The sequence below is a fragment of the Macrotis lagotis genome, chromosome 1, assembly GCF_037893015.1.
Source record: "Macrotis lagotis isolate mMagLag1 chromosome 1, bilby.v1.9.chrom.fasta, whole genome shotgun sequence".
Classification (NCBI taxonomy): domain Eukaryota; kingdom Metazoa; phylum Chordata; class Mammalia; order Peramelemorphia; family Peramelidae; genus Macrotis; species Macrotis lagotis.
Window position 1 is genome coordinate 736,685,007 of NC_133658.1, and position 65,840 is coordinate 736,750,846.

A 65,840-nucleotide genomic window follows, 5' to 3' on the forward strand; every position below is an offset into this window, starting at 1 on the left:
AAACATCATGCATTATTATCCTAAGTGCTTGTACAGGAACTAGGAACCCTTTGTCTCTCATTTGATAGTTTTGTATGTTTCCTGAACTTGAAATGTGTTGAAACAAAGTTCAGTGTCCTTCCCTCCCCCAAAACCTACCCCTCTTGCTAATACTTTTGTTTTTGTTGAGAGTCACACAAGTTTTCAACTTGTCATCCTTAACTTCACTTTCCCTTCCTTTAATATTCAATTGGTTGTCTTACTTCCCAACATCTTACTTCCCCAACATCTGCTGCAAAAAACTTTTCTGTACTCACATGATCTCCATCCCTCTTAAAGTCCCCAACTTTCTCATCTAGATTATTGCAATCTCATCCTAATTGTTCATCTTGCCCCAAATGTCTCCCCTCTTCCCTACATTCTGCACACCACTATGAAAGTGATATTTCTAAAGCATAGTATTGCAAGATAACTGTCTTGCTTAAGAGAAATATCCAATGGTTCCCTGCTGTCCATTGGACAAAATAAAACTTCTTGGTTTGGTGATTAAAACCCTTCTGATTCTGTCTTCAGGATACATTTTCAGTCTAATTAAACATTACCCCCACTTCCTGCATTGTTTTGTCCAGTTAAATTGGCCTTTTTCGCTCTTCTTCAAATTCAGCATTTACCTTTGCAAGGGCATTGAATTGGTGGAGTGAACAGAGCACTGGCCCAGGAGTCAGAAGGACCTAAATCCAAATCCAACCTCAGATACTTGACATCTACTAGCTGTGTAACTGTGGGCAAGTCATTTAACCTTGATTGCCTTGCATCCAGGGCTGTCTATCTCCAATTACCCTGATTCTTATCTGGCCATTGGATCCAGATGGCTCTGGAGAAGAAAGTGAGTCTGGTGACACAACACCACCTCATGCATGGCATTACCTCCCTGATGCTATGGTATTCTTTGAGAATGAAGGACAAATATCATTATCATCATCATTACAGAGGCTGCTGTCATGCCTGAATTGCACTTTTTCCTTTTAAAATCCACATCTCTCCTCAGAGCTCAACTTGTGCTGCTTCATCCATGAGCCCCTGCCATGAGTTGCTGCCAGTGCCTTCCTAAAATTACGTTACACATATGTTGTCTTTACTTAGGATACTAGATTTAGAATTGGAAGGCATTTTAGAGTCATTTGGTTGAACTTCCTCAAGTTACCGATGAGAAAGTAATGACTTGACCAAGGTCATAGTTTGAGAGACAGAGGTAGGCCTGTAGCTCTGGTTCTTTGACTCCCAAGCTAATGCTTTATACTACAATACCCTACATGTAGATGAATTTTTTATTTATAGAAAATAATCTCCTTGAGGACAGTGGAAAATTTCATTTTTCTTTGTATTTCAGTAGTAGCATAGTATCTGGCATATAATAGATACTTTAAAAAGGCTTGTTGACTGACTGATCTGTGAAGAATTAGATAGGAACTATATTTGCATTATATTTTAAGATTTCTCAGGAGCAATTCAGTATAAGGTCAAGGGATATAATTTTTGTAATTGGTCCTATGATTTATTTAATCATTCAAAAATATTTATTAAATAACTACTGTATTCTAGGTATCACACCTGAAAATATTCAGCTTAATTCATGTGAATCCAGACTCTAGGACTGGACTATATTTCTTTTTAAATCAACATACTTTAGAAAAGTAAGACATAAATCAATTCACCAAGTACTTATCAAGTACCTACTATGTGGCAGGCACTGTTCTGGATGCTGGTGTTATATGACAAAAATAAAACAGGTCCTACTCTCTAGAAGTTTGCATTTTATTTAAGGAGACACTAGATACATTTTAAAGAATATGTAACATATGTAAAGAAGTCAATACTAGATAATGGAACAATAGCAGTAGACATCTAGAGAATAATAAGACAGAGATGAAACTGCAAACTGTCTTTTCAGATGACTAAATCCACTCCCTTCCCTTGAATATTTGCTTTACAGATGAGGAAACTGAGGGTAAGCTATGGTAAATGACTTGCACAGAGAATAACAGGAAGATGATGTTTAGAACTACATCATAGTCCCTCAATTTCTTGATACATAGAAATAAATAGTAAATGCACCACACCAATTCTAGTTTGTGAACTAGTAAAAAATCCTCTAAGTTGTTTTGCTAGAATGGGCACTATGGGAAATGTGAATATGTTGTTCTAAAATGAGCATAAACTGATGATCTGCTACTGCGATTTAAATAGATACATGCCATTTTCATGACTTCAGGAAAAATATTATCTGTGAATGAATGGACCAAAAGGCATTCCAGAATTCAAAGGGACACTTTTGTCTCCAGATGTCATTCCTGATTAATGGGAAGCAGGTGGCATAATAAGAATGGATAGACACTCATCTGTCTTGGATGTTTTAGATTTTAAACTTCCCTAAAGGGGTGGGGGAAGGGATGGCTTTGATGACCCCTCAAGATCCCCTAGGGTTTATGAGAATCTTTTCTATCTTAAGTCTCCCAAGGCTGCATATTTTCCCCCTTTACTTCATACAAGGAGTTGGCAATTAGGTTATGTAAGGTAAATTCTATGTTCCTTTTAAAAGAAATTGTCACATGGCATTGATTATAATTAATTCACCATTTGCCTTTCTATTTCCATTTTTTAAAAAGTCTTTCACTTAGTTTGAAAAAATGCTTTAAATAGCAACCTGGAAAATTTTAGAACATAAAAAAGTTTTAAATTTTTTCTTGGGAAAAGTCATATTGTTTCCAATTTTTTTCCGTATGAGAATAATAGTAATTTATTGACATTAATTTTTTTTCTTTCATCTTAGGAGAAAAGGCAGTCATGGTATTGACTTGAAGTCAAAAGACCTAGATTTGAATTCTATCCTTCCATTCATAAATTTTGTGACCTTGACCTTTTCATTTGTTCTATTTGGATTAAATTAGGGGCTCTTAACCTACAATCCATTGACCCCAAGAAAAAAATTGCATCTTTATTTTTTATTAACCCTTGGTTTCCTTTGCAATCTTGTGAATTTAAAAAAATTATTCATGACACTTATAAAACTCATGGCACCCTAGATCAGATGATCTTTGTGTAGCAGATAGATAGAACAGTGATTAGAGTCTTTGTTCTGGGGTCAGGAAGGCCTAACTATATGATTCTGGACAAAATGCCTAGCTTCTGTCTGCCTCAATTTCCTCACTTTTTAAAAGATAATAATACCTACACCCAGCATTGTTGAATGATAAAATGATGTAATATTTTAAAACCTTATTATTATTCTTTGGAAACTTTTCTAATCTTTACATTATGTAATATATATGGCAAAATAAAGTTAACATAGTACTCATTTCCTCATTTTAGTATAATAATTTTTGTTATCAGAAATAATAGGAATGTTGAACTAGAAATTCCTTGTGCAGTTTGGAGTTTTTTTAAGTAGATAAAATTAGTATAGGAAGTACCCTGTGATGACTTTCTATTGAGGCAGATTAGTATCTTTTTCTGCATTTTATCTTGGGGAGATTCCTAGTGTGTTGGGAGTATACACACACACACACACACACACACACACACACACACACACACACAAACACACACACAAATATACCTCATTGCCAAAATTGTTAAATTCATATTCAAAATTTAAGAGCTCCTATTATAGCAGCTAACATAATTGTACCACATTGCCTTTTTTTAAGAATATAATTTTGATACATGAAGTACTATGAAAACAGGAATTTACATCAGAACTATAATCTCAAATTTTCTTACATGCATTTATATATATATATATATATATATATATATATATTTTTTTTTTTTTAGGTTTTTGCAAGGCAAATGGGGTTAAGTGGCTTGCCCAAGGCCACACAGCCAGGTAATTATTAAGTGTTTGAGACCAGATTTAAACCCAGGTACTTCTGACTCCAGGGCCGGTGCTTTATCCACTGTGCCACCTAGCTGCCCTATGTATATTTTCATGTTGTCTCCCCAATTAAAATTTTAGCTTCTTCAGGGTAGGGGTAATGTTTGTATTTTTGCTTTTCTTTGTTATTACAGTACCTAGCACAATGTCTGCTTCCCAGTAAGCACTTAATGCTTTTGATTGATTGGTTGAGAGTTTAAATGATTTGCCCAGAGTCATACAAGCAGTATGAGTCAGAGGCAGTATTTGAACTCAGATCTTCTTGATTCTGAGGTGAGGTTTCTACCCACTATATTATACTGATAGTCATGGTTTGTAATTAAGAGTCAGTATTTGGGATTTTTAGCTCAAACTCCATAAAATTCAAAGTAATGCTTCATAATGGAGTGTACAGATCTTTGAGTATAGAAAGTTCTGTCAGTGGAATGAATACTGTGGAAGATTCTATCATCTTAGAAAAGTTCTTAATATAGTCCAGGTTGTAGACTATTTCCAATGGCCAGATTAAACAAAAATGGGCAGCCTCTTCACCAGTAGGGTTGGTTTCTTGGAGATGAATTCCTTGGCAACCCATGAGAGATTGTGATGCAATGGGAAAAGGGATGAACTTGATTTGTAATATTTACCAATATCCATTGGTACTTGAAAGAAGTGGATGCAATTGCTAAAACACTGTCTGTGGTGTTTGAAAGATCATGAAAATTGGGAGAACTCTAAGTCTGAAAAAAAGAACAAATATTTCAGTTTTCAAAGATGTTAAAAGAACTGTCTGTATCCTGTGACCAATAAGTTTGACTTCAATTTTGGGGAAAATTCTCAAAAGGATTACTTAAAAGATAATTATTGAACATTTAAGAAGGGAAGCAATGATTATAAAGAATCAATATAACTTTATCAAACACATATCATACCTTATAAGGAAATCTATGTATTGGTTAATGTTCATCAAATGCATGAGAATAAAAAAACAAAGAATGAACATACATATAAGAGAATAGGATGTAACAGACTAACTTTTGTTACCATTTTGATAGAGTTATTAAACTGGTTTTATAGGTAATGCTATATGTTCAGTTTATGTAGATTTTAGCAAGGCATTTTATAAAGCATTTCATACTATTCTGATAAAAATATTGAGCAGTGTGGACTAAATGATAATGCAATTAAATTTGAAATAGTTCAGTCTCAATCAGATAGTCTCCAATGAAGTGTCCCAGGGATCTGAGTTTGGCCTCATGCTATTTAACATTTTATCAGGGATTTGGTTGAAGGCACAGATGCCTTGTACATTTGACTGAAAGCTAGAAAACTGGGAGGTCTAGTTAACATACTAACAGCTTTTAGTTTTAAAATATCTTAAGAGACTTGAGCATTGAGCTGAATCTAAATTAGATGAAAATCAATAAGGGATAATTGGATATTCCTTCAAATTTTTCTCAACCTTTTCAAGTATAAGAGTGGGGAGGCATGTTAGACAGCAGTTAGTATGAAAAAGAATTGAGGGGTTTAGTGGACTGCTAGATCAATATGTCAACAGCTTGATGAAAGAGCCCATAAAGCTAATGTAGTCTCAGGCTGCATTCAGAAAGGCATAGTTTCCAGGAATCAAAGGGGAGGGGTAATTTCTCTCTGTACTTTATCCTGGTTATACTACAGGCAGTGTTCAGTTCCAGAAACAGTTTAGAAGGTCAATGATGAGTTGGAGAATATCCAGAGAAGAGCAAATAGAATGGTGAAGAGTTTTTAATTCCATATCACATGAACTTCAGTTGAAGGAATTGGATTATTAACTCTCTGCAATGTTGTGAGGTTCCAGTGAGACAATGGATATAAATCACTACATAAATGCCAGTTATTCTTATTAGCTTATACTCACCAGACCTCCAGTCTAGCGATGACTTCATCCCCTTAGGCTTCCACTATACATCTACTGAGCTCAAGCAATGTTTATAAAGCTATACAGGATTGTACTGGTAACAACTGGATACTCAAAGAAAAAATGAACACACACACTTTTAAAAATATTCATTTTTTCACATTACTGCAATAGTTTTGTTGTAAAAATAAACATAATCTCCACCTCCCCCCAACAAAGATAGAGAAATCTCAAGAAAAAATAAAGTGAGAGTAAAAAAAGAAGTGTTCTGTCTATATTAAGGTACCATCAGCTCTCTCTTTGATTGCATTCTTTATCATAAGTCCATCATAGAAGTTGTTTCAATATTTTTTCCCATGGTTGCTATTACTAGCTGTATTTCCTTCCATGCTATTCTTCCCTACTCTCATTTATTCTATTCTCTCTCTCCTTTTACTCTGTCCCTCCTCAAAAGTGTGATGTATCTGACTACCCTCTCCCATGATCTTTCCTCTCTTCATTACCTACACTCCCCTTCCCCTTCCTCTGTCCCCTTTCTTTCATCCCTTTCCTCTCCTTTTTCCCTCTAGGGTAAGATAGATTTCTATACCCTATTGATTGTGCATATTATTTTTCTCTGAGCCACATCTGATGAGAATGAAGGCTCATTTATTCCCCCTCACCTCCTCTCTTCCGCTCCATTGCAAAAGTTTTTCCTACCTCTTTTACATGAAATAGCACATTCTACCTCTCCTTTCTCTTTTCCTCAGAACATTACTTAATTGCCCATAAACTCATCTTTATAATATATTATACTTTCATATTCGGCACCATCCTGTGCCTTGTCTATATATACTCCTTCTAAATTCCCTACTAAATAAGAAGGTTCATATAAGTTATCAGTATGATCTTCCCATGCAGGAATACAAATAGTTCAATATTATTAAATCCCTTATAATTTGCTCTTCCCATTTACCCTCTCTATGCTTCATCTGAGTCCTTATACTTGAGGATCAAAATTTTGTTCAGCTCTATTCATTTCAACAGGGAAGTTTGAAAGTCTCCTATTTCATTAAATGTCCATTTTTCCCCCCTTAAAGAGTATATATTTAGTTTTTCTGGGTAGTTGATTTTCAGTTGTAATCCAAGTTCTTTTGCCTTTTGTTATATCATATTCCAAGCCCTGTGAGTCCTTAAGGTAGGTGTTGCTACATCCTGTGTAATCCTGACTGTAGCTTTATGATATTTGACTTACTTCTTTCTGGCTACTTTTAATATTTTCTCCTTGACTTGGGAGTTCTGGAATTTGGCTATAATATTCCTGGGAGTTTTTATTTTGGGATCTTTCAGGAAGTGATTGGTGAATTCCCTTAATTTCTATTTTTATTCTCTGCTTCTAGGATGTCAGAGTAATTTTCCTGGAGAAATTCTTCAAAATTAAAGTCTAAGCTCTTTTCCTAGACATGACTTTCAAATAGCACAATAATTTTTAAATTATCTCTCTTGGGGGATGAGAATTCAGAGAAGCCTGGAAAGATTTGCACAAACTGATGCTGAGTGAGATCATCAGAACTAGAACATTGTATACCATAACAGCAACATGGGGGTGAAGACCAATCTTAGTGAACTTGCTGATTTCATCAGTGCAACAATCAGGGTCAATTTTAGGGTATCTGCAATGGAGAATGCCATCTGTATCCAAAGAAAGAATTGTGGAGTTTAAGCAAAGGTCAAAGACTATTACTTTTAATTTTTTTAAAAAAGGATATCTTATTATGTAATTTTCCTATCTTTTATTTTTTTCCTTAAAGGTATGATTTTTCTCTCAACATGTTTAATTTTGATCAACGTATAGCATAGAAACAATGTAAAGACTTTCAGACTGTCTTCTGTGGGGGCTGAGGGGAGGGAAGTGAGATTAGGGGAAAAATTGTGAAATTCAAAAAAATTAAAATAAAAAATTATCTCTCCTAGATCAGTTTTCCAGACCAGTTGTGGTTCCAATGAGATAGTTCACATTTTCTTTTAGTTTTTCTTTCTTTTGGTTTTATTTTATTGTTTCTTGATTTCTCACAAAGTCATCAGTTTCCCTTAACTCCATTCTACATTTGATGGAATTGTTTTCTTTTTTTTTAATCTCCTCTTCCATCTAACCAATTCTCCTTTTCAAAGAATTCTTCTCCTCATTGATCTTGTGAATTGCTTTTTCCATTTGACCTAAGCTGATTTTTTTAAGATGTTATTTCTTCAGTATTTTTTTTTTTGTATTTCCTTCACCAAGCTGCTGACTTGGTTTTCATGATATTCCTGCATTGCTCTCATTTCTCTTCCCAATTTTTCCTCTACTTACCTTACTTGATTTTCAAAATCTTTTTTGAGTTCTTCCATAGCCTTTTTTGAGTTCTTCCATATTCTTCTTGGAGGTTTTGGATACAGAAGCTTTGATTTTGTCATCTTCTGAGTGAATATTTTGATCCTTCATGGGACCAAAGTAATTGTCAATGGTCAGATTCTTTTTCCTTCTGTTTGCTCATTTCCCCTGTCTATGACTTGATTTTAACTCTTTATTAAGGTGGAGTTCTTCTTCCATGGTGGAGGATGCACTTTCCCAAAATTTTGTGGGTTTTTGCAGCTGCTTTCAGGGCCCCCCATTCCCCAGGGACCTCAATTCCTTCAAGGTCTTGTGAGAGACTGACTGCTCACTTCACCTTTGCACTAGTCTCTGGATGACCACAAACACTCCCCTCTGCCTTGGAACTGTGAGGAGGGTCTCCACTCCACTGCAGCAGTATGGGACCCCCAGACTGCCATCTAGAGCTGATTATGGGCAAAGCAACAGTATTCTGCCCCAGGCATAGCCAAGAGACCTCTGCAGTCTTTCCTTAACACCCCCTCCCCCCCTTACTGTCTGTAGACTGAGTGTTCGGGAAGCAACCACTGGATGATTATGTAGGTCTGTCTTTGGTTCCTGGGACCTTGGCTGTGCTGAGGCCTGCACTGACATGGGTTCCACACTCAGTCTGATATAGTAGAGTTTTGCTGCTGACCTTCCAAATTGTTCTTGTTAATCCCTGGGCTGAGAGGTCTGGAAACTTCCTGCTGCCATGGACCCAGTCCCTCCCCTTCCCACCTAGATGCCCCCAGGGACCTACAAATCCCACAGCCTGTTCCTTGATGACTGGAGCTGGTTTGCTCCAACATGGTCCAGGCTATGCTGTGGCCCTTTCCAACCCCAGTGGAACAAACCCTTCTCATGAGCCTTCCAAGTTGTTTTGGGCTGGAAAATTGTTTCACTCAGTCTTTCTGTGGGTCCTGCCACTCTAGAATTTGGTTGGAATCATAATTTAAAGGCATTTGAAATTGTCTGTGGGAGAGCTTCTGGAATTTCCTGCTTTTACTCCACCATCTTGGCTCCACCTGGAACACACACACACACACACACACACACACACACACACACACACACAAACTTTTAAGTCTTATCTGCATTATTCATACTTTCTTAAGTCTAGAAAATAAAGCAAATCCTGATTTCTAGTGATTGCCAATTTCTGAGGTACAAAGGCTCTCACTGAAAATTTAACAATTGACTTTCACAGTCAGTTCTGATTGGTGATCAAGTTTATCAATCAAATCTTTATTTTCTTAATGTCATCAGGAAATATTTATCAGTTATTTACCAGATTTGAGTAACTCTTTTCAAAGTCTAGAGGACATACACATTATTAGCTTACCAGATTTGTGGGGCCTACAGATTATTGCCAGGCTATAACCATCAAATCCTTATCTTATTACAGAAAAACAATTTATGTAAGTACTTAATCACAAAGAGAGGCAAAAACCAGTTTGCTCTCAAGAAGTTTAGTCTAATGGAATTGAATCAAAGTCTACTTTTCATATTTTTCTTTAACAGTCTTTGACATGCTTAATATAATGGAAAGATTCAGTAATGATGCTCCATCCCCAGCTAGGTGATGTAGTGGATAGAGCACCACCCTACAGTCAAGAGGATCTGAATTCAAATCCACCTCAGGAACTTGACTATTACTAGCTGTGTGATCTTGGGAAAGTCACTTAGTCCTGATTGCCTTGCACCCAGTCATCCTGATTCAAATCTGGTCACAGGACTCAGATGATTCTGGAAGAGACTGGTGACTGAGCACAGCTCCCCCCTCAAATCCAAATCACTTACTTGTCATGACATCACCACCCTGATATCATGGTCTTCTTTGAGCAAAAAGGACAAATATCATCATCATAGTCTTCAAGTTTGATAGTGCCTCATGGCTTACCAAATATACCACATATAATATATTTTTGAGACTTGCAATAATCAGTAACAATACATTACACTTTATTATTCTTCTTTAGGTAGGTTCAAAGAATTGCCCATGAATTCACAGCTTGTGTTAGAACTAGGATTCAAATCGAGTCTTCCTGCCTCCAAGTTTAGCACTCTCTATCAGGGTATCTGTGGTTGACTCCTTAACAAATGCACCATCTCAAAAATATTATAGTGGTTCATAGAAAGTAGTTTATAGAAACAGTCTTTAGGAAAATGGGTTTTGAGGAAGTGGATTATGCTATGGAATTTTACTATCCTCAGTTATTGGTAAGATCCCAGAATCTTTGACACTGGCTATTAGAGTTTGATGTAATGAATCCATCTATTCCTGGAATATATCTTCACCCCTTCATAGCCATTTTAAACATTCCATATCATCAGAAAGTCCAAATTCTGAAAATCCCTAAATAAGATTGTTTGATTCGGGATCTTCAAAACCTCAGATTTCTCCACTTTGCCATGACAGAATATACTCTGGAGTTAGCATTGAGTTACTGACATTTTCTATCAATATATGCATGGTGAAGGCTATTAGAAAGTACATTGTATTTTGTCTATTTGATATATCTGTGTTTAGGAATAAAACAATAGCAAAACCCCCTAGGAATTGGTAGAATATAATTCCATTTTGCAGGAAAACTATGGAAACATTGTAGATGGGCAAGATGGATTGGAAGGATGGAAAAGGAATACATAAAAAACCCCACCAGACCTCAATCTAGATTCTACCAGTTTCTAGAATCTAGAAATGCCAATAGAAAAGTGATATTATCCTTGACCTTAAGAAACTTATATTCTCAATAGGGTGAGAGAATGATAGGAAGAACACCTAGGTGGAGTAGCACTGTGGTAGTAAGAGGGAAGGTTTTGAGAGACATTGCAAAATTAGTATCAGATAACTTTGCATAGGAAGTGACATGGCTAAATTGGTGTTTCAAACATTAATATGGCAAAGGTATACAGGGTAGAGTGGACTGGGGAAGAGACTAGAAAAAAAGTAAATCAATTGGAATGTTTTTGGATTGAACTTGGTATGACAGTGGGAAGAAAAAGGAAGACTGAGATGTAAAAGACACTGTGAAAGAAGACTTAAAGAGGGATAAATTAGATAGACAAGGATGGGGATGAAGGAGACAGGGAACTCTGAGGGACAAGCTTGAGTGATTAGGAAAAAGATGACTATGAGTGTAAATTTTCTAGTCCAACAGATAACAAGTGATATCCAAAGTTGCTTATTCAATTATTCAGGAGATGCAGCTTGTAGATGGCTGAGTGGAAAGAGATGGACCCTGGAAACTGGAATTTTGGGTTCAAGTCCCAGTTCTGCCACTTAATAGCTAGTGACTACAAAACTGATGCAAAATGTCCCTTTCATTCATTTATGCCTCCATTCATTGAACCCAACCTCTATATCTTTTGAACTCCAATTTCACACTTCCAAACCAAGATTCATATGCATTGATTATAATGTTTTGTCACCTATTCAGAAAAGGAAAGAAAAGAAAGCCAGGTCCATGAAGGAACAACAGTGGAGTGATAGGGGAGGGTGAAGGCAGGAAATGCATAACCCATTTTTTTCTACTTCCCTTAAGGGAAATCTAGAGACAAAGACTATTACTTATATCACAGAAGAATGGAAAGAAGAGATTGAACTAAAAGCTGAGTTTTAACTATAGCACCCTGACCCCTTGCCACTATCACTGGGCAACAGGAGGACCAAGAGACCATTCTGGGTTAATCATACAAAATTCTAAGTCCTTTTAGTACTGGTTTATCATGTTGTAGGACTTAATCAGAGGTCATCATCTCCATTGATATCAAATGCTGAATCATACATGTAGTTAACTAGAAGTAGATAAGGAATAATCTGCCTTTGCTCTGTACAACTAGTCCTCTAGCATTAAATTCAATATTTTTTCTATTCAATTCTACATATGATTTCAGTGTAAAAAAGAAAACAAGTCTTACTTGAACTTTTGTAGCTTGACTTCTCTAATAAAGATATAAAAACATTAGCAGCTTTATCACCCTTGAATATGAAAGAGAAATTGTATGGGTTGGCCCAAAACAAAGAGTTCTTTCACTTTTTCTTTTCCAAATGTGATATGAAACTGTTCTAAAGCAATGAGTAATGACTAGAAATTCGTCAGAATGAATTGACAAAAATGCTTCCCTAGTTATCTGGTCACAGAAAAACTTTTGTGCCTGAAATATATTGACAAGAGTATCCAAATGCTGAGCTGGGGTTACTTTTTAGTTTTTTCAAGGCAATGGGGAACTTAATGAAGCTCACACAGCTAGGTAATTATGAAGTGTCAGAGGTCGGATTTGAATTTAGGTCCTCCTGACTCCAGGGCTGCCCCCCTATAAAATAGTCTTGAAATAAGAGGAGGTTAGAGAAATTTTGGCATGAAACAAACAAACAAAAAAAGGAAATTAGGCCTATTTTCATACTGGAAAAAATTGCTTTTCTTAATGTTTTAAATATATATATATATATATATATATATATATATATATATATATATATATAAAATTTCATTTTGAATTTATTTTGAAAGGAAAACTGTTAGTACCAGAACTTTTATCACAAAACCACAGTTCATATCCCACTTTTGATTCTTTCATAAATTAGATTTAAGTAAAGTAGAGTTGCACAAAGTCATCTGTCTCACTCTTTCTTTTAGAAACATCTAAGACCAATGGTAAGACAGCTGACAATGACTCAGGATGCCTTAGATAACCTTAGTTTCTTCAATGTCTAGTCAAGCTCTAGGCACTCTATATTGCCTGTTTCAGCTGCCATTATGGCCCATTTGAATAGATTGTTCACATCCACCTATTCTGCTGGGGAAATCTCCACATGCTTGGAGAGACACTCCCCTATCTCCCATATGGGTTTGAAGATCCTCTGTTACTCTCAACCTGGTTTAGCCCATCTACTGAAATGATTTACCAGGGTATAGCCACTGTGCATTCTAAAGCTTCTTGGAACAATAGGTAAAAGTTCTGATATTGGTCTGATTAGTCACAGTCACTGTACTGTGAACCCCACTTAGTGATGTTGACAGCAACTAATCATTTCACACAGGACATAGCCTGTCAGAAGTCCTTGTTTAGTTATTTCATGATCTAGCTTTCATTTTGTAAATATGGCATGTAGTAAGAATTAGCTTCCTTCTAAAAACCAAGTTGGACTAAAGTTCAACAATATGTCTCCTAGAAGCTGCTGTCTCCTTAGTTTCTCTTTTATAGAGAGTTCAGAAAACCAGCATCTAGAGAGAAAAGAGAACCCTCAGCATTGGGCAGCTATTGTAAGGGAATGAATCCTAAGACTTTTGTGTCTTAATCTTGCAGAATCCAGGGCAATGCAAAGAGGTAGAAGAGGTTATTTCCTTGCCATTCCTTATGTCAGTGACATTGCTTTAAGCACTATTTAGCATTTATGCTTAGTATGTACCAGACACTAGATGCTAGGCAAGCAAACATTAAGACAACATTAAATAGTTCCTACCCTCAAGGAGTTTTCCAACTGTGAGTAATTCAGACTTCCTTTATATAGAAAACTGATAGTGGCATATGCTATATCTTACTGGGTGGAGAATCAAGTGACTTATTTTTAGACCAGAAAGGGGCAATTTGGTAAATTATTTACTGGCACATACTCCCTGGAACACTTGTAAGTGTGACTACAACACATTAATTAAAAACATTCTTCAAAAGATAACTTTTGTAGTCACAAGTGAACTGAATTCAAAGTTAAGAAATGAAATCTGATCATGGATTTTCCACTCACTAGTTGTGTAACCTTGGGCAAATGCATTTATCCTAGGCCCCTGTTAACCTTTCTGTAACATGAGATTGTTGGTCTAGGTTAGTCTAAGTTGGCTTAGGTTGGTCTAGGTTGGTTTAAGGTTGATCTTAGGTCCCTGTAGCTCTGATATTCCTATGGATTCTAAGCTATGAGTCCAAAAAGCTAAAAGGGTCCAAAAGAATAACATGTAAATATAATTTATCCTATAGTCATAATGTAGATAAGCTACAATGTTAAGAAAAGACACAATTTTGACTGATATTTCATTTTGTTTTTCCAAATACATATTATGAAAATTTTTCAACATTCATGCACTTGCATATTTGTTACATATTTTTCTATCATCCTCCCTTACTACCCCCCTACCCTCAGCAGTGAACTTCCTAGTAAAATTGTCCATGTACATTTTTGTTTAACATGTTTTCATATTAATAATTTTCTGTAGGAGGAATGAAGACTAAGGGAAAAAAGAAAACCATGGGATAGGAAGGAAAAACACTTATAAAAAAGTGAGCATATCTATTCATCTTTTATGGTTTGTTTGTTTTTTTTCCCCCCTCTGGATGTGAATAGTATTATCCATAACAGTTCTCCTCGGGTTGTCCTATTCCATCATAGTTGATTGGCTCACAATGTTGTTGTTAATGCTCAGTGTTCTCTTGACTCTACTCTCTTTGGTCAGCATCAGTTTGTATAATTCTTTCCATGCTTCTCTAAAGTCCAACCACTCATGATTTCTTTTTTTTTTAATTTTTGCAAGGCTATGGGATTATGTGACTTGCCTATTTTCACACAGCTAGGTAATTATTAAGTGTCTTGGGCTGGATTTGAAATCAGGTCTTCCTGATTACAGGGCCAGTGCTCTCTATCCACTGTGCCAGGCCCTCACGATTTCTTAAAGAGCAATAATACTCCATAATGTTCATATACCATGACTTATTCAGCTATTCCCCAAGTACTAGGCATCTCCTCACTTTCTAATTTTTTCTACTACAAAAAGAGCTGCTATAAATATTTTTGAACATGTGAGACATTTCCAATTTTTTAAGATTTCTTTTGGATATAGGCCTAGTATTAGTATTGCTGTGTCAAAGTGTATGATCAGTTTTACTGTTCTTTGGGCATCGTTCCATATTACTTTCCCAGAATGGTTGGATTAGTTCACAACTCCACCAACAGTTGATTAATGGCCCCAAAAGACACAATTTTTGACATAAAGTAGCTTATAGTTTAACAGGGAATTATGATACAAATACAGATAATTCTAATACAAACATACTAGGTATGTTAGAGTATTCACTATAGCCCCATTCTCTCACAGACAGGCCTGCTATCTTGGCCCATCAGGATTTTAGGGTACCCTGACATTTGCAGAAATATCTTCTCTCTGGTTCAAGCCCCCATTGGCTTGTTTTGACTTTTCCATTTTTAGGAGTCCAGTGAAAGATGCCCTGGTCCTACTTAACTATTTAGTATGGTTTTATATAGTATAGTATTTTATTATATTATATTATATATTATATACATTATATATGTAGACATGTAAATATGTTCTATTATATATAGTATTATATTATACAGCATCATATTTTATAGTATAGCTTTTAGAAAGACATACTGCATTTATTTCACAGATATGGTAAGAACAAATGTGCAAATATTTCCTACCCCATCCTGTACCACCCCCCAATCCCCATCATTTGGAATAGACTCTTCCTCAATCTCCCAGTCTCTATGGAGAGAAGGTTCCTTTTAGCCCAGTTCCTATATAATATTGATTCTACTAAATTTGTGTCCAAGATTCAGGATGAATGTTTCTTCTGGATTGGAGGCAGATACGTTGCTTTTCTTATTCTCCAGGGCATCAATGTTGCATCATCTGAGAAACCTTGTTTTGACATTTAGTCCCAAATTTCTGTGACTTCTTCTGAACTTTTGAAATTCCCAATGCCTGAGATTCCCTTCCCTTCACCAGATGCTATGAATAAAAGAGTAAATGAGATCCTCCAGAAGTGAATGAGGAAGAGATGGTACCTGAAGCTGTCAGACCTTTGTGAAGGTCTCTTAAAGAATTTTCTCCTCAGCATGTAGTTAGCTGACTAGAACCAGTTACAGAATGTCTGTGCATGCTCCATCCTTTCCAAGGTAAGTCCCTTATGTGTCATCTTTATTCTCCTGGAAACACTTCCCTAGTGTCTTTCACATAGAAAGATGCCTTCTTAGGTAGTCTGAAAATAAATCAGTCTCATTACATGTGCATTATGGAATTACCAAACCAAATGCTGCATCAGGTCCAAGGGAGAAAAGGACTTTACTGTCTTGGGAGATAAGAGAAAGCTTCCTGGAGAAAGGGCGATGTGAGTATTTATTGGGGTTTTAAATGTATATATATATATATATATATATATATATATATATATATATAAAATATATATATAATATATATTATATAAATTATAAAATTATATAACATAATACAGGATTATTATATAAGTATACTATTTTGTAATATATCATAATCATATGTTATATATGATTGGGTAGGACCTTTATAGATAAGGAAGAAGGAGAGAAGGAAAGAAGGAAAATATAGACAGGATGACATTCAATAATCCATTTTATTAATGACAAAACAAGCATCTCTCCAGCTAAGAGGGACATTGTGCTTTTTGGGGTTTAAAAGTATCTGGGAGGTAGTCATGTTTAATGCTTACTGAATGAATGAATGCCTATAATTATCATTAAAGAAGAAATAGGAGAGAACTAGTAAATGACAAAAATTGATATGTGACAAAATTTTTAAAAATCAGTTGGAATTAGGGGCAGCTAAGTTGCACAATGGATGAAATGTCCTGGAGTCAGGAGGACCTAAATTCAAATCCAAACTCAAATACTTGACACTTAGTAAATGTGTGACCTTGGGTCAATCATTTAACCCAACTGCCCCTCAAAAACAAACAAAAATCAATTAGAACTTTGCTTAAACAGCATAAGCTATTACAGTTTAGAGTTCATTAACTAAGTTTTGAAAAGTATAAAGTTCATTATTATAATGAGAGGTAATTATGGCTTCAGGCAGAAAAGTACTTCCTGGTCCAGCAGAATGGTGATGGCCTTTGTTGGTATGATCTGGTTGGCCCTGTTAAAGCATCTCATTTAGTTGGGTGCACCTCAGTGCTAGAATAATGTCCTGGGCTCAAACAGAAAGGATGAAAAAGATCTTGAAGATTGAAAATTGAAATAGGAAATTTCAAAATATCCCAAAAGAGATGAGTAAAGGTTTGCTGCACATTGAAACATGAGAACTAAGTTGACTTTATGATCCAGAGAGACCCTTGTACTGATTCAAATCAACTGGACAACAATTCTTTCAATATGTACTAAGATTAGCACTGTGCTGACTATGGAGAGCATCACCCAAAGTTTGAAGTTATTGAGAAATGAATACTGACTTAACAAACATTTTTATCAGGTAAATAACACTGATTTTCTTTCTTTCTTTCTCTTTCCCCCCTAGTTTAAGCCATCCGAGGTCATTATAGTCTTGGATTTCTTTGGTTCAGCCCATATTAGCACAGCACTCGGATATTAGGACATAGCTATACTGCTTTCTGGAATTTCTACTGTATTTACTTTGTATACATTATGAATCTACTTGTTTGTATATATTTTTATCCAGGAGAATGGAAATTATATCCATTTTATCTTATGTCTCCCCATACCCAGTAAAATATGTGATACATATTCCAATAATGCCAGCTATTCCTGAGCACTCTTGTTCATGGCATTCCAGATATTCTCTATAGGGATTCACACAATGTTCTGGGGGGGCCTTCCTCACTTATTTCTTACTTATTTTCATGGAACTCATGGGTTTTCCAGATATCTTTTCCTTTTGCCCCATTATTAGATAATCTTCTCTGATAATTTGTAGAGAAGTTTGAATTGGCCTCTAAGAACCACTCTGAACTTCCCTGAAAGTTTCTAGTGGTCTCCAAGGACCCAGTGTCTCAACATTCCAGTAAATCAGCTCTTATAAGAAGTTTAAAATTGATGACCTGATCTCCAAATTGTTTGCTGAACCAGAAAAATAGATGACTTAGTTGAACTTTTCAAAGAAGAGATTGCTTTGTCACTTTGTTTTCATTTTCCCAAGTGACAAATAGTGAGTTATACTTCTAATAATGATTATTGTTCTTCATTCTCAAAGAAGATCATGACATCAGGGAAGGTGATGTCATAACAAACACAAGAATTGGATTTGAGTGAGGGGGTGCTGTGTGAAGTCACTCAGTCTCACTTTTTTCTTCAGAGTCATCTGAGTCCAAGGACCAGATATGAATCAGTATGACTGGAGATGTGAGGCGATCAGGCTTAAGTGACTTACCCAAGACCACAGAGTACTAAATATCAAATGTCTGGGACTGGATTCTAACTCTAGGTTCTCCTGACTCCAATGCCAGTGCTCTATCAACTGACCATGAGCGTGGATGGGGAATGGGCTGAGCTCAATCCCCTAACCCCATGGATGCTCCCACATGGAGATGGATTCAACTAGCAGAGAGTCACTCTGGATGCTTTTTCTGTTTTTGTGTTTCCTTTCCTGAGTAGGTGATCAAACTTCTTTCTCAAGGTAGATGTAGGCAAGAGGGTCAATTCTTTGATTTTAAAGAAAATTACAATTAATAAGAGGATTGGCCCTACTTTTTACTAGAAGAGGACAAGGAATTGTTTGGAAAAGCCAGAGCTGAGATAAAAGTTAAAATGCATAATCAGCAGTTCCTCATATTTGCCTTATGTTTAAGTATCAAGTTCTCAGAATATTTTAACAATAGCTTTTTTTGTCAATGATAGCTGTACATCTTTTATATTTATCACATCTTTTCTGAAATAAAAAATATTTAAAAATAAAATATTTTCCCCTTACTTGCTATATTATTTATTAAATACCTTTCTCTACCCTCTTTGAGTTACCTAGGCATGAGCTTAAAACTTAAGCTTTAAATAATTTATTTTCCAGGTCTGGGAGCCTTTCTATTATTAAAGGTTAGGATTCCCTAAAATTGTACAGGGTCTTTAGGAAAAGGTAATGATTAAAGTTTTCTTGGTCCCTTGAACTGAGTAGCACTTCTCTGGTTCAAATTAACATTACATATTTTTTTGATGACATCCTTTTCTTAGGTTCTTTTTCATAGTTCCTTATTTGTTTTGGATTCTGGACTGATCACAATTTTCATTTCATTTCATTGTTTGTTGATATATTCAAAGAATACTGCAATTAGCAGTAATATTATAATAGCTAACATTTATATAGTTCCTATAATTGAGAAACTGGAGGCAGACAGGGGTCAACATCTCTGAGGCCAAATCTGATTACAAGTCTTCCCAACTACAGGTCCAGTGTCTATCTGCTACATCGATTAGCTTTCTGAACTGATTTCAGAATAATAGAAAGACCTATAAGAATTTCTATTCCTCTCCAGGCTATATCCATAGACTTCCTTCATCATGCCCCAGAAATCTCTTCTTCCCCAAAACTCATTCCATCTCCAGAATTCACACACTGGAAGAATCCTCCACCCTGGTGGCTTCTCCCTCTGACTGAACTCCCAAAAACCTCTATTTTAAGGGGCTTGGGTCAATCCTATCTTCATTTCCAACCAGACTGAACTTCTGTACTTTCATTATCAGGTAGCACTCTCAATCCTAATCACATTGATCTATGATGGGGACATGATCCTAGAAAGATGGACTGAACACTTTCATAGTGTTCTTAACAAACTATCATCAATCAATAAAGAAGCCATTGACCATTTAATCTCAAGTTGAAGTCACATATCCCTAGCTGAAGTTCCAACTGAAGAAGAAGTTTTGAATGCCATTAAACTCCTTTGAAGTGGCAAAGCACCTACTGCTGATTCTATTCCAGTTGAGATTTCATCCAAAAGCTGACTGAAATTTTACAAGTTATGTGGCATGAAGACGTTATTCCCCCAAAATCCAAGGATACCACCATTGTCCATCTCTATAAAAGTAAAGGGAAGAGATGACAACCATAGGGGTATTTGTCTTTTAGTCACTGCTGGTAAGATTCTTGCCAGAGTCCTTCTCAATAGGCTGATCCTTCATTTGAAAGATGGTCACTTCCCTGAGAGCCAGTGTGACTTCAGAAAGACTTCAGTCAATATGATGTTTGCTGCTTGACAACTCCAGGAAAAATGCTAAAAAGAGGGATCTGTATACAACATTTACAGATCTGACCTAGGCCTTTGATATCATCAGTAGCAAGGTTTTATGGAAAATTATATCAAAATTTGTTTGTCTGGAGAAGTTCATCAGCCTCATGATGGCATGCTTGCCCAGGTTCTGTATAGTAAATGATGCTCTTGAGATTTCCCAGTCACTGATAGAGTGAAAACAGTATGTGTCCTTGCTCCCATACTTTTTAGTATGATGTTTTCAGCCATGTTATCAATTTCCTTCACTGAGGATGAACATGATCTCAAGGTCATGTTCATCCTCAGTGAAGGAGATTGACTGATGGCAAATTCTTCAGCAAGCCAAGACCAAAGTGAAGGGAATGTTGATGCATTATCTTTTGCTTGCAGATGACCAAACTCAATGCAGCCTCTGAAGCTGAGATGCAACAAAGTATGGATTGATTCTTTGCTGCTTGTGCTAATTTTAGTCTAACAATTAACACCAAAAAAATAAAAGTTTTTGAGCTAGCACCTTACCATCCATATGTGGAACCATGGATTACAGCAAATGGAGAAGTTTTAATACTGTGGACAAGTTCACTTACATTGGCAATGTACTGTCCATGGCGGTACATGATGATAATGAGTTTGGCACACACATTGCCAGAGTTAACTCAGTATTTGTGAGGCTCTGAAAGTGTCAAAGAGAAGAGGTATTAGACTGACTATCAAACTGAAGGTCTACAGAGCCATTGTGCTGACTTCAATACTATATGCCTGTGAATGCTAGACAGTCTACTAGCGCCATGTCAGGAAACTTAATCACTTCTATTTTAATTGTCTTAAGAGGATTCTGAAGATCACCTGGTAGAAGATACCAGACACTGAGGTCCTTTCTCTAGCTAAACTGCCTAGCACTCCAACATTACTATGGAGAGTGCAACTATGATGGGCTGGGCATGATGTTAGAATGCCAGACATATGCTTGCCCCCAAAAAACTATTTTATGGAGAACTTACACAGGGCAAAGTGCTCACAAAGGGTCAGAAGAAAGGATACCAGGACACCCTGAATGTACAACATGGGAGACACTGGTAAAAGTTCACCCAGCAGCGCATGTCCTCATTAGAGAGGGTGCTGTGTTCTGTGAGGAAGAATGGAAGGAGTTCAAAGGAAACATGATTTACATAAACTTAGATTACCCAGCCCAGGGGTTCATATGAACTATTTGTGCCCTATTTGTGGTAGAGTATTCTGAATTCATATTGAGTTGTTCAGTCAGAATTGGACACACTGTTTCTCAAATACAATGAAGTCACTTTGTCTCTCTCCTCTCTTCCCCATCCACTTTCATAAAAGGAAGCTTTTATGTTTTGTCTTTCTCCATTAGAAGGCAAGCTCCTTGAGGGTAGGGATTATCTTTCTTTTTGCTTGCATTTGTATTTCTGCTGCTTAGTTCAGTTCCCTAACACAGTAAATGTTTAACAAATGCCTATCTATATTTATCCCAAAGGTAATCCTTCCTGATCTCCATAGCATTCTTTACCCACTTGTGTTTCCTGTATGAATGATTAGGATAAACTCTTTTGATTAATTATATATCTTATGTAGAAATCTCTACTACAAGGCACTTAGAATACTAATTTTGCCTGTCATTTCAACAAGGTGAAAACTTCTGGGCAAGGAAATTCCTTAAACCATTGTAGATTGACGACTTATCTACAGTCTTAAATATATATAAATATATATATATATATATATATACACACACATATATATATATATATATATATATATATATATATATATATATATATAAACTAAATACCATGTATCAGAGGCAGAATTGGAATTCATGTTTTCCTGAATCTAAACCTGATTATTTGTTCCTTAATGTTATAGATTATGCTTCTTTATTTTGTTGGTTTTCTGAACTGGGGCTATGATTAAGAGGAATGGTCTGGGGCATTTGTACTGTGCCACTAGAGGTAAAATTCCTGGACCAGAAGAAGCCAAACCAGAGTGAAAGCATTTGCCTAGAATGTTTTCATTAATCAAGGATTAAAGTCAGAGGTTCAAAGATGATCAGATACTATAATAGTTTCAACCATAAATGGTGTTCACTTTCAATCCAACAATTTTGACCCACAGGGCAGCTTCTGGGAAACTAAAGTCTTTGGATTCTGGGGTAGTATTCTTGTAGAGCTGAGTAGAACAATTCAATCATCTTACTGAAAATTAGAGCATTGAGAAACAAGTTTCCTATACTGCTTGGTCAAAAAATTGCAAATGTGCCATATTGATAATTAAACCATCAAGAGACAGGTTAGTTGTACTATATTGTCATGGGTTGTTGCCTATATATATAAATATATATATATATACATATATATGCATGTGTATATATTCATACATATATGAATATATTACATGTAAATATGTGTGTGTATACATTTTGCATGGATATATGGTTAGGAGAGTAGATATATTGTTGCTAGTTTCCTCTTTTATTTCAGAATTAATACGGTTCTAACTTTTCTACATTGTTCTTCAGATACCTTCTAAATCATTTCCTTGGTACTTGTAGTACGGATCTCCTTTATGTACATATATGGGTATTTTTTTGCCATTGTTTTCTCTTATTTTATTTCTCTATGAGGATATCAGGTCTCTAAATTGACAAAATATTACTGTGAAACAATCATATTAATTATCAAAAAACAAGCAAAAACAGTCAGAGAACCTGGAATTTAGAGAGATTTATTGATTCCTCTATATTGTAGTATTATTAGCTTAGAATAGTAAGAAGACAATGTTAGAACAGTAAGAAGACAATTTTAATAGATATTTTATTTATTTTTTGAACTACATATGATGGTAGTTTTTACCATTTTTTGGCAGGGTTTTGAGTTTTACAATTTTTCTCCCTCCTTCCCTTCCCTCTCCCTTGCCCTTGACAGAAAGCAATGATATAGGCTTTACATTTGTAACTTTGCTAAACATAGATCAAAAATTGAACATGTTGTGAGAGAAGAATCAGATCCAAATGGGAGAAAGAAAACATTAGAGATAACAAAATTATATAATACATTATACATAAGACAACTTTTAAAAATTAAAGATAATAAATTTTGTTCTTCATTTAAACTCCACAGTTCTTTCTCTTGTTATGGATGGTATTTTTCTATCACACATCTTTTAAAATTGTCTTTGATTATTGTACTGCTGTAATGAACAAGTCTATCACAGGTGATCATCACTCCATGTTATTATTAGTTTGTATGATGTTCTTCTGGGTCAACTCATTTCTCTCAGCATCAGTTCTTGAGAGTCTTTCTGGGCTGATTTCTTAAAGCACAATAGTGTTCCATCACATACATATACCACAATTTGTTCAGCCATTCCCCAATTGATGGACATCCCCTCAATTTCCAATTCTTTGCCACTACAAAAAGAACTGCTATGAATATTTTTGTACATGTATGATTTTTACTTCTTTTCATGATCTCTTCAGGACCAGTAGTAGATCAAAGGGTAGGCACATTTTTATTGTCCTTTGGGCATAATTCCAAATTGCTCTCCAGAAAGATTGGATCAAGTCACAACTCCACTAACAATGCATTAGGGTCCTAGTTTTCTCACATTCCCTCCAACATTGATCATTTTCCTTTCTAGTCATATTGGCCAATCTGAGAGGTGTGAAGTGGTTCCTCAGAGATGTTTTAATTTGCATTTCTCTAATCAATAATGATTTAGAGTGATTTTTCATATGGCTGGATAGCTTTGATTTCTTTATCTGGGAATTGCCTTTCCATATACTGCAAGTGTTGGTCATGTTCCTCACTCTGAAATTAATTAAACTTCTGTTTGTATCCTATCTCCTGTCTCCTGTCTCTAGCCTATTTTGTCCAGCTCTAGCCACCTATAGTTGGCAAGATGAAGAAAAAACAATTGCTATGGGAAAGATAACACAAAAATTATATTGTGGAAAACAAACAACAAGAATAGTGACTACAGTGTACCAAACATTGTTCAGTGTTTTTAGTTTTGTTCTTCCCAACAGCTCTGTGAGATAGGTATATTTATTATTTATATTTGCAGTTGAGCAAACTGAGAAAAAAGGAGAGTAAGTGATTTGCCTGCTCACATAACTAGTGTCTTCCTGATTCCAAATCCTGAGCTTCATGTGTTAGGTATTTGTTTTTTTACTTGCAGTAGGAATAGAAGTCTTGCCTCCATTGAAAGAATGATGAAAACTGATGATTTAATTGATATGTTGAGAAAGAAAATTGTTCCAGAATTGCAGAAATTCCCAAATGGAGATAGAATGTAGCAACACATCTTTACATAATGCCACATGTTACTAATGATTAAGGAATTTATTTAAGAGATGGAGAGAAATATGTAAAAATGGTCTAGAACTTATATGATTTAATTTAATACCCATTGAAATGCTATAGATTATAATCAAAGTTAGACATGAAAAAATAAATTGTTTTTCAATAATATCCAATATGTACCCCAAAGGATAGTTTCATGGTAAGATTTCTGTGTAGTCTATATCTTTGGTCTCTCTCATTCCTTCTTTCAGATTCATGTTGTCAATGTACTTTGCACCATTAGTATCTATTTAGACCTTTGCACTGATGTTGCTAAGTATTTTGGTATTTTTAGGTTCTTAAAGGATTCTTCAAATAATTTCTCTATCTCTTCATTCTCTACAATAGATCTTAGGGTATAAGCTAAAATTATTTTCATAGTGGACTCTTACAAAATGATTATCATAAACAATGAGATACCAGATGACGAAATATGCCATGGAATGTTATATTTTGTTGCCTTTGGATACATAATGAAGCAAATCTACCAATTTCTTTATTTTAACTCTGGGGAAAACTGGATTCATTTTTTTTCATTAAAGTGCAATTTCTTCTTCTGGTTTGAAGAGTATCAAGTATTTTATGATTCAGATCCTCCAGAAGCATGTATAATTGTTACATAAGGAACTCAAGTTTAGAGTACCAATACCAATTTCTTTATTTTAACTCTAGGGAAAACTGGATTCATTTTTTTTCATTAAAGTGCAATTTCTTCTTCTGGTTTGAAGAGTATCAAGTATTTTATGATTCAGATCCTCCAGAAGCATGTATAATTGTTACATACGGAACTCAAGTTTAGAGTACCAATAGCTTACCTTAGGAAGATTTAAGAGATGTGTGATTCTTTACTCCCTTTTCCACCACTGTGCTATGCTCACTGAAAAAATGGGAATAGGCCATATGGGCTTGAAGGTCATATTATATTTTTATTTTCTTACATTGAGGATCAACAGCTGGGTTGGGTGTTTTTGAGTGCTGTATTATTCCCTTTTCCATGAAATAGATTCTCTCCTCTTAACTCAGGTATTTTGTTACATTGCATTTAGTTCTGGGTTGCCTGTCTTCTAACAACAGGGACTAGACTCCCTGTTTTCACATGTTTTACTTCAGTAAGACATCACCTTGAAAACTAGGGAAAATTTTATTTAAAGGGTTTCATTAAAAGGAGGATGTAAAAATATATAAGATAAATGGAGTATAGGACAGGTAATATACTTCTACACACAAAAGAAATGTTAAACATAGAAGACTATTAGCACAAAATAATACAACAGTTTAAATAGGACTTAAAAAAAACTATTAGGTAACAAGCAATCTGCTGGGAGCCTGAAACTTAAATGTCATTAGAAGATAAAGCAATTTCCAAAACTGCTAATTAGGCATTTTGCAATTCATCTTGGTTCTACTACTTGTCAAACTCCTAGTTCGTATTTCTTGACAATACTTGCCAAATATGAGATATTTCCTGGACTTGAAAAGAGACAGCCCTTCCCCACACTTCACTAGAAATCTTTTAGCTACATTGTTTACCACTTTGAAGTTCAAGGAAGATAGGCCAAGCCAAAAAAATTAGGTCAATTTTACTGTTAAAGAGTGGGCAAGGTCCAAGGCCACATGGATAGTTGACCAGGTCAAATGCAAAATACTACATGAAGAAGCAGGTCTCCAAATTCTCATGTGATTGATAAAAACAGGAAGGGTAACTGAACATGTTCCAGAGGATGACTTCTATAGGACAATTCAATCTTGTTCCATTTTGTTTCATAGATTTCAGTGACCTAAGAATTTATTACCAAGGACCTGACCTACTGGTGATGAGTTGCTCTTCCTAGATTTGTCCTTATAGAGCATGATTTAGGCCTTTTCAACACAGGAGAACCTTTCAGAGCTTATTTTCTTCTGGCACTGTCTTTGGGAAGCCAGGGTCATTTCTAAGTCACAATGAGTCACTGGAGGAGGGTTCTGCCTGCCACATGGTAAATACATGCTTATAGATTTATTTAACAGAAATCAGAATATTGTCATCCCTTTGTAGGCTGGATCTAAGAATAGAACAATATTGGTTGAAGAAACAGGGCATGTTTAGTGTGGAGAAGAGAACACTCAGTGATCTTCAATGTTCAAAAATTTGTTCTGTTTGGTCCCTGAGAGTAGAACAAGAAGCAAGATATATTGTTTGTTGGGGGTGGAGCAGAGAGGGTGGTGATAGGTTGCAAAAAGACCAAGTTAGGTTCGATGTTAGACAAAGCTTCCTAATGAATAGGGTTATCTAGAAGTGATGACCTTATGATGTGGTAGGTTTATACTCCTTACATTTATCTTGGTTCTGCATTACTTGTCAAACTACTGCTTCATATTTCAAATGGAAGCTGAAAGACCACTTTCAGATATGGTAGAGTGGTTAGGATTTTTATGTATGGGAAGGACCAAATGGCTTCTGAGTTTCCTTCTAACTTTCACAGTTTTAGGATTCTGAACATGGCATGAACCTTGAAGTCCAAATTTACCCTTCCTGTACTTCTAAAATGATAACCCTCCTCCAAAATGGACAAGGTAATCAGGGAGCCTTTTTGAATTAAAGAAACTCACCCCCTAAGTTTCTGATGGAAAATATTTTAAGTTCCATTGTTAAACAGTTAAATCAATTTAAAACTTCAAGACCTAACTGATAAGCCTTATAACTATGTAGATAAATTAATGGAAATTATCATACGCAATATTAAAACTGAGCAACTATGATCCACCATTCAAATCACAAGAGGCTCTGCAGAAAAATGTAGGCATTATGCTAAGAGTGAACGAAGCTTTTTCTCAACTGAGAAAATCTGACACATATATTCATACATACATACACATATATACATACTAAATATATTCTACGCATATCTAAATGTATCAGGTTTTCTAAGTTATTTGTATATACATATACATATAAAGAGAGATGAATATGTATATATGCACATACATATATAAAAATTCATGTGTATATGTTTGTATGTATGTTTAAAACTGAGATATCTATATATGCATACATCCATATATGTATATTCATATGTATGTTTCTATGTATGTTTAAAACTTTGTAAACATATAGTTTATCAAGAGGAAAAAGGAAGCCAACCTGATGTTTTCAGGTGGCTAGCTCAAGAAACAGCAGCCAGATGAATGTGAAATTAGAAAGAAAATAGAATCATAACCCTCAATCCCTAAAAGCAAAACAGGAAGGAGAGCAAATATTAGTGCTCAAAAAATCCTCAATAGAGGCTGACTCAATTTTTCTCAGTCAACCTTTGATGGGCTTCAGGGAGGGCAGCCCTAATTAATACTTTGCCACATCCTTAAAAGAAGACAATAAAGGAAAGACAATAGAAATTCCTTGAACTCTTAGAAATTCTACCTTAGACCAGGAAAAAGTAGATTCCTTCCTTGCGGTTTTAATTCATCACCCAGAAAGTTGTAGCTTCCTGGAATTCTTAATTAAAATGTCAACTCTCTAGGAACTATCTTTCCAACACCCACTTTTGAACTAATATTCTATTATGTATTGCAATTTATTAGGAGGAATAAGATACATTCAAAGAGAAGCATAATAATACAAGATGGGTAAAATAATAATAATAATAACAACAATAATAATAAGTATAATAATACAAGGTAGGGGCTAAAATCAGGGAAGATTTTACCATGTAAGGAAATTGAAATTGAGCCTTGAACAAAGAAAGTCTGAAAGATAGAGCACAGAGAATTCATTCTTGGCATAAAGATAAAGGAATTAATCAACCAATAAAAATAAAATAAATACTTACTATGTCCTAGGCACTATGCAAAGTGCTGAGGATATATATATACACCCCAACAAATTAGTCCCTGTCTTTAATGAGCTTACTTTCCAGTGGGAGGGGCAATGTATATAAATCAGAATTTACAAGTTAAATAAGAATAGATGGAAGGTGTCTCTGGAGGGAGTGGTTCTGGCAGCTATCAAGGGGGGTGGGGGGAACCAAGAAAGACTTCCTGAAGAAGGTGGCTTTTGAGTAGGGAAACCCAAGATGCAAAGAAGTAAAAGATGGGAGAGTATTCTAGTCAAAGGAATAGAGAGTAAAGGCAAAAAGATGGAAAATAGAGTGCTGTGTGAGGATCAGCAAGAAGACTAGTTTAGTTAGATTATAGGCTACATGGACAGGAATGTCATATAAGGAAACTGGAAAGGTAAGAAGACATAATATTGATAAATGTTTGAATAGCAAATAAAGGACTTTATATTTGATTCTGGAAAAAATAGGGAACTACCAGAGCTTATAGGGGGTGGGGTGTGTGACTAGGTAGGATCTACACTTTAGGAAAACTTTGGCATCTGAGAGGAATTAGGGGAATCTTGAGACAGGGAGATCAAATGGATAACTATTGCAACAGACCAGGCAAGAGATGAGAAAGGCCTGAACTTGTGTGAATAAAGATAAGGGACTAAAGATAAAAGATGGGAAAGTTAGAAACAAGATTTGGTAAAAGATTGGCTGTATAAGGTAAGTGTGAGGAAGGAAGTGAGAGGACATTGAGGTTGGGAGTTATTGCCTGGAAGGATGGTAATGCCCTCAACTGTAATAGAAAAGGTCAAAAGAGAAGAGACTTTTTGGGGGGGAAGAGGAGATAATAAATTATGTTTTGAACTTGTTGAGCTTGAGATACATATGAGACATCTGGTCTGGAATGTCCAGTAGCAATTAGAGTTCACAAGAAAGGTTAAAGCTGGGTAAATATATCTGGGAATCATCTGTCTACAGATGATAATTGAACCCAGAGGAACTGATGAGATGGTCCAGTGAAAGTATAGAGAGAAAAGAGAATTCTATGATAACTTTGAAGAGAGCAGCTTCATTTGAATTATTAGATGAGAGAGCTGAAAGTCAGGAAAAAAAGAAGCATTTTAATCATTATTTTACTGAATGGGAAGAAATTTTATGAGGAAAGTGCTGAGTTGTTATTTTCAAACAAGTCATTTTTGACAAGAGTCTGACCCTTAACCTGCCTCTCCTCAACACTGAGTCAACTTCCAAGTGTCATTGATTCTACCTCTAAAATTGTCCACTTTTCTTTATATACACATCACAAAGTCTTCATGAATATGATCACTCAGTCAGTTAATCAACAAGTATTTATCAGGTGCTTTCTATGCCTGATTCATATCTGATTATGGACCCAGATTACTCCAGAGAAGAAAGTGAGGCTGGTGACTTAGCATAGTTCCCTTCACTCAAATCCAATTCACATGCCTGTCATGGTATCACCTTCTTGATGTCATGGTCTTCTTTGAGAACGATGGACAAACATCATCATCATCATCACAATCTAATAAATTTAATTAAATCTACTGGACTCATAGAATTAGAGTCAGTAGCGACTTTCCATAACAACTTGTGTAATCTTGTCATTGTACAGAGGGGGAATCAAAAGTAAAGAACAGAACTAGACTTTGAGCCCAGCTTTTTTGATTATAGATTTGATAGTCATTGGCCTCCCATCCTTGGCTTCCCAACAGCTTGGTTTAAACTCAGTTGGCTATTTTACCTAGGACTGGGACATTGTTGGAGACTCTCCTAATCCAACTAGTCAATTTGTAGTTTCAGGTTAGACTGATTGTCCCTGATTTTGGATCCCTATTTCTTGAAAGATTGAAATTGATAAGGGGAGTTTGGTTTGGGAGGGTGCAGTAAGGATTCTGCCACTGACATTCAATGTCAACATTGTTGCTCACATCCCCAACTGTAGGAAATATATGTAACACCTTAAAAAAAAGGTTGTCTACTATTGGGATGATTCATTGGGATGTCTTGAAAAACTGTAATATCTTGTAGAAATATCTTGTAGTTATTATTTTGTTTATCAATAGCTGAAGGCTCTATCTAGCTATATACTGAGGACTTGGGTGGGGGGAGGGAAAGGATCTTAGGGAACATCAGGACTGGAAAAAAATCTCTTTTCCCTTACAAATAAGAAGCCTGATGTCCCAGGTAACTAGTGGCATAATTGGGACAATATTTTTTAAGTTTCTCTGCCCAGAAAGCACTGCTGCCTTCTAAATATTTTTATCATGTACATGCCAGTTTTTAAATAACAAGGAGTCTAACTTTTCTTGTTTATATTAATACTCCTGTAAATTAAGCCTGTAATAGGTGCTAGCTATTTTTTAAAATGCTAAATTTATAAATCTACTGAAGTCCTCTTCCAGAGTTTAACTATGGTATGCAGTTCTCTGGGGTTGTTGGACCAGAGGAGAACCAACTCTGACAAGTCCTGGTAAAGTAGAAGGGTTGTGAATCTGGGGTTCAGTGATGGATGAGATGTAAGACCAGTCCACAGAAATTTGGAAAGGCTCAGCAACAGCAGACTGACTACCAAATTGGGAAGTTTATGACTACCACTGCTCATTTAGACTATCTTCAGAGTTAAAAAAAGATCTCATAATGTGATTTGTAATGAGTCAATAGTCATGAAATATTCAAACATTTAAGTAAAAAAAACTAGGAAAAAAGTAAAAAATTAGCAAATCTGAAAAGGAATAAATGACTTATGGAAACAAAGTTTAGCCCTTGGAGCAGGGCTTCTTAACCTGGGGCTTGTAAACTTGTTTAAAAATATTTTATCAAAATATTTATCAAAATATAATTATAAATTATATTTCAATAGAATTAGTTTCTTTTGTAATTTTTTTGTAAATTATTATAGGCATTCACAAACATTAATGAGAAGTCCATAGGCTTCCCCAGACTGGGCAAGGGGTCCACCACACAAAAAATGGTTAAGATTTTTTACGGGTTATTGCCTGTAATTTGAGGTAACCTACAAATTTCAGATAAAAAAGAGAATTGAGGTCAAGTGAATTGCTCAAAGTCACGACATCAACAGAGGGAATATTCTTTCTCTTTATTGAAAACACGATACTTGTAAAAGCTATTTCCCATAATGCTTAAGAATACAAAACAATATTAGGCTGGCACACAGCGATAACAATGAGAAATCAAAAGTGAAAGCCCCTAAACCAGTTTCTTTTATGACCAGTAAAATAGGAAAAGTAAACTAACTGCAGAAAGTGAAGAAATCAAAGGATGGGAGGTGCTGCTGCTGGAAAAGAGAAGCTCATTAGAATTTTGAAGTACTTTTTGTAAATTCAGTCATATATTTTTAAACAAAGCTGACTTATTAATGATTTTTGGTTTTGAGTTCACATCTATAGTGTGAAGTTTACAAATGTACCTAATATTTCATTGACTAATGTTCTCTTCTCTAAGCCCCAGGACTGCATTTTGCAGCATTCTTTAAACCTAAGGCTGACGCTAGTAGTCGTATCTCTTTAAAAAAAAAATCCGGGGAGAGGGAGCTAATTCCTCTGCTGCATTGAACTTGGTTAGATGCACAGAGCTGCAGCAGTAACCTCGCATCTCACTCAGAAATCTGCTGATGGTACATCCTCATGCGTCAATGATCAGTGCTTGTTTGCAGGTCCAACTGGATTAAAAAGAAAACCAGGAAAGGCGCAGCGTAAAGCAACTAATGGAGAAAGGATTGAATCTCTCCGGGCGATCGGTCATCTTATTCTCTGAGGGTTTGTCGGAAAACAGGTCAGTAGCCACTGCAGTTCTCTGTGGGAGCTGCTGTTAGAAGTTATCTTAATTATGACAGTGGATCTCGTCTGATGGAAAAATCATCTTGTCTCTGACATGTAGTAAAAACTGTCAATAGTGTTTCAATTAAGCAAGGTCCTTGGGCACCGTGCCTTTCAAGGTTGGGGGTGAGGGGAGAGTTGGCAGCTGCAGTATCACTAGACAGATTAATGGGGTAAAGATGTCCGTGCTAGTTGGCTTGGGAGTCTGGGATTCTTTGTTACAGTGTTCCATTAAAACGCTCGGGGCACTGCTGCAGCATAATGCATTTGGAAAGATATGTTTCGGGATTCCATAAAACAGTCCTTAATTTGTGATTCCTATTTGGCTTTATAGTAACTGACAGTTTTAAAAGCACTTATGTCAACTTAGATGTCATTAGCTAAAGATCCGAGATTCGTGTGTGTAGATAAAATTAGTTCCTTGATTTTAATTTTAATCTCTTGTTTTCAAAAACTGAGAAAAACCTAAATTATATATTTATATACATATATGTATGTGTGTATACACACATATGTGAATATACATGTATATATGAAACTCTGTGTTTTTATGAACAGAGCTGCATTAGCATATGATAAATAGGAAATGGATCTATACTTTCATTGGAAGGGAAAACTCCCAAGTCGAAGAAATTCCCTCAGCCAACAATGCAGGTCCTTACCTTTTTTACAACTTAGTAGTTTTTAAGTCACTTGTCTATAGCCGTGGTGTCAAACTCAGATAGGAATAGGGGACCCCATACTCAAGGCTACATATTGACTCAGAAAGGTAAATATTAACGTTATCTATGTTTTTTCATATTTTAAATTTTATTTTGTTAAATTTTTCCCAATTATATTTTAATCAGATTAGAAATATACTTAAGAATTTCAGGAATACATGTAATTCATGATCAACAGGCCATATGCAGTTACATTTCTTGTCTGAAACCTTAAGTGATTTGTCCGTGATCACAAAGTCAGTTTGTATCATAGATGGACAGCTCATACTGGCACAAGGTCAGCTTTCTATCTATTATGACCCACAGCCTCTCATACTATAAAATTTAAATATAACTGAAATTTATTTTCCCTGGAAGTGTAAAGATTGACAAACACTATGCAGGAAGACCTGCATTTAAATTCTGCCTTTGACACATACCTTACCTAGCTGTGGGACCCTGGGCAAATCACCCCACCTTCAAGGTTTTAAGAAATTCTCTAAAATAACAGTTTACAGAGGTTACATATTTGAATCTGTGTGAGACATTTCCACACTAATGAAATCAGAAACCTAGACCTCTTAAACTTCTCCTTGCATAAAAGTTCACCATGTTATATCATAAATTAAAACTAAACTTTCCATTATCATCATTGTTTGGCATAAAATTGTAATTTGTGTCTTTCATTCTGGTAATACCCTCCATTTTTATATTACTTTTTCTGGTTTGGGGGTTCATTTCTTTTCCTGCTTAATCTAGGGGCCCTCATTTTTCTTTACCTTTTTAAATTGAGTCAATTAAAAATATTTTATTTGAGCAACTACATGTGCTAGCAACTTACACTACACTTTAAAGGGGATTCAAATATAGTCTCTGTCTTCAAGGTTTTTTACAGTAGAAGACAGATGACATAGAAAGACAACCACCTACAAAATTGAATCTAAACAATGAAAATTAAAGGCATAAGATATTATGAAAATTTTGAATAGAAACACATAATTTTATTTAGGATATCAGGGAAAGTTTCATGAAGGAGGTGACATCTAAGTTATACTTTGAAAGATAGTATTTCAGGGCAGCTAGGTGGTACAGTGGATAGAGCACCAGCCCTGGAGTCAGAAGGACCTGAGTTCAAATCTAACCTCAGACACTTAATAATTGCCTAGTTGTGTGACCTTGGGGAAGTCACCTAACTCCATTGCTTTGCCAAAAAAACAACAAAAAAGAAAGATAGTATTTCAACTGGTAAAACTATAGAGGAAAGAATTTCCAGAATTTCCAGATGTGGCGGACAGATGACCAACACAGAATATGTTTGAGGAAAAGTAGTACTATTTGGGTAGGTAACATGTAGTGGGCTAGAAGGATAAATCAGGGCCACATTATGGAGGACTTGTAATATCAGGCAAAGAGTGTTATATTTCCCATTGCGGGTAATAAGGAAGAATTTTTGAGCAATAAAGTAAGTAATGGGTGCTTTAGATAGATGATTATGACTACATTCGAAAGATTTGAGTAGGGAAACTAGTTAGCATATTATTACTGTAGTCCAAGTAAAAGATAATCAGAATATGAAAGAGGGTGGTAATAATGGGAATGAGAAAGGAAGAGATGGATGTCATAGATATTTTAGAGGAGAAACTAAGAGAATTGATCACTTTTGGACAGTGGGAGAAATGGTTAAAAATGTTTTCAAACCTTCAGAAATTGGTTGAGGCAGAAAATATTCTAAAACATTGCTTTAGGATTAAGATGAATATGTTGAGTGTGCAGGAAGAACATTCTAAATGATATAATAGAAGGAATATTGGAATTAGTAAAAACTGTGTGTGTGTGTGTGTGTGTGTGTGTGTGTGAGCATAGAGAGAGAGAGAGAGAGAGAGAGAGAGAGAGAGAGAGAGAGAGAGAGAGAGAGAGAGAGAATAAAGGTTAAGATCCTTGTTCATAGTCACTCATCTAGTAGGTGTTAATTTTTGAGACTGGATTTGAACTAAGTCCTCTGGAATCCAGGGCTAGTTCTTTATCTACTACACTACCAATTGGAGAATCTTGATTTGAATCCTTTATCTTATAATTATTGATTATGGGGGAACAATTTGGTCTCTTTGTGTCTGTATCTTCGTCTATAAAATGTAAGTTTGTTACTCCCATATCATAGATGAGGAAAATAAGGTTCAGAGAAGTCAAATGATTCAGATGCGATTTTAGAGGAACATACAAAGAAAAAAGAAAAAAGTCAAGGTCAGAATTTTGTGGAACACCTGCATTTTAGGGGATGCAGGGAAGAAAAGACAATTGACAGAGGAATGATCAGCGAGGTAGAAAGGAGAAAATTTCAAGAAACACAAGGTTAAACTATATCAGAAGATTTAGAGAGAAGGACAACTGAGAAAAGGTCTTTGAATTTCAATAGAATTACCCTTAAGGGAACAGTTTCAGTTGATTGGTTGAGGCAGAAAATAAACACAAGGGATTGCAAAGGGTGAGGAAGAAGCAGAAGCTGTAACTGCAGACTACTCTTTCAAAAAGTACATTAAGGAAAGAAAGGGGAAGAGCACAATGATAGCAGGTTGCCTCAGACATTTACTAATTGAGTGACCTTGGGCAAATCACTTAACTGCTGTCTGTGTTGTGAGGAACAAATGGTATAGTCAGTGCCTTCTATATAGTTGGTTCTATATAAATGTTAACTATCATTATTATAACTATTATTATTATAATCAGAGAAGAGTTTTTTTTTTCAGGAGGTAGAGACATAAGTGTATTTGTGAGAAAGGAGCCAGTTGAGATGGAGAGATTAAGGGTTTTCAGAGGAAGGGAAATTATAGATGTAAGAACTGGAGGGATCCCAGACCGTGTCAAATTCAACCTTTTCATTTTATAGATGAAGAAGCCAAGGTGCTGAAACAGGAAAAAAGTTGGAAGGATAGGATATTGTGGTCAAAGAGTGGGATTTCAGGGTTCACATTCTGAGAGGTAAATTATTCTACTGATATCAGAAGTTGATGGAAGAGCCAGGTCATTGAAGCTGAGGTGTGTAAGGCAGTGTTAATATGGGCAAGAAGTTGCTAAAATGGGGGCAGGGGCAAAGTAGAGAAGATTTATGAACCAAGCACTGAAGTAATTAAAGGTAGACAGTAGGAGAATATCCTGGAGGTTAGTAATACCTGCTAATATTTTTGTAGATAAATATGATATGGCTGAGAAGAATACACACACACAAATTTTAAAATGAAGAAATACAAAGTAATTTCAAGAGGAAAAGAGCTCTGATAACTGGGGAAATCAGGAAAAGCGTCAAGAAAGACATGGTCCTTGAACTATGCTTGAAAGGTAGCTAGAAGGTAGAATTCCATAAGCAGCAAGTGAACATGTTTCAGTCATATAGAGATCATCTTTGCACATAGGGGTGACAATAGATGGTATTGTTGGACCAGTAGATTTCTAAGGATCTTTCCAACTCTGAATCCATGAGACTGATGCTTCAGTGTTGTCAGGAGAATTTTGATGCAGTGATAAAGGGAGACTCTCTGAACATGCCTAATGTAATACCTTATACAATTTGGTTAGCCTAATAATTTATGATGATAGTAGATTCATGAGATTTCCTAAACCTATGAAGGATCAAGTTGAAGATCAAAAAGCTTCTTCCATGGTTATTCTGATCTTAGAAATCAGAGGATTTCTTATTATACTAGTTATATTTCCATTGTGTTGCCTTTCATTTCCTAATGAACTAGGTGATTAATAGTAAATCATTTTTAATGACTTTGGGCCTCTGTTTCCTCATCTATAAAATGATGGGATCGGATAAACTAAATCTGGTTTTTCCATATTTTTTGGTAATGGTCTTGATGAGAGGATCTAAATTATGAGCTCCCTTTAGATCTGCTCTGAGTATCCTTTCTGGATCCTTGCTAGACTATTTCTATTCTAGTTATGACTTAATTACTGACTCTGCTGTTCCTGCTTCTGCCGAAAGTCCCTCTGCTGCCCCTAATTTTGCCCAGGGTTTTTTGTCTTCTGGTATCCCCTTATCAGTGCCCTCTGCCCAACTTGCTTAGCCTTCTTGTCCTTTTATTTTATGTGAGGATCAGGATCTACATAGAGACTTGGTTACTTATTTTCAGCACCTTTGGTCTTCTTTGATGTCCCCAAAAAAGCTTCCTTTACAGGTATTTATAATTTAATTATACATTCTGTCCCTCCTGTCCTCCACCCTCGAACTCTTCATGCTCTTAATGGTTTGTCTTAATCTTCCTGTCCTGGCTTACCCATTTCCCTGCCATTTATTCTCCTAGACGTGTTGTCTCATTTAAACTTCTTGATTGGAAAAACCATTTTTGCTTTTGTAGTTATATCCTCAGCATAGTGTTTGGCATATAGCAAGTGTTCAATAAAGCTTTTGATTCATTCATCCTTAATTGCTTGTTCAGTGGAAATGAACTCTCTCTATTAAAATCATTTGTATGTGTCAGAGAGAACTGAATTTCATATGTATGGATTATATACTTTCTAAAAAGAGTTCATCCTCTGGTAGTATCTTTTTAAATTGTGATAGAGTTTCTGTAGGTGCAGGGTTTAATATTTTATATGCTCTAATAAGGAATAGTCTTCGCAACATAACTAAGGATGGTAATTAGTGGATGTTTTTGAATAGTTGTCTCCAGTTTAGGGTCATGAATTTGCTTTTGTCCTTTAGTCCTAATGTATATAATATAAAAATCAAAATGAATTGATTTTCCTCTGTTTTTCATTAATCAGCTGAACTCAAGTCCTTCATTCTGGCTGTAGCCCAGCAGGCTTTCTTGCTATTCCTCGAACTTGGCATTCTATCTCTTACCACCATGTCTTTGTGTTCATATTATTCTGCATAGAATCTCTCCTCACTCATTCCTCTAAGAATTCTCATTTTTCTTCAAAATTTTTATTTGCTTATTTTAAAATGTTCATTTTATTTTTTTAATTCTGAACAAAATAAGCAATCCCATATATACTGTAGAATAGGAAAGGATTATAAACAAAATTACAGATTTCAGTTACACAGAGTTTGCTTTTCTTTTTAAGTATGTATATAATAACTTCAGCATGTAACTTTCAAAACTGTCCTGCTGTTCTGTGATTCCTATTGACCTTATTTCTCTTCTTATTTTTTGAGGATAGAAAAATTTTACTTCAGACATCCCTCATTTGATAGGTATCAGCTTTCTTCAACATTCAACTCTGTTGCCAACTCATAAGAGAAGTTTTAGTTACTAAGGCTCTCTCTTTCTTCCCACTGTTTCTCACTTAGTAAACATTTTTTTTATAGATAAATAATTATAAGCACTTATTGTGAGCATGATCCCATGTTATGATATGAATATATAAAGACAAAAATAAAACAAGGACCTTAAATTCTATGGAGGGTAGACGCATAAATACACAACGATTTTCAAGAAGAAAAGAGTACTAACTGGATGGAAAGAATCAGAAGATACTTCATGTAAATTTAGGTGATGAAGCATGTGTTATTCCTTGAAGGAAGCTAGGGATGCTTTTTAAAGAAGAGATTAGGTTCCAGAGGGGACTGTCACCTGTGCATAGGAAAAAAAGAGACAAAATGTTGTTCACAAGGAATTTCTAGCAGACCAGTATGACTGGTAATGAAAGTTTGAGAAGGTGAGTAATATAAAAGTCCAAGACTGGACAGACAGGTAGGATCTACATATACTATTAAGGGTTTTAAAAGACAGGTTTATACTCTAGAGGCATTATGAGTCAGTGATGATTTTTGAGTAGGAAAACAACCAAAACACTAGTTTTGAAGGCTCCATGTATAGGTTTGGGGGGAAATATTGTGAATTAAAAGAAGACCAAGTAGGAAGATAAAGCAAGGCTATATAAGGGAAATAGATATGAGAGATGTGGAAGGACAGATGATTATATGTGACAATTTACTACATATGGAAGAAGAGGGAAGAGCCAGAGATGACTCTGATTGCAAATTTATTGACTGGAAGGATGGGTTATAGTTTCAATAGAAATAGGGACTTTTGAAAGAAGGATGGAAATATGAGTTCCATTTTGGATATCTGAGTTTGAGATATCCTTGAATAAGGGCACCTAGATAGTGCAGTACATAGAGCACTGACCTTAGAGTCAGGAGGATGGGAGTTCGAATCCTGTCTCTTACACTTACTAGTTGTGTGACCTTGGACAAGTTACTAACCTGATTGCCTCACATTCAGGGCCATCTTCAGTCATTCTGATTCATATCTGACCACTTGGACTCAGATAACTCTGAAGTAGAAAGTGAGGCTGGTGACTTAGCATAGCCCCTTCTCACTCCAATTCAATTCATGTACTTGTCATGGCATCACCTCCCTGATGTTGTGGTCTTCTTCAGAACAAACATTGTTATCCTTGAATAAACTGGATATATAGAGATAACTTGGAAATATAGAGATGTATTAGAACTAGATATACAGATTTAGGATACATTTGCACAAAAGTAATAATTGAACCCATGACAACTGATGAGATCAATTAGGGAGTAGAGAGTAAAGAGCAGAGTAAAGAGAGTAGTAAAGAGATAGAGCCTTTGAGGATATTCCCCAATGAGTGGACAGAAGAAGGACAATTAGGTAAAGAAGATTGAAAAGGAATGGCTAGAGAGAGAAGAACCAAGAAAGAGCAGTGTTACAAAGCCCAACTGAGGAGAGAATATACAGGGGAAAAAAAGAGATGTTATTCCTAAAACTCAGATCAAATCATGTTGTCCTCCTACTCATCCAACTCCCATCACTCCCTACCACTTTTAGGATCAAATATAAAATTCTGAGTGAGTTTGTTTGACATCCAATGCTAATAATAATAACCTAGTCACTCCCCCTTCCCTTTCCAGTAATGATATACCATATAATCTTTGAGCCAGTAATACTACTGGTCGTCTCTTCTCTGGCTTCCCTGGCTTCCACTAAAATGAAGCTACAGTCCCATCTTCAACTAGAAGCCTTTCCATATACCTTCTAATTCTAGTGCATTCTCTCTCTCTCTCTCTCTCTCTCTCTCTCTCTCTCTCTCTCTCTCTCTCTCTCTCTCTCTCTCTCGATTATTTTCAAGTTTTCCTGTATATAGATTGTTTGCACATAGATGCTTGCATTTTGTTTCTTCCATTAGTTTGTGAGCTCCTTGAGGACAGGAACTGTATTTTTGTTTGTTTGCTTGTTTGGTTTTTTTTGGTTGGGGGGCAATCCCCAGCACTTAGCATAGTGACTGCATCATGGTAGGTGCTAAAATGTGCTTATTGACAGACTGGTTGATGATGTCAAAAACTGCAGAAGTTAATATAGTATAAAGACTAAGAAAAGGCCATTGGATTTAGCATGGCCATTACTTGTAACACTGAAGCGAATATCTATTGTATCCTTTGGTAGGAGGATTGTTTTTTGTTTCATCTTTGTATTCCCAGTGATTGTACTTTGCAGAAACTAGTTGTTTACTAAGCATACCTATTTCATGTTTAGCTTGATGTCACTAAAAGGAGAACTGTTGCACAAAGTTATCTGTGTGGTTGCATCTATCAAAGAATTTTGTATGTTTTTAAAATATGTATGGGTGACACTTTACTGGAGAAGAGTTTTTTAAGGTTTGATTTTTCTCTAGAGAAGCAAAGAGTTTTTTTTATGATTGGCAAACAATAAACAGTGACATATTTTCACTTTTTCTTCAGTTGTGCAATGAATTTGGATACTAATTAAATTACAGTGACTTGGTTCTTTTGGGATCATTTCAAACTAATTTTTCCTATTTAATTTTAAATGAGAATATTATCTTACTCTATTCAAAATCAAACTTTTCATTTTACATAAGCATAGACAACGATTGCTTGTTGATAGTCAATAATTATATTGCTATTTAGTTTACATGCTCATATACACTTAGCTATAGAATAGATGTCAAATAGTGGTCAAGTTGGCAGTCACCTTGTCACTTCAAATAAAATAATTTATTCTTCGACCTATATAGATGTTGTTACAGTATTTGCCATGTTTGCTACTTTTTTTGTTTATTGATTGATAAGAATTTGACTTTTAACCTTCTTTGCAAAGTTTCCTTTTTTAACCAAATTATTTTTTTTGCTGACTCATTTTATTGACATTGAGAAGGACATGATGAATATAAAGTAAATAAACAGTCCTTTCTTTTGCAATGTAAAGTTTCAATGATACATTCTCACTCTGCTGCAGTAGATTTAGCCATGGAAAGATATATTTGGTAAATTGGAGCTATATTATGAAGTTATTTTGCTGAAAATGCTGGTGCTTTATATTTAACATTGTTCAATAAAGATATGTAGAAAGTGTGCTCCATCATCATGGCATTTCTAAAATGAAATTATCCTTCTCCTCTGAATAATAATTGCTTTTCACTTTTCTTTCTATATTCTTAACTGCAGCAAATTATTTTGTGCACCATATATTGTTTTACATGAAAGTTACATTTTTTAGCTTTTAGATTTTTGCTGCAAAACACTTTTACTTCAAGAAAAGGACATCTGAAAAAAAAATAAAAATAAAATATGTTATTTGAAAGTCAAGTATAGGACCAAGAACATTAAACTAGACATCAGGAGATTCAAGTTCTTGTACAGTTGTTCTGCTTAGTAATCACATAGTCTTGGAAAAGTCATTTGACATTGATTTATCTCAGACCCTTAATTTTCTCATTTGTAGAGTGGAAATAATATCTGCCTACCCTACTCATAGGATTGTTGTAAAAATTAAATGTTATATAATGTATATAAGATACTTTGAAAAGGCAAAGTGCTTTAGTAATATATAATATATTATTATTGTTATTATTGTTATACATTGCTACTTTTTAAAAACCCATTCACACAACCTCATACATTTATTCCTGTTATTTTAATCCCTGAAAATAATTGGCACCATTCACAAATTTCAAGATATCACTACCTCAGGTCCTTTATAGTTTCTCAACTTGTTAACCTCTTCAGTAAACTTAGGTTCAAAGGTTATCTCATTACAAATGATTCTCAAATTTCATTTCTAGTACTAGTCTACCTCTTGAGCTGCATCATTGATCTATTGGACATTTCAGTTTGGATTTTTCTATAGGCATTTCAAACTCTTTATGTCTAAAACAGAATTCATTATCTTTTTCCCCAGATCAGCTTTTCCTAAACTTCACTCTTTATGTAAAATTATGCATATGGGCCTTCTTACTAGCTGGTAATAGTTCAACATGTATGAATTGGAAATATCCTATTAACAGTTGATGGATGCCTAACTGGGAAAAACATACAAAGAGAAAAGCCTAGTAGTATAGTTCAGTCTTGGATTTGGAGTCAAAGGAGCAAGACTTCAATTTCAGTACCGTGAACTTGCGCTAGTCATTTCTTGTCTTGGTTTCTTCATTTGTCAACACCACTAAAATGACTTAACAACAAAAAAAGAGGACGTTGAACAAAATGATCCTAAGCTTCCTTCCATATGTAAATAGCTACATGCTTTTCTAAGAAACATGCAGATGGTAAGAATATGAAGTAGGACTTTGAAGGGTGGTAGTAGATATGTTTTTCTTTTAAAAAAGAGGTTGATAGGGTTAGATGAGTACTTGTAGACTGAGATATGAGAAATCCATGTTGCTTGGCAGCCCTGCAATGCATCAGGCAGTTTATAATTAGAAAGTCCCTGGAGCTGAGGGGTAATACTGTATATTGAGGGGGAATGACTTTTCATTGCCCTTCTGTTCACTTCTCTCTCTTGCTTTCTTGTTTCTCTTCCAGGATTACAGAACTTGTATAACAATGCAGAAATAATGATACTCATTTGTACTCTACCTTTGCTGAGATGAGAGGAAGTCAGAATAGAACAAATTTAAAATCATCTTTTTTTCCACATTGTAAAAGGAACCTAGAAGAATGCAGAATATGAACAAATATTTGGTGGGAGGAAATTCAAGAACTCCTAAATACTGAGTGATATTTTATCTTAATGACTGCTGAGAGGGGTGGAAGGAGAAAGACATAATTCAAGAAAGTGATCATCATATCAGATATATGATGTAAGAATAAGCACAACCATGTTTTCTCATATGAGATAATGATTGAGCCCTAACAAACGACTTTTCACTGGTCAAGAAAGTTGGAATTTTGATGTGAACAAATCATCATAGAAGAAAAGAGAAAATAAACTGTGTTTTGGTAGAAAAATATTTCATGAGAAGAAATAATGGAGACCAAGGATAATATCAGGTACGTGATCTATTATGAATATATATATATAGATATTACACTTCAATATACTTCAATAATAGTGAAATTTCATTGTTTAATGATTATAAATAACATATGGTATGTAATTACTCTTAAATTATATGGCTATATATTATGTAGGCTATGTTATATGGATTATATATAGCTATATATAATGACAAATCAAAACACTTTAAAGGGGAAAGTGAAACCAAAGTTTAGCAACAGAATCTCTACATGGATATTAGCTTAAAATCTAGAGAGTTAATTTTTTCTTTTATAAGCTTTTTTATAATAATTCTTGACTTTGTGTTGGCTCTTTTAATTTGCTAAATTGGCATTACTACTAAGTCTACACATTGAAGAGGGAAATATGATGGTCAGGAAACAACATATTTATGGTTATATTTTATTATGTTATATTATTTGTATGATTTATTTCAGGAAACTTGGTCATTGTAAATCCTTATTTTTTTACTAACTGCCCCTAAAGTTTTTCCTATATAAAGTTAATATGCTGCCAATATATTTTACCTATTCACTTCTACAAGGGAATATGAGGGGAAAATAAAAGAATACCATTTAAATGCTTAGAACCATATAAAATATAAGATGAATAACTGGTATACAGGAAATAATCTTCCTCATGCACCACCTTTTACAGTATGTGTTGATCTCATTTGGACATTTCCTAGGTGATGATCTTGCTTTTCAACAGATAAATTTATTTACAGTGCCTGTGGCATTCTGTCCAAACAGAAGATTTTATGTTTATATGTTGGACTTTAAGAAATTGATTTTATTCATAACTTGTTAATTAATGTAATGTCTTTAAGAAAAAATAGAGTAAAATTTCCTTTAGAAGATTGTTTTGTTGGATATTAGTCCCTGAATATACCAAAAAAGAAAACAGTGAGTTCTCTGTTTACCATTTAAGTGCTGTGGAAGGTTCCCAGAGATATTAATAACACTATTTAGGAGTCACAGAAACTGTCCTACAGAAAATAACAAAATAGGTTGAAAAGTTTTTTTTTTTAGGTTTTTCAAGGCAAATGGGGTTAAGTGGCTTGCCCAAGGCCACACAGCCAGGTAATTAGCAAGTGTCTGATGTCAGATTTGAACTCAGGTACTCCTGACTCCAAGGCCAGTGCTCTATCCACTGTGCCACCTAGCGGCCCCGTTGAAAAGATTTTTGCTAATTTTAAAAATATCAAAGAAATCACTTCCATTTTTCCTTTCACTACCTAAAGAATAGGAAGTCAATGGAGATATTATTATTAGGCATCCTTACTTGTAGATTTTTTCCATCTGGAAAACTATAACTCATCCATAAGGTAAAGTATATGAAGATATCAGCATTATCATCTTCATCATCATGATCAACCCCCCTGAGCAGTAGCTTACAGTAAAAGAGTAATAGCAGGTCAGAAACACTGGGGTTGCTTCTATCTGAACTCCTTTGAACAAGTTAAGAATAATGAAATAATAATAATAATAATAAAAATTTATATAACCATTTTAAAAGCTTGTAATCTGTGAAGTAAGTGCTATATTATTTTTCCTATTTTACAGATGAGGAAACTGAGGTTGAGATATTTTAAATGACTTGTGCAGAATAAAATAAGTGCCTGGGGGAAGGATTTAAACTCAAGGCTTTCTGAGTCCAAGTCCAATACCTTTATCCGCCATCAAACTACTTCTCCATAATAAGGAAAAATGGCATTAGTGTTTCTTTATCTATGGGTCGAAATTATGATTTTTTTCATGGTGTAATACACAGAATGCTGGTCTTAGAGTCAGGAAACTTTATAATTATTAGCTATGTGACCCTAGGCAAGTCATTTAACCTCTCTTTTCCTCAGCTATAAAATGGGGTAGGTATAATTATACCTACCTCCCAGGATTGTTATTAAGATAGCAAAAATAAGGCATTTTTATAAACTTTAAAGTGTTTCTATTTTTTAGTGCTTCTTACTTCTGTTAATGATTTATAATAAACAACTAGCACATAGCTTTTGGAGGGTTATATTATCTCATTTTATCCTTACCACCCTGGGAAGTTGCTGCAATTAGCATCCCTCATTTTATAGATGAGGAAGCTGAGCCAGAGGTTGAGTTACTTGCCCTACATCACACAGATAATATATATCTGATATGGAATTTAACTCATCTTCTATCCACTCTGCACCACTTTGCAGAGGTTAAGTGGAATGGCAATATGATGTAATGGAAAGAGTTGTCATGGGAATCAATTTCCTTGGTCCTAGTATTTATCCTATACTAACTAATTAGCTAACGTTGGCCTTTAAATAATTAAATATAAGCCAAGAGGTTTGAAACTAAATGACTTATTAGTTGGAAGTTCTCAAATTGTTTTGGGTGCCATTGATGTACTTTTAAATGTTTAACAATCTTTACTTTAAAAACTAAAGGATATTTACAACATACTTTTAAATTAAATTCTCATTATAAACATTTTCTCCATTGATTACATTAATCACTTTCTTAAGTCTATATAATTCACAAAACAATATATCAAGTCCTGATTTGTAGTATCTGCTGAATTCTGAGGAGGTAAATGCCTACACTGAAATTTTGCCAATAACTTCTTCCAGTCATGAGTAAGCTGGAACTAGTACCCCTTGTACACCTTTGACAGACTAATGAATCTTGCTAACTTCATCTCTGAATAAAAATTTTAAATGCATAAAATAGGATTACAAAAGAAAACTCATAATATTAAAATAGCTATTAAAATATTTTTTAAAAAATAGGGACAGCAATTGTTGAAAACTATCTTTGCATATAATTGGAAAAATAAATAAACAAAATATTAAAAAATTTTTAAAAAATTAAAAAAACAAACAAATAATGGGCTGCTAGGTGGCACAATGCACAGAGCACAAGTCCTAGAGTCAGGAGGACTTGACTTCAAATCTAGTCTCAGACAGTTGACACTAGCTGCCTGACTCTGGACCAGTCACTTAACTCTTAACTCCATTTGCCTCAAAACAAAACAAAACAAAAAAATAAGTTCATGGACCCCAGGTTAAGAGTCCTTTAACATCAAGATAATGTTCTTTCCTAACTCGAGGTCCCTATGACATCAAATATTCATGATGCCTTTTAAAAATTGCTGTTCAAGGCCATAGAGCAGTCCTTTCCTTAAAAAAATTCAGTAATTATTTCCCAGTTCATAATAGACAATTTTTTTCCTTTCTTTTCAAGGTCAGTACCTTATACTTGCCTCTAATGAATTTCATTGTGTTTATTTTTGAAGACTTCCCTAATACATCAAGATTATTTTGAATTTTCATCCTGACTTGCAAAGTGTTAGTTAGCTGCTTCTTCCAAATTGTAGTCACTTCTAAATTTAGAATTGTGGAAGCCTGCTTAATGAACACAATCTCTTTTCCATTAGTCAGTGATAAGGACATTTAAGTCGATTAGTTTTACCAATAGTCCTTTGAATTTAAAAAGGATCTGGAGTCCAAAAAATGAACTTGTATCAACATTTGGAGATATATCAGAAGATAGTTTAAATGGAAAATTTCTGAAAGCTTTCTCACCATCTTGACTTTGATTAATCAGTGGAGTCTTACTTGTAAGCAATTTATAGCTTAAGCAACAAGTGCTTAGTTTAAAGTCATTGGTTCATTCATGCCTGTGAAAAAAATATAAGCAGTATGGGGGAGGCTAGGTGGCGCAGTGGATAAAGCACCAGCCCTGGAGTCAGGAGTACCTGGGTTCAAATCCAATCTCAGACACTTAATAATTACCTAGCTGTGTGGCCTTGGGCAAGCCACTTAACTCCATTTGCCTTGCAAAAACCTAAAAAAAAATATAATCGGTGGGGAAATATGATATCACTGAATACAAAAGCTGTGAATATAAGATGATGTGAAATCTGCTATGGTCAAGGTTGACACACCAGCTACTTGTACTTGAAGATATGTATATGTATACATGTGCAAAGAGAGAGTATTTCCCAAGTTGATGGTATTGACTTCATCTAGTGTGCAAGGTGAATGATTTATTCTATACATTCAAAAATAGATATCTGCTGTGGTAACATGAAATTGTGACATCTGCAAGATGCCATCAATTCAGAAGAATATTATATCTCTATATATGAAATATTCAATATATGACATATAAACACATAAATGTAAACATGTGCATATAAAGATATATAATATATTAAACACATTATATGTACATTACATACATACATATATGTGTGTGTGTGTGTATATAAAATTAAAATGTTCTGATAAAAGCCAGTCAACTGAATTTTTGCCCAAAGTGGGTCTTTACATTCAATTTTAGCATGCATGGCATTTAAAGGCATGCTCTGTTTAAAGAACACATGCCTTAGTCTGGAGGGTTCTGTTGAAGGCAAAGCCCATTCAACACTGCTCAGAAATAGTCTTGGACTGAAATGAACTTTCTGAACTCAACCTGGACCTGATCCCAGAGCCTATAAAGTGGAAGTACTAAAAGAGCACGATATCTGGGATAGTGCACTTTAAGCCTGAATAAATTATGGAGGATCTGGCCATTTATATACCATAGTTATATAGCTATAGTTAAACACCATATGGGGATAGTCCTTCCTAATTAAAAAAAAAATTCAAAGTCTATGATGCTAGACTTACAGCTAACTTGGGAGGTGCTTTAATGACCAGATAAGTGAGACCTATATTTAAAATTCAAAGGGACCTTAAATATCATCAACCCAATTAATGGAGAAATTGAGACACTTCTTGGTAATGATGTGTCTAAATTCATTCAATAAATAGTTAGTGTAAGAGACAGTGGTACAAAAATCTGATTAATTTTTTTAAACTTCAAAGGAATGTGAAGAAAGTCATACTGTGTGTGTGAGGTAAAATGTTTTAGTAAAATAAATGGAGAAATTCTATTGCTTTTCTTTCAGATATTGAAATTGGCATAATGCATGCTCTTGATCTTTAAATCATAGCTCATATTTACTTAGCACTTTGTGGCTTTCAGAAACCTTTTTTCACAGTAACCCATGAAGGAGATAGTTTAAGTATTGTAATCTCCATTATACAGATAAGTAAAATCAACTGTGATTTGCCTTTATTCACAAAACTAATGAATACTAGAGATAGGCATTTTCAAGTCTGCTGCTTCTCTCCCTCCTTTGATAGGTCAATTTTTTTCTTTAGCTGGCTGCTTAGGCTTACATTATAAGAAAGTAAGAAGTTATTTGTGTTAAAGTTTTGACAAATACTTTTAAGAAAGGTAATTATATTATTATTGTCTTGTATCTGTCATCATGACAAAGAAAAGCTCAATTTTTTTTTTATTTCTTAGGAGGATTTTGATTTTACTTATCCATGCCAGACCCAAATGCTTTTTATATAGTATTAATTGAGCAAACATTCACTAACTTTAATAATACAACTCATGTGCATAGTAATTACAAAAGTGAATATGACATAATTTCTACCCTCAGGAAGCATATACTTTGTCAGGAATGTATCATTTTGCTGTTTCACAGGATTGCATTGTTTTCCAAATTAATTCTACATTAGTATACTTTTTTCGGTCTAATTTGCAAATATTTCCTTTCCCAAGTTAGTAGTATCAATTTTATCTAGTAAAGTAAGGTAAGTGATTTATTAGTATATACCTTAACAACAAATATCTTTGTTATGATGAGATAAAATTGCTACATCTAGGAGTTGCTATAAATTCAGAACAACTAATAGAATAAATGATGGAAAACTATGAATTTTCAAAGTGGCTCTGAGGGATCTAATGGCACATGAGAAATGGCAGTGAAAAAATGATATTTATGATATATGTATTTTTGATGCTTCACTAGACATTGACTTGAGGTATTTTGAAATTCTCTCTGGACAGTGAATCTTTATTCAAAGCTAAGATCTCAGAGCTAGGAGGTAGCACACATACACAAATATGAGGGTGTTTGGATAAATCTGCTTGTTTAAATAGCTGATGGATTCTTAAATTGTTTAAATGAACAGATATACTTAATTATTCAATTAAAAAGTTAAAGAATTCATCATATTTAACAAAGTTAAGCATTTTCTATGTACAAGATATTACAGTTAAAGCAACCTCAGGTCACTGAGCTAGAAAGGACGTCCAAGTTCGCAGAATAAAAAAACCTAGGGTTTGCCCAAGGACAACCTGGTAGTGTCAGAAGTAGAATTTGAACCTAAGTCCTTTGACATGAGAGCCAGTATCCTATGCTGCTAAAAGTAAAGATTTGTGTTACACTATTTTAATAAGTCATCTGCTATGATAGACTGCTTTAAGTCAAATACCTACCTTTCATTCATTCATTCACCAATCATTTATTAAACATCTGCTATGTTCAAGGCACCATGCTAGTCTCTTAGGACACTAAGAGAGACAAAAACAAAACAGACTGTCTCTAAGGAGATCTCATTCTACTGGGAACACAGAAGATAAATAAATACAAACAAAAACAGATGCAATATTGTTTTGGGGGTGTAGACTACTAACAACTGGTGTGGGGGGAGGAGGGAGGGAGGGAGAGAGAGAGAGAGAGAGCTCTTTTCTAGGAGAGAGCAGCTAAGCTTTGATGGTAGTGGTAGAAAATGAAATGTCAAGAATAGGCAACAACAAGTAGCCCAGTTTAATTAGAATATGAATGAAAAGGACTAATGTGATATAAATTTGGAAAAAGGAGATCAGAGATAGATTGTGATGGGTTTTAAATTCAAACAACGAAATCCGTATTTTATATTAGAACAATAGGAAACCACTGAAGATTCTCAACTAGTTAGGCTTTGTGTTAACATTCAAAAAAACAAACCTTTTCATTTCTTCTTAAAACTACCATTGCTCCTTCTCTCCCCTGTACTGCCTCCACATATTCTCAGCTGAAATCCTTGCTTCATATTTAACTGAAAACTTGAGACCAATCACAATGAACTCCCTCTTCTCCCTTCTTCCTAATTTACTATCACTCACCTGCCTTCTGCCATTATCTCTTTTACCTTATTTCACATGAAGAGGCGGCCCTACTTTTATATATTTTATTTTTTTCCAATTACATATAAAGATAGTTTTCAACATTTATTTTTTGTAAGATTTGAGTTCCACATTTTTCTCCCTCCCTTTCTATCCTCCTTCTCCCCAAGACAGCAATTAATCTGATACAAATTATGCTAAAATATTTCCATATTGATCAAGTTATGAAAGAAGACTCAAAACAAAAGAGAAAAAGCATGAAAAAGAAAAACAAAACAAATTTATATAAATGAAAATAGTATGCTTTGGTCTGCATTCAGACTCCTTAGTTTCCATCACAATCTTTTGAAATTGTCTTTGATCATTGTATTATTGAGAAGAGTTAAATATATCATAGTTGATCATCATACAGTATTGCTGTTACTGTGTATAATGTTCTGGTTTTGTTCACTTCACTTAGCATCAGTTCATGTAACTCCAGGCTTTTCTGAAATATGCTTGCTCATGATTTCTTACAAAACAATAATATTTCACCACAGCTTGTTCAGTTATTCCCTAATTGATGAACATTCCCTCATTTTTCAATGCTTTGGGTGACCCTATTCTTTACCTAGTCTAACCCCTTTACTTACACAGTTTCCCTGATTCCACCACATAGTCTTTAACAGATTTCTCTTCTGTCATCCCTACTCTCTTACTTTATCTCTACTTGTCTACTGGCTTCTTTCTTACTGCTTACAAACATACCCAGCTTTCCTTATCCTCAAAAAATTCTCACTTTATTTTTTCTGCTATTACCTTATATCTCTTTGCCCTTTGTGACTATGTGAAAGCTGTTTAACATAGGTACCTCTACTTTATCTCTTTTTACTCTCTTCTTTAATCCCAGGTCAGCTTCTGATTTTACCATGGTATCAAAAATTTTTCTCCAAAAATACCAATGATCTCCTAATTGCCAAATCCATTGACCTTTTCTCAATCTTCCTTCTAGATCTCTCTGCAGTCTTTGACACTATTGATCATACTCTTCTCCTTGACACTCTATTCTCTAGGTTTTTGGGACACCAGTATCTCCTGGTTCTCAGTCTCCTTTGTTAGAACATCATTCAAATCATTCTCACAAATTGCAATTGTCCCAAAGATTTCTGTCTAGGACCCTCTTCTCTCCTCCCTTTATAAACATAATTTGGTGATCTCATCAGCTCCCATTGATATAATCATCATCTCTATTCCAGTAATTCTCAAATCTATCTTGTCAGCTCTAACCTTTTTGCTTACTTCCAGTCTCCTACTGCCTTTCAGATACCTTGAACTAGAGGTCCAAAAGATATCTTAAATTCAACATGTCCAAAACTGAGCTTATCTTTTCCTTATATCTTCCCACTTCCAAACTTTTGAGGATACCATCATCTTCCTTGGCTCATCCTTGACTTCTCTCTCTCTACCATCCCCCTCCCCATTGGATCAGCAACCTTCTGGTTTGTCAGCCTGATCATCTCTTCCCTCTCTAATCCCTCCTCCATTTAACTGCCCAAGTGATTTTCCTAAAATACTGGTCTGACCACATCAATCCCAAATTCTGTAGATGGCAGTGGCTCCCTGTCATCTCCAGGATCAAATAGACAATCCTCTGTTTTACATTGAAAGCTATTTTCATAACCTACTCCACTCTCAGTTTTCTAGTCTTCTTATACCCCTCCTCCTTCCCCTCTTCCTTTTATGACAATGACATTGACTTTCTTGGTGGTTCTCAAAATGACACTCCTCCTGTCTCCGGGCATTTTCTCTGACTTTTCCCAAAGACTGCAATGCTCTCCCTCCTCACCTTCACCTACTGACCTTCCAGTATTCTTTCAAGTCCTATTCAAACTCCTCCCTTCCTCAGGAAGTCTTTCTCAGAGCCTCTTAATTCTAGGACCTTCTCTATTATTTCTTATTTATCCTGTACATTTTTCCATACTACATATTTGTACTTGAGTATTGTGAACTTCTTGAAGGCAGAAACTATCTTTCAACTTTCTCTGTATCCCTATTTCTTAGTATGGTGGTTGGTGGCACTTAAATCCTCATTGACTTAACTGACAGGTAATTTTTCTGGTTTAGTTTACATCCTACTTTTTTACCAAAGCTATTTTTAGTTAAATATCTAGAATTCTTTAAATAAGTAAAATTATAATCTATAAAAGTAATAATTTTGTTTAAAGTCTTTGTCTATTCTTATTCTCTTAATTTTGAATTTCTTTTCTCAATTTTCTTCTCAGCCTTGCCTCAACCAGTTTTAGTTATCAAGATCATTTTTATTTCATAGAGAGTTTAGTAGGCAGTCTTTCCTTATTTTTGAGAAAAAAGTAACAGGAATTAGTTGTAATTTGATGTTAGGTAGAATTCAGTTGTATATTCATCATTTAGGGCTATTTTTTTTCCTTTGGGGATTCCTTTATGACTTATTCAATTTCTTTTTCTGACATTGGGCAATCTAAAATCTTTTTTAAAATTCTGTTAATGTAGGTATTTTTTAATTTTTCTACATATTCATCCATTTCATTTATCAGTATTTTTTGGCAAATAATCAGGAAATAGTTTCTAATAGTTTCTCCTTCATCTGTTTTTATTACTCCTTTTTTAATTTTTTTTTTATTATGTCAATTTAGTTTTCCTCTTTTTGGATCAATTTAGCTATTGGTTTGTTTACTTTGGTGTTTTTTTTAAACAACTGGGTTAAAGATTTTTCTATTTAGGAATATTCCTTCCCTAACTCTACCTCTTCTTTTAAATCCTCTTCCCATCTATTGACCTCCAGGTACCAATCTATTAAGTTTTATTATTGCTATATTAAACTTTATGTATATTGCATATAATCAACTCTCTTTTGTTCAATTTAGAAAAGAGTTAGGTTCATGTGATTCCCTTTCCCACATTCTTTATACCATGTTTATATATTTTTCACAATTTTACAATTAAGAGAAGTAATAAGTTCCTCACTTTTCTTCTTCATTTCTTTCCTAGTATAGTCTTCCCCTACTCCCATTACTTTCTTTTTTTAAAACTTAGAAAACCAAACACAACTACACCCAAGCCATATGTTTGTTTTTTTAACTACCTTTGTGAACTTTTGAGTTCTTCACCCTCCTTCTATTAGCTAGCCAGCAAGTCTGAGCATTTATTAAGTATTTACCGTGTTCCAGTTTCTGAGCTAAGTTTTGGGAATACAAATACAGGCAAGAAAAAGTCACTGTCCTCCAGGAGCTTATATTCTCATTAGAAAAGATAATGTAGGGGACAGCTAGGTGGCACAGTGGATAAATTCCTGGAGTCAAGAGTACCTGGGTTCAAATCCAATCTCAGACACTTAATAAGTACCTAGCTGTGTGACCTTGGGCAAGCCACTTAACCCTATTTGCCCTGCAAAAACCTAAAAAAAATAGTTAACCTAAACTGGGTCTGTAAAAGGGGACAGGGTGTGAACTCCTTGAGAGGGATTTCTTTTTTATGCCTTTGCTTGTTGATTGACTGGTAGATATGAGGATATCTCACATAGAAATGACCAGAATATGTGGTGGAAGCCTGGATCTGGATAAGATAAAGTCAAATGGACCTATCAGAGGCTAGGTGGTTCCAACATTTAGTCTATGCTTCCTATGAAGAGAAGCTGGAGATGAGGTTTGAGTGGAGACAACATAATGTAGAGATGGTTGAAAAGTATTTCACTGTTCAACACCTTCTAATTGCTCAAATGTGTTTACCTTAATATGTTTCTCACATCTTGTCCCCTAGTAGTCTGATGAATAATAGATAGATTAGTAATTTATTTATCAAGGATCTTCAAGGTAAATTTGAAAATCTTCTATTAAAGTTCAATTTTTTTGCCTTTGTAGGATTAATTCAGCATTGCAAGGTAAATTATTGATATTATTTTTAGTTGTAAGCCTTGATTTTTTGTCTTTTGAAATGCTATATTCTAAGATTTTATATTTGGTTGTAGTTGTTGCTTCTAAGTCTTATGTGATCCTGATATGATTTCTTTGTATTTGAATTCCGTCTTTTCAGGTGCCTGTTGTATGTTTTCTATGATAATGAAAGGTTTAGATTTAACAATATTATTCCTGGCTGTTTTCATTTTGGGGGTTTCTTTTAGGAAGTAATTGATGAATTCTATTTTTACTTTGACCTTTTGATAATTTGGGCAGTTTTCTTTTATGATTTATTGAGATGTAGTGTTTAGGCTTTTTATTTGATCATGGTTTTCAGAGTATGGGTAGTCTTAAAAATCTCTCCTCAACCCATTTTCAAGGTCAGTTGTTTTGCTTTTTTTTTTTGTTTTTGCTTTTCTAAATTTCCAATCGGTTAACATTTTATATTGTCATTGACATCACTGTTTGGTTAGTTCTATTTTGTTTTGTTTTGTTTTCTGTTTTTTTTTTTTTTGCAAGGCAATGGGATGAAGTGGCTTGCTCAAGGTCACATAGCTAAGTAAATATTAAGTGTCTGAGGTCGAATTTGATCAGTCATCCATTGCAGCACTATTTTATGCACTGCACCAGATAATTTTATATTTTTAAGGAGTCTACCATTTAGGTAGATTTTTTTCCACCTTTTGTTCTTATTCTACTTTTTTTATATCCTAGTTTTACTTATATTTTTTGTTTTTTCCTAAGTCCTTAGGGAGAAGTCATTCTTTTCTTTGAGTTTCTGCTTGTATTTGTTTTGCAGTTAAGCTCTTTTTCTTGGGTTAATTTTTTATATTTTTCTTAGTTCATAGGATTTCTTAACTTTAATGTTTTCTTCTTGTTTATATATTCAACTTGAATTTGGGTTTCTAGGGAAAGATAATGAATTTTATTTTGTTCATGTTAAGTTTTTGATACTTATGAAGAGGACTAGATATACAGATTTAGGAGTCATCTACAAAGAGGAAATAACGAAGAGAGAATAGAAAAGAGTTCAGTACAGAGCCTTTGGGGTTACCTGCATTTAAAGTGTGAGTCATGGTTGTGACTATAAGAGAATAGTCGAGCAGATAGGAAGAAAACCACATTAGCAGTGCTGTGATAAGGATAGAATGATCAGTCATTTCAAAACTGTAGAGAAGTCAAGAAGAATAAGGACCAAAAAAAAAAAAACCCTTTGAATTTAAAAATTGATAGGTCTTTGGTAACTCTGAAGAGTTACCTTCTTATCTATCCTTCTTATCACAACACTGCTAATGTGGTTTTCTTCCTATCTGCTCGACTATTCTCTTGTAGTCACATCCATGACTCACACTTTAAATGTAGGTTATCCCCAAAGGCTCTGTACTGAACTCTTTTCTATTCTCTCTTCGTTATTTCCTCTTTGTAGATGACTCCTAAATCTGTATATTTATTTCCAATAAAGTGATCAGAAGTCAAACTGTAAGGGGATGAGAAGAAAGAAAAGAGAAGTAGAAACAATGAGTGCAAATGACCTTTTTAAGAATGCATTTAGTTATGAAAAAGAAACCCAATCCATCATCTCCAATATCCATTAAATAGACTTCATTTGAAGACTTCTAATTAGGAAAATTTCCTTCTTCTTGACCATTCCAGGTTAGGTTAGTGATAGTTAATTGTTAATACATGTTTCCTTATGAAATATGATCACATACTTTGCAATTTTCACTCATTGCTCCTAGTTTTGCCCTATAGACCATATAGAACAAATTAAATCCCTCTTCCTCAAGAAAACCCTTTAAATACTTGAAGAAAGCTATCATAATCCTCTGTAAATTTTCTCCAGGCTAAACACCCTTATTTCCTTCACCCAATGCCCATATGTTATGATGTTAAGAACCTTCCTCATCCTGGTCAAATTTCTCTGGATTCTATCCTACTTAGAAATGTTCTTCCTAAACTATGGTGCCCATTCCAGATAATTTGTAGATTAGACTGGCCATCTCTTCATTGATTTTGGATACTTTGCTTCTCTTAATCCATTTCAAGATCATATTAGCTTTTTGATTCCATTGTTAGTTCCTAAAGCTCCCACATTGTCTTCCAAGAAATTATCTTGAGATGACTCTACCATCTTGTACTTGTGATGTAGATTTTTTTAACCATGGGTACAAATACATATCAATATCAAATTTTAATCTATTAGATTCAACTGAACATTTTAACATGTCAAAATAGTTTTGGAAAATGACTGTTATCTAACTTTTGTCATTTCTAAATTATAGAAGGCTATTCTTACCCAAATCATCTATAAATTTGATAGTACTTTGATCCAGGTAATTGATTTAAAAAGGTTAAATGGCATGGGACCAAGGACAGGTCCTCTGGCTTAGAAACTACCCTTCAAGTTGTCTCTGAAGCATTAATAACTAATTACTTTTTGGATCTGGTCATTAAAGTTCTAAATCTACCTAACTGAGCTAATGTCTTGCCACCATCTCTAAACAGCCACAATATATGACCTTAACTTAGTCTCATTAAATTGTTCATGAGTATCAGCAAATTATCTTGCTCTTTCAAAGGTGTGTCACCTAGAAGGCCATCACTCCCTATCTTAAAGAATGGATACAGCATTTTATATGCATGGACATGGAAAATAACCCTTGAGGAACTCCTGCCTTAAATTTCCCTTCTTGTGATGTCTAGAATCAGTACCTAGAAAACTAGGGTTGAAATGGACCTAGTAGATCAGCTTATTTAATCAACCTTTCATTACTTTTAGGAAAACCTTTTTTTTCCAGTGATGGAGAAATCATTCCCCTCTCTTCCACACATAGGTACCTATATAAGTAACTCTTATTTTCAGGAAATCTGTCATTAGTTCTACCTGGCATCTGGTTTGCCTAAACTTCTACTCATTTCTTCTATTTCTACCCTCAAGTGTCAAGTAAGACAAAGTCTTATATAAATACATATACAATAAATAATAAATAAATAAATAAATAAATAAATAAATCTTATAAAGACTACATTTCCTTTTATTTCAAGGGTTCCTTAAATGGCATTGTTTCAGTTCAATTTTCTTGTCAATTTTAGTGATTCTCTAATAGATTGTACTCCAGGTTGTTGATGTCCTTACTAAAATAATGCTCTCAGAACTGACCACACTAAACTACCAACTTTCCTCATTCTGTTCTCTTTTTCTTTTAAGATTGCCATAACACATTCTTAGTTTCTGCTTGAACTGGGGTCTCAATTCATGACTTTTAAATTCAATTTATGAAATATTTCTAAATAATACACACACACACACACACACACACACACACACACACACACACAGCACAAGCCACTTAGCATCAGTGAAAAAAGTTACAGACACAAGTTCATAGAACTTAAGAGTTTGCTTAAACACTACAGAAAAACCATAGGTAGGCAACTTCCTTAGAAATTTTGGTTCTTCATTTCCCATGAAAGGGCAATAAATTCCAGGTCATTGTTGTCAAGCAGCACAAGAATTCATCAGACTGTAAGGTAATTATCCAATTAAAGATTGGATAATCATTTTCTGAGCTGCGTGCATCCAGGCTTTCTTGAATCTAGGCATTCAGGCCATTTTGAATTCATCAAATTTTTATGATTTAGTCACATTTCTCCATATTTTTGGTAAAGGGAAATAACTTTCTGATAAAATAACACATAATATTTAAAGTTTTTAATCAATGGTTACAGGGACTCTATAAGTATATGTCTTTCCTTCACCTCCCTTTTAGAAGGGAATTCATATTCCTATATCAACATTTTACTCTAGAATCTCCCAGAAGCTTAGGAGATAGATGATGAAGAAACTCTCCAAGAATCTAACTGCTTTGGAAAGCCCAATTTCTAATCCCAGGAACAAAATGGAACCTCAAAAGAGAAGGTAAGAGTTCCAATAATTATGCAAAGACATATAAATTGATATAGAATAAAGGTTGCAGAAATAGAAGAACCATATACAACTATTGCAACGTAACTGAAAAAATAGAAATCATAAATGGAATGCTATTGTATAACAAAGAAACTTGTATTTGATGAAGAGCTAAGAAAACCTACCTTTCTCACTCCTTTGCTGTGGTGAGAGATTGTGACTTGATGTGTTGGTTTTGCAGAACTGATTGCTTTCTTTCTTTTTATATTCTTTGCTATGAAGGATGGCTCATTGGATAGGGAGACAGGCAGGGATATATTCAGAAATGAAAGTGATTTAAAATTATATTTATTTAACTCTGACTACTATTAGACTGGGGGAAGCTATGTGGTAGTGGATAGAGCATCAGCTCTGGGGTTGGGAGAACCTGAGTTCAGATCTAGCCTCAGACACTAGACACTTACTAGCAGTGTTATCTTGGGCAAGTGACTTAACCCTGATTGTCTTGCATCAAGGCCATCTCCAGTCATCGTGATACATATCTGGTCACAGATGACTCACATGATTTAGCACAGTCCCTCCTCTCTCAAAATCCAATTCATGTACATGCCATGGCATCACCTCCCTGATATCATGGTCTTCTTTGAGAACAAAGGACAAGCATCATCATCATCATCATCATCACTAGACTACCTCAGGATTAGAACTTTGGCACATATGAGAAAGTTTCTAATTCTTCTCTTGAGAAGTATCATGCAGGACCAAAACTAGATTTGGAGCCAGAGGACTGAAGTTTGAATCCCAGCCCTGCCACTTGTCACCTTTACTACTTTGGTGAAATCATTTACCCACTTTGGGACTCAATTTCTTCATTATATTGTATCTCTTCTGGTCTGCCTCTCTAACTTAGTATTCATAGACTTGATGGTTGGATCAAGGGGCATCTCTTCCCAAGTTCAAACAGTATTCTGTGGATATGTGCTTCTTAAATTATAGCTTATAAGTCTTGGCAAGTAGCCATTGCCAGGGCAAATGGAAATAAGGTTAGGGGTGGGGAGAGAATATTCTCTACTAACCCCACCCCCCAAAAGTGCAGAATTCATATTCTACAAAACTACTATCTGACCTCAATTTACTCCAATCTTTAGTAAGTTACCTTTTAAAAACTACAATGAATGTGGTCAATCTTTTGCCAGCCAATAGCAAACTGCTTCTCTAATTCCTTCAGTGAGAAAGTTACATTAAAAGGGTTCTAGAATGTTAATATTTTAATCTGTTACTTGGTTCTTTACTTTCTGTGAATTAATCTAATATTTTATCAGTAGATTTACCAGGAATTACTTTCCTAGGATAGGGGAAATTAGTTGGTCAGGTACCAACTCCCTCCCTTACAATCTCAATTATGATCAAATACTGTCTCTCCTGCCTACTCTAGACATAGAAAATGAGATGGTTGGACTCGACGCCCACTACGTTGCCTTGGTGCTCTAAAATATATGATTTTATGAAAAACGAGAATTTCTCTCCCCTTTTCCAGTAAAGCATGGAGACAAGCTTTTTTTTTTCTTTTGAAAGGCTGCAGTACCAAGATGTTTAGGTGAATCATACATATTTGAATCACTATTACTTATAGGACAACTGAAAAATCTATTAGTCATACTGTCAAGCCATTAAAAAAAAATGTTTTGTCCCTTATTGATCCATTATTTTCTTAAAAAACAACAAACAAAAAACTTCCTCTGTTTATTTCTACACAGTAATATCCCCTGTCTGTTAAAGAAAGTATTCATGTTTTCCAGAATGGTGGATGTCTGGCAAACTTCCCAATTGTTCCACAAGCCTGAAAATATGTGCAGTAATTTTTAAACCTTCTGTTATTCAAGACAACTCTGCAGAATGCTTCACTTTGCTATATAGTTACCAACAACTTAGGACTATATTTCATATTCATAACTTTGTGATTTTGTGTAAACTCTATGATTCTAAGTTTCTATAACATCAGCTCTATAGAATTTCTCTGTATTGTAAAAAACAAACAAAAAATGAAGGACAAATAGCAACAAAAGAAAATATTTTAAAAAGATAATACTTTTATTTTAAAATTCTAATAGTAGTTATTTGGGGAAATCTAATAACACATATGATGTATAACATGTTATATAACATATAGCATATGACGTATAACATAATACATTATATATAATGTATGGAATATATATATAATTGTACATTTATGTATAATTACATGTAGGGAAGTTTTATGAAAGTAAGTCTATCTTTTAACTTGATAATACTTTTCTTTCATATTAGGAAAAATGTATATTAAGCAACTATATTCTCATATGGCTTCTGGTGATAATATTCATTAGACACTAATTTATCTACTATATGTCTATAGAGTTTATCTAAGATTCTCCTTTAAAAAATAAACAAAACCTAAACAACAAATAAACTCCACATTAAATAGCAGAAAATTAATTTTTAGTTAATTACTTAGAAAAATCATTTTATTGGTATTCTTCAAACAATTTCTCTGTATTTATATACTGCCAACTTTAATAATTTGCACATACTGAACTAATTTGTATACTTTTTTACATTTTCTTTAATTAGCATATAAATATTGTCTATTTTTTCATGTAGGCATACCAAAGTGCTGCTTTTCCATAGTTCATAGTTTATATTGTGTGTTTCATTATATTACCTATGTGGTTTTTGAGCCTATATTAAATTTAGCTGTTTCCACACTACATATTGGGATTAGACTAGCAATTAAAAAGTAAATCTGTAAAGAAGGATGTCTTTAAGGCCTGCCTTATAAGTTCCCTCTACTCAGTTATCCCATTCAAATTCAATATAATCCATATATTAAGTACCTATCTTATGGGAGGTACTGTGAATCCAAAGATTCAGGGATCTAAAAAACTCAGGGCCTCTTCTCAAGGAGTTCACTGTATGATGATGAGGAAGCATAAGTAATACAAATAGTTCTAAGGGAGAGACAGTGCATGTCTCTGACATATTTATCATGTATTTTTTTGTATTTTAGCTATTTGTATAATGAGAAGATAGGGTTTATTAGAAAAGACTCTGATGATGGTAAGTGAAGGCAAAAGGAGAAGGGGACAGCAGAGAATGATGGATAGAGTGTGACATGGAAGCAATGAGAACATGAGTTTGGACAGTCTTTGGGATATAGAGGAGAAGGGCCTGGCATGTTACGGTCCATGGAGTCATGAACAGCAATTAAATGGTCACAATTAAATGAACATCATCATCAGCAGCAGCAGGAACATATCCTTTATTTAGAGAGTACACTTCACATGATCAGGTAGCAATCGCTTTCTAAATTTTACAACTTATCTAGAAGGTTGTAGAATGTTCCACATGCAGTAGGTACCAAACATTTGTTTGAGTTTGTTGGGTAGGTGGTATGATTTCACAGAATATCAATATGTGCTAGGGACAGTGCTTGAATCTATCAATCAGTCAATCAGCAAGCATTTATTAAGCCACTGCTATGATCCAGATACTATGCTATCCACTTCAATTATCTTCTATGTTCCAGTTTTAAATTAGGAATACAAAGACAAAAGTGAGAGCTTCCTGATTCAGAGGCTCTTTATTAAGCCATACTACTTTACTCCTAAAAGCTGATTCTGCAAATTTGCCCTGTTTATACATGTGACATCCTCCCTTTCTCTAGTCATCTCTCTCCCCCCTTCCTCTCCACATCCCCTCACTTCCAGTAGAATGCCAATGGGAAGGTAGGAATTACTTCAAGATTTGTCTTTGTAGCCACAGCCTAGCCTAAACATTTACTTCTTTTAGAATCTTGCCTGGGACTGGGCCCTGGATGGCTGGATAGCATCAAGGGACAGGAAACAAGGGAAAAGGTTATGAGGAAGAAGGTAAAAATGTTCAGTGAAGTGTTTTTATAATAGAAGAAAGACATGAGATAAGAAAGGAACTGGTCCAGACTAAAAAACCTTAAACGGGAACCAAGGGTAGAAAAATGAAAATAAGTTAATTATTTTTAAAGGAAATAAATATATTCTTCTGGTTTATTTTTTTGATTCATTTCCCTCTATGTTGAATCATCAATAAGCATTTATTTTTTAAGCACATAATATATGATAGGTATTGTATTAAAAGCTAGGGTTTCAAAGAAAAGTGAAAAGAAACCCAACAACCAATCAGCCAACCAGCCCCTGTATTCAATATGCACACAGTAGGATGAGGGAGACAATATATGCAAACAGCATACATATATTCATACAAACATACATATAACTTTATACACACACACATGTACACATAGTGAAGATAATCTCAGAGGGAAGATACTAAGATTTGGGAGGACTGGGAAAACCTTAGAAAAGATGGGAGTTTGGGGTGGTTAGGTGGTGCAGTAGATAGAGCACCAGCCCTGGAGTCAGGAGTACTTGAGTTCAAATCCGACTTCAGATACTTAATAATTACCTAGCTGTGGGGCCTTGGGCAAGGCACTTAACTCCATTTGCCTTGCAAAAGCCTAAAAAAAAAAGATGGGAGTTTAGCTGAGAAAAGAGAGGAAAATAGGGAAACTAGGAGGGAGCAATGAGAAGGTGAAAGTGCCAGGCATGAGGGTCAGCCAGTAAAAATGCATAGTATGGAGATGGGAATGTCACGTGTTCAAGTTTTAGCAAGAATGACAGGGTCACTATATCAGAGTTTATGGTAGTGGGGGGTAGTTTAGAAAGGAGTATAGGGTGTAAAAAGTCTGGAAAAGAAGGAATAGGTTAAGGTTATGGGGAGAAGGAAGTTTTAAAAGCCAAACAGCAGATTTTATACACAAGGGATGTTATGAAGATAGAAACAAAAGGAAATAACAATTGATTGAATGTGGAGGATGAAAGAGAGTGAGGAGACAAAGGTGAAACCTAGGGTAGGAGCTTGGAGGATTGGGAGGATGGTAACTGAGATAAATATTCCTGATGAAGTCTTTGGGTGCCATTGTCATGGTTTTCCTTACTGATGTGGATGGTAATTCTGCTCCTCTAATTTGAATGTTCCTATTCTTTTTTTTTTTGAATGTTCCTATTCTTTAAAAAAAATAAGGAATGTACTACTGTCAGCAAATTAGTTTTTATACACACACACACTCTGTTAACACTTTTAACACTTTCAAAAATATATTATCATTTTATAAAAATGTAAAGGATATTTTATATATATACATATAGGAATCATGTGTAGTACTAATATTCCTATAACACGTCTAATATGTATAAAATTGGCACTAGAGATATGAAGATATAAGTTCTGCTTTTCTTAAGCAAGAATACTTAATCAGGAGCAATACATCCTGGAAATACTAAATGACTAGATTCAAGGGCAGTCATTTAGTGAATTTTGCAAAAATGATTTAGATTAGAATTTTTGGCAACTGAATAATCATTTTTCATTAAAAGGAACAATATATTAAAAATGATATACAGTTTATCCAATAGCTTTTTTTTTGTCATTTTATAGCACTTTGGGGAATTCACATTGCCCCCATTAAAAGTAGGAAAAGCAGGGTGTGCTAATTCAGTAACATTACATCATCTCCTCAGCTATATTCAATATATCTAAAAATAAAAACACATACTACCACCAACTGAGTTGCTTGAAGGGAGATTTGTCAGTTACTTGGTTTTTTGGGTCTGAATAAAAAAGCAAAAGAAATTCAGACCAGAACCACTTCTGTGGCACCTTCACTGCTACCTAGAAAAAAAGTTCAGATTTCCCTAACTATAAAAAAATCTTAACTTAAAAAAATTCTTTATACTGTTGTTTTTTTGGAGGCAATAGGGGTTTAGTGCCCAGAGTCACATAACAAATAACAGTATATTTCTCTGTGTCTCTGTTTCTCTCTTTCCTTCCTTCCCCATTTTCCTCCCTCTCCTCTCTCCTTTTCCCCATCTCTGTCTCTGTCTGTCTGTCTGTCTGTCTGTCTCTCTCTCTCTCTCTCTTTCTCTCTCTCTCTCTCTCTCTCTCTCTCTCTCTCTCTCTCTCTCTCTCTCTCTCTCTCTCTCTCCCCTCTCTCTCTGTCACTGCCACCTACCTATCTCTGTTCTATTGCATCATTTCTAGTTTTCTTTTTACAAACTCTCAGAAAAAAAGACATATACATTCACTATTAATTCTCCAAGTCATTTGACTATCAATCCTGCCACTTGACCAACATTATTTTCTGGGAGGTTACCATCCAAATCTTAGTTGCTACATAAGGTAGTCTTGTCAGTACTCGTTCGTTTTGACTCTGGCATCATTTGACAATGTTGTCCATTTCTTTGGATACTCTTTCTGCTTCAGTGACAGTTTTTTTTTTCTTGATTCTTCTTTCACCTGGCTGTTTGCTTTGCTAAATCTTCATCCATGGTTTCCCTGGCCTCCACTCCCCACTTATTTGTAGATATCCCCTCCAAGATTCCCTTTTGGATAATCTTCTGTCTTAACTACTCATGAGATCAATCATCATCTCTATGCTGCTGACTATCAAATCTCTATATTTAGGCCTCATTTTTTCCCTTGAACTTTAGCTGAGCCCACATCATCAGCTGCTAGATAGAGATCTTCCCTTGATATCCTCTGGGCATCTTAAGCTCAATATATCCAAAAGAGAATGCATTATCTTTCTCCCTAAACCTGTTTTCTTCAAAACTTAACTATTTCTTTTAAGGAAACTGCTGTTTTTCCAGTTACCCAGGTTTGTAGTTTCAGTCATCTTCAATTCTTCTCTCCTTTACTCTCTCATAAGGAATCGAGCATCAAATCTTGATTCTATCTTTTTCAATATCTCTTGTATCTGTCTCTTTCCATTAAGACAGTAACCATTCTAATTCAAGCTCTTATCATTTCTCACCTAAATTACTGCTATGGCCTCCTAGTTTCAAGTCTCTCTCTAATTTATGTTTCACACCAGCTGTCAAATCAATCATCCTAAGCCTGATCAGGTTTCTTCCTAATACAGAATAAAATTGCTTTACTAGAATCTAAATAAAATATATCTATAGCATTTCCTTGATCTATTTGATGATAACCATGTTAAGCCAAACCAAACCAAACCAAACAGTCTGCTGTGTACCAAACAGAACTTATTATTTTTCACCCCAGCCCTCCCTTCCCTTCCTTCCCAATTTTGGTCAAGGGTATCATCATTTTTTTTTTTTTTTAGATTTTGCAAGGCAATGGGGTTAAGTGGCTTACCCAAGGCCACATGGCTAGGTAATTATTAAATGTCTGAGGCTGGATTTGAACTCAGGTACTCCTGACTCCAAGGCCAGTGCTCTATCCACTGTGCCACCTAGCTGCCCCAGGTACCATCATTCCTCCTGAATTGTTATTTTTATTATATTAGCTCGACCTATCGAACAATAGACATTTTGTCAGTTATTAGATCTGATATTATTTGTGTGAAAAGTGTTTTATAGTTGTTTTCATAAAGTTTCTGAATCTGCCTTGACAGGTAGACTCCTAAATATTTTATGTTGTCTGATGTTTTAAATGGGATTTACCTTTCTGTCTCTTGCTGTTACTGTATCTTGTTAGTTTGCAACCTGAGATTCATCTTCAATTCTTCACTCTTCCTTTCTTATATTCTCTACCCCCTGTTCCATATCAAATTTTGTTGATTGCATCTCTTATATCTCCCACTCATCCACCTTTCTTTGCCCTACAATCATTCCAACTAAGACCCTCATCATCTCTCATCTGAATAACTGCAATAGCCTCTTTTTTGCTATCTGCTCCACGATCCAGTTTCTCTGCTCTCTTATACATCTTCCACAAGCTTTCCAAGTATATAGGTAGTGAGAATTTATGAATGGTTGGATTAGATGACCCTTGAGGTTGCTTACAGATCCCAAATTTAG

At 34.8% G+C, this 65,840-nt stretch overlaps 1 long non-coding RNA gene across 1 annotated transcript; it reads left to right on the top strand.

Annotated features, from left to right (window-relative positions):
* Positions 1–31,640: 31,640 nt before the first annotated feature.
* LOC141523827 (uncharacterized) lies at positions 31,641–58,218 on the top strand. Its single transcript, XR_012478613.1, has 3 exons — positions 31,641–32,122; positions 42,661–43,128; positions 57,844–58,218. It is a non-coding gene; the product is annotated as an uncharacterized LOC141523827 (long non-coding RNA).
* The last annotated feature ends 7,622 nt before the right edge of the window (positions 58,219–65,840 follow it).